This window comes from Mustela nivalis (assembly GCF_964662115.1).
Source record: "Mustela nivalis genome assembly, chromosome: 18".
Lineage (NCBI taxonomy): Eukaryota > Metazoa > Chordata > Mammalia > Carnivora > Mustelidae > Mustela > Mustela nivalis.
The window spans coordinates 10,340,654-10,412,742 of record NC_139037.1 but is presented as its reverse complement, the minus strand read 5'-3'; positions in this window follow the sequence as shown (position 1 = coordinate 10,412,742).

Genomic DNA, 72,089 nt, shown 5'->3' with positions numbered 1-72,089 from the left:
TTAATGAGGATTACAATGGCCCCCCAGATGCTTACAACCCATTTAAATAACCCATAACCCCTGTGTTTATCATGAGAAGGAACATGCCAATTTAGGGTATTACAAACATTCCCCTGAAAAACTTCAGTTTCCACAGGCATTTTCAATAATTTTCCTCTACATTCTGCCATTTATAAATTGCGGAATGTATGTTACTATGGAAACGACCTCTGGTCTGTTACTCGAATGCATGAGAGATAAGCTTTGGGGACGCACCCCCACTAGCAAGTTTCTTTCTTTACTGTTTCATTCCTCCGTACCCCCTTCTTCTGTCATACACGTTAGCGACGAGACATTAGAATAGGTATCATAAAGAAGACAAATAGGGAATTCAATAAAAGCACAAATGTTTTCTGCAAACCGAATCGGGAGAGCCTAAAGATAGAAAAGTAATAGAAGTAATGTCGACGCTGCTAATACTTGTTGACTACTTACAAGGGTTTGCTCCTGTGAAATTCAAACTTCAGTGGGCATGAGCGTGAGTCACCGAGCTAGACTCTACCCCTATGGCTCGGAGGCAGCAGATCTGGGGAGGGACCCCCATTTTGCTTTCTTAACAAGCCCCAGGGGAAGGGGCTACTGAGGGTCCAGATACCATAAGGAGAACCTCTACTCTAAGCATCAAAGTATTTTTTTTTAATTGTGATAAATATTATATAAGATTTGCCCTTGTAACCATTTTCAAGCATAGGACATTCAGGATGTTCACAAGGTCGTGTAACTACCTGGTGACCGTTCCAGCTCCCAAACTCCTTCAACCCTAACTGAAACTGTCCCCACTAATAAATAACGTCCATTCCTCCCTTCATCCAGCCTGTGGTAACCGCCATTCCACGGTCTCTGGGAACTCAACTATTTTAGGTACCTCATAAAGTGACATCGTACAATATTTGTCCTCTGGAGACTAGCTTGTTTCACTTAGCATAACGTGGTCAACCTGTACCCATGTTGTAGCAGGTGTCAGGGCTTCCTTCCTCTTTAAGGCTGAAGAATATGCCTTTGTTGTATCGACCACATTTTGTCGATCCTCCCATCTGTTGATGGATGCTGGTTTTGTTTCTACCTCTTGGCTACTGCAAATCATGCTGTGAACATGGGTTTATAAATATCTTTTCAAATACCTGCTTTCAATTCTTTTGGTCATATACCAAGAAGTATAATTACTGATTCTAAGCATTTTCCATGTATATGTAAACTTCACATAAGATAGGTAATCATCCCCACCTTAGAGTTGAGGAGACAGACACCCAGAATTCACCTTGTCTTCCTGAGGCCACACAGCTGGTAAGCACACCCTTGTTTCTGGCATGGGCCAGGCTGCTTCCTCTGTTCAGGTACTCAGGACACTTAATTTTATTCTCTACCTAAAGAAAGCACTTTATTTTCCTGGGAAGACTCCCCTCACTTATATAGACATTAATTTTTTTTTTTTTACAATAAAAGTGGAAGTAATTACCTTTCAAAATTAATGGCTAGTATGAGATTAAATAATAATATGTATGTAAGAATTCTGATAGAAGATAAAGCCAATTTAATTCTTTCCAGTTTGTTAATTTATGCATCTCTCCTTTAAATTATTTCCGGAATAAAGTAGGCTCAACTATTTCTAAATTCTGCCACATAGGGGCCCAAACTATTTTCAGTTGCCTAGCCTACACAGTTCAACTCTAAGCGGCAAAAAATGACAATCTGACAATAGAGTGAAACTGTCCTTCCAATGGTCAGACTAGCAAGACTGGCCCATGGTCATATATTCCATTCTTTGGATAATTAGGTCAACTGTCCACTGAGAAATTCCTTTAGTGGGATTTACAGGCAGTTAGGTTAAATTAATATGCCACAAGAATTAGAAGCCATGATCTGAATACTACAGGGAAAATCCAGCACCAGGTATAGGACGCAGGATAACAGAAGAACATGGCTGAGAAATTCACAGGGGGCCCAGATTAAAATGCTAGACTCTGTTTCTGGAAGGCACCTTCCTACGTGGACTGCTTACTCCCATGCCTCAAACTCAGAAAGGCTACTATGCATGAAAGTGCACGTCAAATATGAGGGATGATGAAGATGGTGCTTTAAAATCATCTGAAGACTGGAGGGCATCATTAATGATGGACATTTTAAATATTTTAAAGGGGCACATTTATTCTCCCAGATTTGCAATCAGGAAGCGGTGGGTTTTAAGGCTGTGCATAGGCAAATAAGCATTTCCATTCTTCAAACCTTGTCTCAGATCAGACATACACATTGTATTTCCTGCCAATCTCAATGCTTCAAGAATACTGAAAGATTTAAAAAAAAAAAGAATACTGAAAGATTATTAGAGCACTATTACACTGGTAACTGAAAGCCAACCTTTAAGTCAAAGAGACATGAGAGAAGATGAGACTGTATGAGAAAGGCACTTCCCCACTCCTTGGTCTCGTTCCTCAGGCAGCATGATACTGGAACTCTAGAAGTCATGTAAGGAGAAAGATTTCTCTTACATAAACTACTGAAGGGTGGGCACTTCCTGCATGTGAAAAATCTGCAAATATTTCCCCATTTCTAGTTTTATAACCTGTAACCTAAATATTGCCTGCCCTTCCAGTTGCTCTGTAAATTACATAATTTTCTGTCGTATTCGTGGCGCTCTCAATGAACAGTCTTTTGTGGGAGATTCTACCCAGCTTCTCCCCCACATCTTCCGGAAAACTGTCCTTTCCCCCCTACAGTACCACCAACGTGGCCTTCCTAGTACTTTTAGTATAACCTCAAAGATGGCTTTTGAACAGAACTGGAAATCTCAATTTCCACTAAATAATAAAAGGTTCTTCTCTCATCTCCTAAGGTTCTACTTGCACTTAAATATTTTTCTCTTTCCATTTCAACAGTTAGTGACAATTAATACAAAGGGAGAACAACAATTAAAGTTATAGGATGGCATTCTCTCACTTTTTTCAATGTATTATACCCACCCTGAGTCAAGCCTTCATTTTTCATGTTAATTTTCTTATACAAAGGACTTTAAACATATTTTTCTCATATTTAGATACAATGCTTAAGCATGAATAAATTCTGAATGGGCTCCTCCTTGAAACTTTTTATAGTTTGAGGTACCTTTCTTATATCAACATTTGACTAGATCTTCCTTTCCATACCTAGAACATTCTTAATATCTGAGCTCAAATGGCTCTCTGATCAACAACACTGGTTCCACTAAGTAACTTTTTCAGTTCTCAAAGTACTTAGGATTCTCCAGACATTTAATGTGAGATCCAAATATTATATATAAAGCTACCTCCTGTTGTAATATGTCTGCTGGAGAATCTATAATTATTTCTTGTTGAGATTTCTTTAAATATTTGGTTCTCTGAAGTCAAGATGGTACCCGCATGTTCAGTGTTCTCCTTCTCATCAGTCAGGATTCTTATTTGCATATGAGAAATACACACTGGATCATTTAAGCAGAAAAGAGCTTCATGGAAAGAAAACTGAATAGCTCACAGGCTTTCTTGGATCCAAAGAGACTTGGGGAACTTTTCAGGAACACCCCCCCAAACCTTACCAACAAAGCCTCCTGCATACCTGTTCAAATCTCATTGGCTCTACTTCTTTCTCTAATCAACGCTTCAAGAGTCAGTTCCATGAAGACTTTGATGGACTTTCTGTATGTGATAGCTGATAGTGCCTTGTCTTGAGCCTGCCTGCACAACTTACATTTTAAGAAGGAACTTCCCTCAGCCACCAGTGAAGACACCCTTAAGATCCTAAGGGTGCCGGGGGAGCCGATGCGTATGGAGTCACAGCGGAGCAGAGGATGGATCTATGTCAGTCCCTTTCATCAGCCAGGTATGCAGTTAGGACCTTCATTTCATTAAGGTTCTTCACACGTATTCTGGAAGCATGTAAGCCTTATACCTCATCATGATACCTAATCAGTAACACATCTCTGCAACTGCTTTCCTTCCTACCATGTTTCAACCACTACTATGAACTCCTGCTCTCTGGGACCACATCCCCCAAAAACCTACCAGCTCCCAAGTCTGTTCCTTCAGACTTTTCTTTTGAGGAAAGCAATGATTAAAAAAACATGATGTACTATGAATCTTATCATTCCACTTCTCTCTGGATTAGACTTTTAGTATATTCTTTTATTATTTTCTTTAAAAGTTACTCTATAGAACAAACAGGGTTGCTGGAGGGAGGTTGAGGATGGGTAGATGGGTGATGGGTATTAAGGAGGGTACTTGTTGTAACGAGCCCCGGGTGTTGTATGGAAGTGACAAGTCACTGAATTCTATTCCGGAAACCAATACTGCACAGTCTGTTAAAATTTTTGAAAAGAAAAAAGTTACTCTAGAGATTGCAGCATGCATTCTTGATTAATTAATGTCTAATTTAAATTATTACTTTTTGTGCGGCGCCTGGGTTGCTCAGTGGGTTAAGCTTCTGCCTTCAGCTCAGGTCATGATCCCAGGGTCCTGGGATTGAGCCCCGCATCAGGCTCTCTACTCAGCGGGGAGCCTGCCTCCCCCTCGCTCTCTCTATGCTGCTCTGCCTACTTGTGATCTCTTTCTCTGTGTCAAAGAAATAAATAAAATCTTAAAAAAAATAGTACTTTTTGTCACATCCTGGTCAGTTACGTGGACCTTTCTCTGACATGCGGACTATTGGTGTTGGATATATCAACTTCAAATTCCACAAGAACCATGATGTGTTGTTCTGTACAACAGATAATGACTTTTCAAGGAAAGGACTATGAAGGAGGAAACACTGCTATACAAGTTGAATTGCTTTCATAGCCCAGTTGATGTTCCTCGTGTGTTAAAGCGATGGCAGAAAATAAGTCGCTAAGCCATGAGTTTAGCAAACTCATCAGGGATTCATCCCTTACCGGAAATACTATTTCTTAAGCTGCTGGTAGGTGCTAAGCACTCATGCTGTTCCTTGTATCTGTGTGTGTGTTTATGTGTATTTCTTTTTTAATTTTATTGTGGCAAAATCCACAAAAAATTTACAATTTTTAAGTGTACGGTACTATGGTATTAAACACATTTTTTATATGATAAAGCCATCATGACATCCATCTCCATGAATTTTATCCTTTTGTAAAACTGAAACTGTATATCCAAAATGGCATGCTTTTACTCACACAATTATCTGCTCAGTTTTACTCTCTGACCTGCCTTTAATATTATTTTCTTTCTGTATGAGAACACACATCAGTGTTATTTTTTAATGAAGGTCTGTGGTGACAGCTGCTCTCACATTTCATTTGTTGAAAAATATTTTGCCTCCATTTTCCAAAGGATTATTTTTATTGGGTATAGAACTCTACATTGTCTGTTACTTTCTTCTAGCACTGTTTAGAAATAATGAATAATAATTGTATTTTGGCTTCCACTCTTTCATGTGGAGAGGTCAACTGTCCTTATTCTTCTGTTAGGAAGGTAATACAAAGTTTTTCTTCTGGATGATGTTTAAGATTTTTCCATGGGTCTTTGGCTTTCAGCAGTGTTTAGGTGTAGCCTTCTAGGAAGCATCCTGTTTGAAGTCTGTGATACTTCTTAAGTTGGTGAATTAATGACTTCCATGGATTTTGGGAAATTGTCTGCTTCTGCCCCATTTTCCTCCCTCTTTTCTGCAACTACAGTTCACCTAATGTCTGAATTTTACCCAGGGAAAACATCTTTTAAATTGTTTTTAGTATTTGTCCTGCTTTTTCCACTCTCCATTTCACCCTTGATATTCTGTTCTCACCTACCTACCAAACCATCCCAAACTACATCTAAACTGTGACTGCATCCACCCATTTGGCAAATATTCAGTTTTGCATGGTCTTGTTGCTAGAAGTTTCACTTTGCCCTTCATTAGAGTTTCCAGTTCTCTGCCAATTCTATCCCATCTTTTAATGCTTTAGGAATAGTTTCTTTACCATGATTTCAAGGCACATGGCTGGTATTTTCATTGCTTTTCTTTTGCATCTATTTTTATTATATGATTTTTCTTTGGTTCTTAGTCTTTTCTTCTTTTAAGCCAAGTCATATTGTATTGACCCTTGTGTATTTATATAAAAATCTAGAGTAAGAATTTGCTTCTGCTTCAGGCATGCAGCTGGATCGGAGAATATCATCTAAATCTAATCTGGGAATTGAGTAGGTTTTAAATGAGATGTTTCGGTATTAGTGATTGCTGGTTTCTGGATCACTATAATCTTGTGTGGCATTTTCAGGGACCCAAAAAAGCCCCTATTGATTTAAAAGGGTCCCTTTTCATGGGGTGAATATAAACACCATCTTCTTTTTTCTCCCAATCCCATGGGACTATTGAAATTTTATTCTTCACAGTCTCCTAGCAACTGCTTTTAGCATTCTCACTGCCTTTGAGTGGAGAATGAAGCCAACTACCAGATGCCCATTTCTTTGGCTTTTTTATTTTCCTAGGATCCTAGCCCCCCAAATACCTAGTGCCTTAAACGTAGCTTTCAGGTGTCTTTGAACAGTTTTGCTGGGTTTTGTCCACTAGTTCTCAGGGCAAAAGCTGGTCCATCACTAACTAAGTTGCTACTATTGTAAACTGAGATTACAAAAGCTAGAAAAGATGGGCTAGATAGAGCATTTACATACACACTACTTTATTAAGAGAAAAGCTCAGTGGCTGGTCTTGCCAGTTTCCCTAAAGCTAACTCCCTCTCCCCAGACAGTACACCAGCCTACAGAGGCAATCTCATCTGAGTGTTCTGGCTAAAATGCCCCTTGGATATGATTCACAGGTCAACGAGATGATAATCACTTCCATTTTCACAAGTTTTGCTGTGACAAACTTTCACAATTGTTTGCTGACAATTAAAGCACTATTTTTTTTTTTTAGGTAAAATAATTTTTCTTCCCAATACTAGGGAAAACGTGGATAGTGAAGACAGTAAAAATTTACAGTAAGAATCAGCAAAGCTGCAGACAACAAATTATGAGAATGCTGAAAGATATTAAAAATGAACAAATATAGCAACAGTAATATTTTCACGAAGTATATTAATTTCCCTTTGGGCAGAAATGGTGTTGTTGCATAGCACCAAGGGCATGCTAACCCCAACAGAGAAATACAAAGGCAAAACAAAAGCAAAACTACGCTAGTGTAATATAAATGTTAAATTCTGGTTGCGGTTATGATTGCCAATCAATGGGGGCAAAAATCAACATGTTAGTATCAATATGTTATTAAAACTGTGTTAGTGGGAAGGATATGGTATCCCTGCACTCACACACTCCTCCATCTGGACATATCTCTCCCAGACTTTTCCAGGCAGATGCATAATGGAAGGCGGGAAAAACATGAGAGTAGGATGGCATAATTCTAGGCATCAGAAGGACTAATGGCATTATCAATCTTGTATTGCATCTAGAAGCCAAGTCATGTGCCAATTATTTTATATCATAATAAAAATTATCCCATTATACAGGCAGTAGCAATGTCCAATTTGCTCTGTTCAGAAACTTCAGATTATAAGCAGTTTTCACTTTGGAGAAGCTGAGCAAGTGATGAATTATGGATGGAGAAATAGGATAAATAGCAAATGTTATTTATATAAAAAGGTTCTCTAAGCTTTTGGTTTGGTTTGACTGGTAAGCTAGTAATAACTTTATTAAGGGAATTTGGAGGGATTCTCAGGTAATGACTTCACATTGCTAGATATGAAGAAACAGAACATTAACTGTAGGAAAGTCCAGCCAAAATACAACCATTATTTAGACTTGCAGTCCAACGGATGAGTCTTGACTCTTTATGAAGTCCATCTAAACGTACTAAAACAGCACACTCATATTTGTGTCTAACTTCTGTTGTTCAACATTGTATCTGTGAAATTTGTCCATGGTTCTTCCTTATAGTATAATTTCTATTTTTATGTATTATTTTGTTGCATGGATATACCATAAATTATTTATCCATTCTATACCTGGTGAGTATTTGGGTCTGAATTACAGTAAACAACACTGCCATGGATATGACCGTACATCTTTAATGGACATATTCTATGCATTTCTGTTGATCAAGCCTGATAGTCGAGTTACTAGATCATGGAAAATCCACAAATTTGTATTTAGTATTCTGGACAAAAGACCCATCCCCAGGGCTGGTAACCATTCTACCTTCTACCAACAGAATAGGAGTCATGTTCTTTCACACCCTCTCCATCACCAGCCATTCAATTTTATCACTCTGGCAGTCACAGAATTTGCATTTTTGAATGATGATATAGAGTATCTTATAAACTAATGCCTTATTGGTTGTTTTCATTTGTGAAGTATAATTTGGTAAAGTTGATCTATTCTCTATGAGTTCTTTCTTATATAAATCAAATAGCTTTCCCCACTTCCCGGCCTGCTTTTCTAGTCTCTTCTCTGTGTCTTTGGGTGACCCCAAATTCTTAATGCTTAAGAAATTCTGTCCAGATTTTCCTATATCTTTTTTTAAAAACTATGTATGGTAAAGGTATATAACATAATGCTTTGACATACACATACATTGTGAAATGATTACATTCAAGGTAATTAACATATCTCACAGAGTGACCATGATTTTGTGTGATGAGAGCACTTGAAATCTACTCTTTTAGAAAATTTCCAGTATTCAATACACTTAACTATGGTCATCACGCTATGCATTAGATCTCTACATTCTGTATAACTGCGGGCTTGTACTCTTGGACCAAAATCTGCCCCCCTCTCTCCAATTTCCCCACCTCTCCACCCCTTCACCTTAGTGGTGAAGGTAATCACCACACAACCCTCCACTTCTATGTGTTTGGGATTTACAATAGCTAAGATTTGAAAACAATCTAAATGTCTATTAAGAGATGAATAGATACAGAAATCATGATACACACACACATACAGGGGAATATCACTGAACCTTAATAAAAGCAGATCCTGCCATGTGCAGTAGCCAAGATTTGAAAACAATCTAAATGTCTGTTAAGAGATGAATGGATACAGAAATCATGATACACACACACACACACACACACACACACACACACACACACACGGGAATATCACGGAACCTTAATAAAAGTAGATCCTGCCATGTGCACCAACATGGATGAATTGAGAAACACTACAATGATTGCTTTTGGCATCACTTTAAGAGAACTTAGCCTACTCTGAAACCATGTAAGAATTTTATATGGACTCCAGCTCTCTATGGGGATCCTCTCACTCACTATCTCTCCTCTTGGTAAAAATCACAATTTTAAACTTCCTTATGTACTTCAAAATAGGGATGATCATTGGTTCTGTTTCTAACGTTGTTATCTTCTTGGACCTATTGTTGACCTCTTCATTTTTTTTAAATTAAATGCCATCCATTTTTGCATGAAAAAATTTATGGGCTTATGTTATATTCCTCTAGGGAACTAAGTTATAACTTCTTGCATGTAGCTGATTATGGCATCCCCCTACCCAAGCAGGACTTGGACAGATTTAAGGGGGGGTTTAGGTTTTTATAAGGCCTGGTCTATCTGCTGGCTGCTTTTCCTACAGGTTGTTTATCAGCACCCGTCCCTTCTTAGGGGACCTAGTTTCTAGTTTTTTCAATTTCTTGTTCTGTGAATCTGCAAACATTTCTGAGTATCTTGTTAGAAACATTTATGAGCTAAACTCTGCTTTGCCTTTTGCTCTATGATCCGTTTTCACTGACAAACAACTTTAAGATGAAGATGAGAGCACAGATTTCCTTTGCTTCTCTTCCCTTCACTGCAGAAGTCAGCCCTTCCAGTCCTGGATGCCATGAAAGATCAGATTCCCAGTGTTTGGCTCTCACACCTGCAAGTCTGTCACCAATGCTGCTCAGCTGTTACGTTCTGCTCAGCTCTCTACCTCTTGCCCCATGCTGTTGCACAATCTGCAAATGCCTTGACTAAAAAAATGCCATGGAGACCGTTTGGCTTCCCTTCAATGTGTTATCCTTCTCTCCAGGTTCCTGGCTCCCCCAGTTCTAACTGCCTTGAAAGCTCTCTGGTACCTTCGAGAATGTATTCTCATTGAATTTACCTTCTCTTGTGTTCTTGGCTTTGGGTTTGGTCAGCTGCACACTAATCCATCATGGCCAGAAGCAGAAATCTTCAATTACCACAGTCTCGAGTCCAAAACTAAAGCCCTGAAAGAAAATGATAGAACAAAATGACCATCAATGTAAGTTAAGATATTTGAGTAAATATATGACCATATTTCAAAGGAGATTATCTGATTGGATCATTTAAATCTTTTTTTTTTTTTAATCTTTTTTTTTTTTAACAATTTTATTTATTCATTTGAAAGATGGAGATCACAAGTAGGCAGAGAGGCAGGCAGAGAGAGAGAGAGGGAAGCAGGCTTCCTGCGGAGCAGGGAGCCCGACGCGGGGCTCGATCCCAGGACCCTGAGACCACGACCTGAGCCAAAGGCAGCAGCCCAAACCACTGAGCCACCCAGGCGCCCCTGATTGGATCATTTAAAGGACCCACGGAATTACATTCATTTGGCCCCCTCAAGATTCCAACACGAAAGATGTAATTCAGAAAATAGTAGTATACGTTTAATCCACTTGAATGTATAATAAGTTTATTTCACTTAAAATAAAAGCTAAGAAATAGCATATTCTTGCCACAGAAAGCACTTCCATGATGAGCTCTAGCAGTAGCTGGTATTTTATTGTACACAGCACTTTAATCCACGTTTTCATTAAATACACAAAAGAATTACTGCTATTTTTATTTTTGAAATGAGGGAACAGGCAGAAGGAGACAAGAAACTTGTTCAATGCTCCTCTGTAGCAATGAAAGAAGCCAAAATTCCAACTCTAGTCTATTTGATTCCAAGGCCCAGAGGTATACCTGTTGTACATTCTGTTCAGGAGATCTACTCAGAGTTATATTTGGAGAGCAAAATATTGAGCATGAACACAAATATAAATATGGAACACTCATATGAAGCTACCTGCGAAAACAAATTCTAGCATGCCTAATGCCGTGTGTACCCGCAAAAAGGACAAATGAAACAGAGGCTTTCACCTCTACTCATCAGAGTCACCTAATCTGTTATGATCCTTTAATAGTTTGAGGTTCCCACTGGGAGAGACATTTCTGATTACATAAGCTTCACCAGGAGCTGCAGCTGTCCCTGCATCCGTGCTCGTTAGTTCAATAACGTGGAAGTGGATATGAAGGCTGTGGGGGCCCCCAGTGATGATAATATTGTTGGATTTTAAGATGTTATTAACAATTTGCAATACAAATGAGTTGTCTGCAGGAGGGGGGATCACACTGTGATCATACCTAATCAATGTGAGAATTAAAAACAAGCTAACATGTGGGGAGGCACAGATGTGGATATTAGGAGCTAAGCTTTAGTCTGCTATTGGCCTGACCGTCATCGGACTCAAGGTCACGACAGATGTGCTCAGGTTTACTTTAGTATTCTTTTCTGTTATTTTCAATGAACGTGGACAGGGCTAGAAAATCTTCTAACATGAACGTGGATAAAGAGTTCTCTCTTGCTTTCATGCGGAACAGAGACTCGTGGGACTACTGATCGGAAGTCACACAGACTGAGAGGAGACATAAATGAAATCAGCGTTCGTGTAGTGCATTCATGACCAGAAAACATTTTGGGGGGTACTTCTCTTTAATTTAATGCAAGAGGTTGTAATCTCTTTAATTTCTTCACTTCAACTCTTCCGGTGTGTTAACTCTTAAAGCATTCAATGTACCCCCTACCCCAGTATCTAGTAGCCAGTTAAACTTTTGTATTCAACAGGAGTTGGGCATTTTTGAACACATAGGAAGACTGAAGGAATATATAGACTTAAAAACATATAAAATTCTATCTCTTGGAAATACGGTCTCTGGTGTAAAAAGAATGCTGCATTTTGTTGAATCTGTCACTCTTTTTGCCTTGAAGTGATGGTTTTCTGTTTCACTGTTGCAGTGAAACATTTTTGATGGGTCTTAAAATTATATTTTCACTTCATACATATACTAAGATTTAATTTTCTTTGTTGTGGCAACAAGTTTTAAAGGTGATTGAGGAAGGATTCATTGAAAGCAATTACAAATAAGCTGAAGAATAAGCAACATGTCCACAGGATGATTCTGTAGCTGTTTATCCTTCAGAATTTAAACAAATCTTTGTGTTTCCATATAAAAACTTTTTTTCCCAGAATACCACCTTAGCGATATTTTGTTCTCCTTAGTGGATCGTATCAGGAGGCACCTGCTGTCCCGTTATCCTAGTAACAGTGATACTAATTTTGATCATTTGGCCAAGGTGGTGTCCACCAGATCTTCTCCAGTGAAAAAGTATTTTGCTCTTTTTGTTATTAATACCTCTGGTGAGCAAGTTTTAAAACTAAGTGTCCTGTCAAAACTATGACCAGTGTCACATAAGTTAGTTTCACACTAGTTTCAAAATTAAGGTTTTTCCTATAGTCCTTCTCTGTTTGCAGAAATGCTGTTTCTACTAAAAGAAACCTTTTTCTCTCTCCATGTTTGTCTCTTTGTGGATGTTGTTTAATACACAGAAGAACCATTTTGTAGAAAGGGACTAAAATTATTCTGACATATATTAAAAATATGAGCCACAAACACCCATTAGATTTGATGCCAGTTTCTGGGGAAATTTGGTCCAAGAATCTGTGCTAAGCACACTGTACTTGAATACTATTGGCACGCAATCCTTTCTGTTTCTTGGTACGTGTTTGGTTGGCACATGGAAGGAGTTTTCAGTGAAACATTTGTGTGGCCTGGAGAGAATGTGCCAGAAACACAGAGTGGCAGAGGACTCCTAATCTGAAACCCCTTGTTCAGAATCATGTCTGAGTCTGTGTGTGGCTCCTGAAAGAAGAGGTGATGCCTTGCTTTTCCCACAGCCAATGAGCCAACATGTCTCTCTTTCCAGTTTTGACGAGTTGCTTCCGGATATTAAGTAGGCATTTGCAAACATAAATATATATGTTAATTAAATGTATTCAAAAGTCCTTTATTTTTTAGATGATTTGACTTACAGGGCTTGGTAAAACTTTGCCTTATCAAAGTCTTTTGATTGTGACATCTTATTATATTAGATATAACTAATAGCTCATCCACTTGTATTTTACATGGTTTTACTTGTCCTCAAACTCTAGGTGTATCTAGAACTTCTGGCATCAAATCTTTTTTTCCTTAAGAGTTTATTTACTTGAGAGCAAAAGAGAGAACACAGAGGGAGAGGGAGAAGCGGACTCCCTGATGAGCAGGGAACCCCTTGCCGGGCTCAATCCCAGACCCTGAGATCATGACCTGAGCTGAAGGCAGATCCCTAACTGATTGAGCCACCCAGGTATTCCGTGGCATCAAATCTTAACTTTCTGAATGATGTCTTCAATTTTGTTTATAAAAAATATTTTCATAGATCATTAAAGGAGAATGAGTCCTGGGAACAATGCACTAGCTAAAAAGTAAGATCACCTACAAATACAAAAGTCTATTATTTTAATTTTTTAACAAACACATCCCGATTGAATTGTTTGATTCTATCAACAAGGGTAAAGGAGACATTTTCTGAAATCAGCAGGGAAGAGTTTTAGATGGTTGTTTGTTTTGTTTGTTTTGGGGTTCCTTTGGAATTTCTCTCCCCCTGTGGTCTGCAAACTATGCCACATAAGCCTCATCCTTCTTTAGCCTTGAAAACTTCAACAGCAGCATATGAAATGCATGTAGTTAAAACACAGCGATTCAGCGTAGGAGCCAACGGAATGGAAGGACAAGAAGTGAAGCAAATCCAGTTCAGAGAGAGCTACGGAGACATTGATGGCTTGTGTTATGAGCACAGACCGCCTCTACCCCCTGCCAACCCTTCACTGACCACCCAGTGTTGATGGGATGTTTCAAGTGAATCCTTATCCAAGTCAAAGATGGTCATGAGAAAATGAAAAGAACAAGATTATATGGTAACTTGTTTTGATGTTTTTCTTTTCAAGCTACGCTCATATATTAAATTCCTTACAGAACACAGGACAATAAGAAGGAGAGGAAAAGGTCTCATTGTGGAGGTGTGCCATTTGTGCATTCTGTCCCTTAGGTGATTATCTGGCCTGGACAGATTTCTTAAGTGATAGGAACTACCACTTCATCAAGGAACATTCATTAGAGCAATGACTGAAAAAGTAGACAGACTGTTTGCCACAAGCCCATTTCACTCTGAAGAAATTCAGCCCCATATTCTATTGTGTGTAAATGCCGTCCTCATAGAGACCCATGTGTCCGTCATCCACTGGCAGGGACATCCTCTATGGAACCCCAAGATACAAAAGTCTGTCCTTTACAACTGCTCAATGCCAAGTAAAAATAAAAAATAAAGTTTTGTGAGTTTCCAAATCATCTCCCAAAATAGTGATTGCTAGAGAGCATTGATTCCATGGTAATTTCCTGATGCTACAGAACTATAGTGAAACACCATTTGGTATTGACCATTTTAGTACATCGCAGGCTCTGCCTCTGTGAGAAATTTCAGTTAGTGTCTATTTTGCAAGTAAAGAGTTTGAGGTCCAAAATAAAGGCTAGTTAAGGTACCCAAGATCCTTCGGGAAATCAAAATCTGCATACATTTAACACCCGAGGTAACTAATACAATATGTTAAATTAATCAACATGTGTTTCTTCATTTTCCTTAGAATTAACTTACGTAGTTAAAATGTCAGCATCTAGTTATTTTTTAGTGGTATACAGTCTGGAAAACAGAAACAAACATTTGTTTACAACTTCAGAGTCCAGTAATATGTGACAGTGGACAAAAATATCACTTCTCCTGGCAAAGAAACAGCCTAGAACTTGTATAAAGATCGGTCAAACTGTGGAAGCAGCTGTGGCTCTCCCATGTTTAGCCTCCAAGCCTTTTTCCCTTTAATATGCATGTTAATTATCTGAGAGAGCAAGGGAGTGAGCATGGGTTGGGGAGGGTCAGAGGCAAGGGGAGAAGCAGGCTCCCTGCTGGGCAGGGAGCTTACACTGAACTTGATCCCAGGACCCCAAGATCAGGACCTGAGCTGAAGGCAGACACTTAACCGACTGAGCCTCCCAGGCGCCCAGTCTCCTTGGGTGTCAACAAATCCTGATCCAGACTACACTGTGGGGAAGAATTTTTTTTGTCTTTATTCTTTTTTTTTAGTACATTATTCTTTAAAGTTCATTTATGTTAAGGACTATGCAGTGCACATTATTTTAGTTTCTTTTTTTCTTTTCTTTTTTTTTTTTTTAAGTGTCCCTGGTGATTTTGCTAAGGTGTGTACAGGAGTAAATACATGTTTAAAAAAAAAAAAAAGAAAGAAAGAAAAAGAAAAAAAGAAAGACAAGTAAGTATAGCAAAGCATACAAATGTAAATAGAAAGTAAACAAGTACTTCTCAAGCAAAGGCACAAAACATTTATTTTTGCTCCTCTGTTACACAAATTTGATTTCTTTACTTCACAAGAGAATAATGTTTGGGGTGTAAACATATTTGAGAATTTGCCTGCAGATGTATAACGTGTTTGTGAGTTTCTCACAAGTTCCTGTTTCATTTTATGAAACTGCTACATGTCTTTTTTTTTTTAAGATTTTATTTATTTAGACAGAGAGAAAGAGAGCGCACAAACAGGCAGGAGGGACCGAGGGAGGGGAAGCAGAGGGCCTGAGGGAGAGGGAGAAGCAGCTTCCCCAATGAGTGGGGAGCCCAAAGTGGAATTCAACCTCTAGGACCCTGATATCATGACCAGAGCCACAGGTTGATGCTTAACTGACTAGGCCATCCAGGTGCCCCTAGGCTTGTCTTTTCTTTTCTTTCTTTCTCTTTTTTTTAAATTTATTTTTTATTTATTTTCAGCATAACGGTATTCATTGTTTTTGTACCACACCCAGTGCTCCATGCAATTCGTGCCCTCTATAATACCCACCACCTGGTACCCCAACCTCCCCCCACTTTAAAACCCTCAGATTGTTTTTCAGAGTCCATAGTCTCTCATGGTTCACCTCCCTTTCCAATTTCCCCCAACTCCCTCCTCCTAACTCCCCATGTCTTTTCTTAATGAAGAACTTCCTCTGGGTTTTTTGTTTGTTTTTGTTTTTGTTTTTAACTTCTTTTCCTAAGATTTTTTTGCCAATTAAGAAACTGGAGGGCGCCTGGGTGGCTCAGCCATTAAGTGTCTGCCTTCAGCTCAGGTCATGATCCCAGGGTCCTGGGATCGATCCCCATAATGGGCTCCCTGCTCAGCCAGAAGCCAGCTTCTCCCTCTCCTACTCCCCCTGCTTGTGTTCCCTCTCTTGCTGTATTTCTCATAGTCAAATAAATTAAAAAATCTTAAAAAAAAAAAAAAAGAAATTGAACTCTTTCATTTAAATTATGGAGGTGGGGGAACCATGGGCAAACAGAAAAATGTCTTTCAAAGACAGCAACAGTGGGAGAATAGTAGAGAAGATTATTGGTGAAATTTTCTTTTAAGACAAATACTACTTTCTGAAAATGTAGAATTCATTTTATTTCACGAATAAGGAAACTGAGATCCTAGAGTATCTGGGTGAAATTCGAAAGGTGTCAAAGCACAGTAATGTGATACAGTGAATGACAATCAGAAGTTCTCTGGATTTGAACTTCCTCCTCTTTAAAAATGAAGAAAGAGGGGTGCCTGGGTGGCTCAGTTGGTTAAAGCCTCTGCCTTCAGCTCTGGTCATGATCCCAGAGTCCTGGGATCGAGCCCCACATTGGGCCCTCTGCTCAGGGGGTTGCCTGCTTCCTCCTCTCTCTCTGCCTGCTTCTCTGCCTACTTGTGATCTCTGTCAAATAAATTAAAAAAAAAAAATGAAGAAAGAAAGGTGTATATCATCTACTGATGTCTATTCCAGATCCATCACATAGCTGAGAATCACAGAGTTAACATTTATATTCCATCAATGACTTTATAACATGACAAAACACTTTTGGATACTTCCATTGCCAGACCTGCCCTTAGTCCTTTCTGGACCTTATCACTTGCCCATAGTCCCTCGAAGAGGTATTCCGGTTTTGTTTTTTTGTTTTTTTGTTTTGTTTTGTTTTTTCTTGTGATTCCATTTACCTCTCCCCTCCCCACCATCCTTGGTCATATACCTGATCCCGCAGGGATGAGCACCTGATCAAAGATAGCCAACCCTGTTCCCTTTGTTCTGTGAACTTGCTTGGGGGTAACCAAGCGAAACCACGTACAAAGCAGCAAAGAGTAGAACAGATGCAGAGAAAATGGAGGTAAGAGACCACAAGGCTCTGGACATACTGAGCAAGAAGCAGAGCTTCCCATATCTCAACACAGACCCTGTTTCCAGGAACAGACCACTCAAGGCCAGGAAATACTCCTTACTCTGTCCCTAGATTCCAAACGGCACTCCTTACCAAAAAAATTTTATTCACTGCATAGAACTTGGGTAGAATTGGGTTTCTCCTTTTACTAGAAGGAAATTTCTAAAACCTTCTGAAAAACCTTCAAAAAAGTATTTCATTGGTGAATTCTGTAATTCAGTGAATAAAAAATCTATGTTTTGATTTTTTTGTAAAATAAATGAAATCCCAGAATCCCTTATCCATTCATTTAACACATCTTGATAAAAAGAGGAATACATCATATATTCTAGGCACTTTTCAAGGGTCTGTGGTCTGTGGGTCAACAAAATGGACAAATATCTTTGTCCTCATGAACCTTGCACTTCAGTGGGGAAGACAGGTGATAAAAAAGAAGACTATGAAGGATTAAGAAGTGATAGATGTTAATGATGTCTTCTAGAGAGGAGAATTTTAAAAAGGCAGGAAAAGTCAGGGGGGAGTTATGATATTCTATGAAGTATCCAGAGATTTATGTGACAAAATGACACCTGAAGAAGATGAGGGGGTAAACAGAGAGGAGAGCTGAGGGCAAAAATTACCATGGAAAGGAAAGAAGTAAAAAGGATTTCAGGTGGGCAAAAGAGTGAGGGGAGATTTGGGTTTCCAGTTCCTGCAGGTAAGGACCTTGAAAGCCACCACTCCACCCCAATAAGTAAAAGCAGAACAGAGTGATAAATCAACAACTGTTCTTGGATCCCTTGGATCCCTAAGAGAGGTGAGGATACAGGGCAAACCACTGCCTTTAAAGACCAGAGAACTAGACCAGCAAACAACAGAGTCACAGTGTCTTCCCAAGCAGAGACTTGTAAACCACCAAGGGGACCTGTGATAGGGCCGATCTGTGATTATTCAGTTGCTGGGGGCTCCCTGTGGAAAAGTCAGAGACAAAAACTCTGGTGGGGGGGGGCGGTTCGGTCATAAAAGCACACCCATAATATTGTGAGATTTATCTCCAGAAGCTCAACCAGATGCCCACAGTGATTATCAGGAAAAAATCTCTTCCTGTTTCCATCAGAGGGAAGGGGAGAGGAATCATTTAAAAATGCATCCAAGAACTCTGTTCTTAACAAGGCCTGTCTTTAGGAGAAACTTCTTACCCAGAAGCTAACCTGATGAGGTATATTCTCAGAGCATCACTGACCAGTGAAAGGGAAATACCCAATGGCAGCTCACTCTAGCCCTCCAGTCCCACCAGAGTGGAAAGTAACAGACCAATCTTGGTGAAGTCCACAGACACAGACACACTCAGAGACTCGAACCCATCACAGGATACAGGATACTTCTCCTTCCCCCATAGCTCTTAGCTACATTACCAAAGGTCTATCTACAGCAGTTCCTTTTACCCTGTACACCATGTCAGGCTAGCAAGAAAAAAATCACAACGCACACCAAAAGGCAAAAACAAAAAAACAAAACCCCACAATTTGAAGACACAGAACTAGCACAAGGACTGGATGTGCTAAGGATGATGGGATGACCATACAGGGAATTTAAAACAACTTCAAGGGGTGCCTGGGTGGCTCAGTGGGTTAAAGCCTCTGCCTTCAGCTTTGGTCATGATCCCAGGGTCCTGGGATCGAGCCCCAGGTCAGGCTCTCTGCTCAGCAGGGAGCCTGTTTCCCTGGCTCTCTGTCTGCCTCTGTCTACTTGTGATCTCTGTCCGTCACATAAATAAAATCTTTAAAAAAAAAACAAACTTCAATATATATGCTAAGGACTCAGAGTAGGTAAAGCTGACAACACATGTAAGAATAGAGAGACGGTGCAAGCAGAGAGATGGAAACTCTAAGAACGAACCAAAAGGAAATGCAAGATATAAAAAATACTATATTTTTATATAATATATATTTATATATAAATTATATAATATATTTATGATAAATTATAAATTATATATATTTTTATATAAAAATATATATTTATATAAATTTCATATAAATATAAATTTTATATTATATAAATATATATGTGTGTTTATATATATTTTTATATAATATAAAATAATATAAAAATATATGTTTTTTATATAAAAATATAGTATTTTTATATCTTGCATTTCCTTTATATATATATATTTCCTTTATATATATAACAGAAATGGAGAAGGCCTTTGATTGGCCTTACAGTAGACTGCACACAGCAGAGGAAAGAAGCTCTGAGCTTACGGACATCTCAGTAGAATCTTCCAGAACTGAAAACTGGAGAGAATAAAAGGCTGGAAAACTCAAAAGCAAAGAGAAAGACTGGAGAAAACACACACACACACAAACTACAGACTGTGGGGCAATTACAAAGACACTCACATTACCCATGCATTGGTGCCATATTTTGAAAATGGAATTGGATTAGTTGTAGACCCATGTTGTGAACTCTAGGAACACCACTGAAAAAGCTATTTTTAAAAAAGGTATAACTGATGTACTAAGAAAGGAGAGAAAATGGAATCAGATAAAATGCTCAGTTAAAACCACAAAAGGCAGGAAGAGAATGGAAGACACAACAGGAAGAACAAGGTCAACAAGCAGAAAACACCAATGACCATGGTAGGTAATCATACAACGACATCAGTAACCACTAGATCATTATCAAGAACCCATTGAACGTCAATGGTCTGATGAGACCCATGAGAAGACAGAGGTTTTTCTGAATAGATAAAAAAAAACCCAGGACCCAACTATATCTCCCAGAAGCCCTCTTTAAATATAAAAACACATATAGGTTTAAAGCAAATAGATGGGGGAAATATGCCATGCTAAATAAACCAGGGAGATGACAAGGTAGCAGGGTGAAGTGTGTTTGAGCAGGGTCGGTAAAACAGAGATCCCAGAGGTAGCAAGTAGCCAGATTGTGTACAACTTTCCCCCCCCCCCCCCGATTCTCTTAATTAAAAAAGAAACAACTTTATTGGCCACAAGGGACGGGAGACTGTGCACAGATGGGGATCACCACCTGCTGCTGAATCATAAGAGGCTCAGATAGGATATACGTGTTGCTTCTTGTGTGCATTGGAGGAAGCAGAGAAAAGGGGAAGCCATAAATTTAATTCCTGGTTATGCCATTTACATCAGGTGATAATGGGTTAATTACTTCACTGTATAGGCTTCAGTTTCCTCATTAAAATTAACGACAGGGAATTTCATGAATCACCTTAACTTTCAATACAAAAGTTCATGACTCTATGGCTCATATCAGCGTTCATTACCAGGGATCTATGGGCTATTAGTCAGGGCTCATTTGGTTACAGAACAAAACAAAAACTCATTTCGAAACTAGCTCATGATAAAACACAACCGTCCTGAAGAGAGGACACGAGACTCATACCCAACGGGAGCCTCAACCAGGACAAGTGAAAGAGAACAAGGGCAGAACTCAATGTTCAGGACCCCCGGGACCCCCATTTCTATCCGCAGGCTGCTGACTGCTCTCCTCCTTGCCTGTCCCAAGAGATGGGAGGCTCTGTCTCCAGCAGCCCCAGGAGCACACTCCCCCTCTTCAGAAAGAGCCTCAGTTCTAATTAGGAAAACCCCAGGGCTACAACATCTGGTCCCTTCTCTGGCCCATCTCTGTGCAAACCACATCCTTGAGAGTGAGGAGAAGAGGGAAAGCCCTTCCCTAAAGTGCATTAGAGGGACAGTGTCCCCATCAGAGGGGAGTCCCGCGGGTATCCAAGCAGACGCAGGACCAGGAGATGGTTGTCAATCATCCATCACTGACTTTAAAATGTTACGTGTATACGTTCCACCTGAAGGAGACATTTTCCATTTTTACATGAATTAAGATTAAAGGTCTCCAGGGTATTGTTAAACTTTTTTCATGTTTGTTTGTTTGACTGCCTAAGATGGAGAAGAAAAGAGGGGGAGGAGGGAGTGTCTGTCCCAACTCACAAAATGAAACCTGGAATTTAGCCCCGAGCATGTGTTTTACCGCTAATTGCCAAGGCCAAGTGATGGACATCATCTGGGACAGGAACGGCAATCTGACCTCCAGCCTCCCCAGGTAACAGAGACGACAGATAATTTATTGTCGGGCAAACATCTCCTCAGTGATAATCCCGAGGGGTTACCACTGGGTAATCTGCTGGAGACGCGGAAGCTCTAAGTGCTTTTCTCTCTCAATTCGGGGGAAAAAAAAAAAACATATCGAAGGTTGTAAGGACAGAGGAATTCCATTTAGTGTATTGTGGTATGAGGTCTACTTACATAGAATAAAATTCACACATTTTTATGTAGAGTTCTATGAATTTTGACAAATTCATCTAGTCATGTAAAACCACCACCAGCAAGAAATACTGTATTTGACATTAGAGGGTTATTGATGACCAGTTCCCCACTTCCCAACCCCTGGCTGACACTGGTCTGATTCTTGTCCCTGTAACTTCCCCTTTTCCCGAATGCCATTAAGTGTGGGCCCACAGTATGGGGCTATTCAGACTGGCACTGAGAACAGAACGCCTCCAAGACGCCCCGAAGGCTGTTACTGTGTATCAAGAACTCATTCCCATATACTGTGGAGTAGTATCCTCTGGTGCAGATGTACTATAATTTTTCCATTCATCCCCCAGATGACTTCTGGGTTATTTCCGGCTTCCCAACAGTGACAAATGAAGCTGCAATCAACATTCATGTAAGGTTTCTATGGGGACGTAGGTCTTCTTTTTTTCTTGGGTAAATGTCTAAGCATGGCATTGCTGGCTCATATGCCAAAGTCTTTTGCAAAGGGGCTGTATCGTTTTGTTTCCAACCCACAATATAGGAGAATTTCAGCTGTTCTATACCTTTGCCAGTTTTTATATGGTCAGTTTTTAAAAATGGGTTTTTATAACATGGCCTATAAAAGACAAAACTGGAATTCAAACACACATCTTTTGATTATATTTGGAATAGATTAAATACACTTGAAAGTGGATCTATATTTATAGAATTATATAGTAGTTTTTGCACACAGTGCTTATTTTCTTTTCTTTAAGATTTTATCTATTTATTTGACAGAGCGAGGGAACACAAGCAGGGGGAGCAGTGGGAGAGGGAGAAGCAGGCTCCCCACCTAACAGGGAGCCTGATGCGGGACTCCATCCCAGGATCCTGGGATCATGACCTGAGCCAAAGACAGATGCTGAACCGACTGAACCACCCAGGGGCCCCCAATAGTGCTTATTTTGTATATGGGATCCCACGGTAATGGATCACAGTCTATTGCTTAATTCTTATAATAAAGTCAGATCAGTAAAGTCACCATATGGACATTCTGTCCTGATTTTAATTCATTTGCTGACTTAATGACAGAACACAACTTGGATCAACACCAGCAGAATTTGGGGAACTGCAATTTTAAGAAGCAGAAAATAGAAATTTTACTTTGGGCATAGTTTATCTTGTCCTTAGAATTAAAAAAAAAAAATGAGGATATGACACTTGGTGGACATTCCTCCCACTTTGGTGGTTTAGTAGTCAAAAAAGAATCCACTAGACCACGTGTAGCTGTGATCTTCCCTCTTTCATCCATGGCAATTAAATGAAATCCCTTTCCTAGTAAAGTCCTATGAATGTTGTGGGGACACATAAGGCAAGTATCTCCCTCTGGGGAAAGCCCTGTGTCATTCCCAATGTACAATTACTTCTGTCCTTCCTAAATTTTCAGTAGAGGATAACTGATGCCACTCCAGATCTCCACCTAGAAATTCTTCCTTGAGAAGTGGAGGATGTAGAGTAAAGAACATCCAACAGATTCTTGAGGAATGACTTTCTGTCACGTCTTGCTCATCCTCTTACCAATGACACGTGTTGTAGGAGTTGCATGCTAATTAATCTTTTTTTTTCCCCTTTTTCCTCCAAATTCTACTTACTCCCTTGAAGTAGGATCCCATTCTATCTCGGTGAGAATACAGAGTATAACCATTTCCTAAGACATGCCTGTGTTTCATAGGAGAAAATAATTTCAACTCATACTCTATTACCAGTGAGATGAAAAACAATCCTGAAAAATGTTTTCATTCATTTCATACAATTTGCATTCAAGATGCCTAAACTTGATTTCTTTTTAAATCTTGATGCATATTAATTTCAGATTGTTTTATAGGCATCTTACAGCATTGAGGGAGTAGCTATTTACATGCGCTATGTCATCTATAAGGAAATTCAACATCTTCATAGTCACTGTCTTCACCAACAAACCTGACACTCTTTAAAAGAAGCAACTGCGCACCTGGTAGATTTTACTAAGGTTTTGAGTCTATGTCATGTTCAGAGAGACAAAAATACCCATTTTTTTTTAAATCAACCATTGATTTTTAGTTCATTTTCCACTTGAATCCAGTCAACCTCTTGTGTGTTTCTTAAGTGACTTTGGATCTGACTCAGGCCTTCACGATTTTCCCTGGTTGGGATTTCATTTCCATCCCAACTCTCACCTTCTATTTTGCATCTTCTTATTTACAATTTTGTTTTGCAGGAAATCCCATTCAGGAGGAACACATCAAAGAAGGGTTCCTAAGGTAACAGTTGGTGAAAGAGAACCCCTGGGTTCTCATTCCTGATCCCCCCCCCCCCACTGCCTCTAGCTTGTACAACTGTGTAAGTCATTTAGCTGCTCTGTGGCTAGTTGTCCGATTTGGGAAAGCAGGCTGGTTAAAGTAAAACTAACGCACAGGGTATCTGGGATTAGGTGGGTTAACTCACGGGGTGCACAGCTGGTTTCCTGGGCATGCTTGGGGCCGTATCAGCATCTACCACCAGTTTATGTGGCATTTTCATGGACAATACATCAGCCCTGGTTGTACTCTTAGGAGTTCTAGTTCCATCCAGGCCCCCAGCTTCTCTTCTTCCATCCCCAGAGGGCATGTTAAATATTTTATAAACAAACAAAAATAGCTCCTTCCAAAAAGAAATTCTGAGGGTAAATCATCACAAAATACATTTATCCCATTGTTAAGGATCTATGTCTTCCGCAATGCTAGCCAAAGTAATTGGCTTGGGAATACCACTTCCTTTTCATGTATCTTATTTACAATCATATTAGCAATATTTGTGATCATACCAAAGAAAGCTTCGCTAGCCCTTCATGGTAGCTAATCAGTAGTAACCAGGTATTGGGATAAATTACTTACATCATTTTAGAGAAAAAAAAAATGGAGATTAGTATGTCCTGTTCTATCTATCTCACTGTTAGGACACTTACATAAATACTAGAGATTTTAGTAAATCAGAATAACTACAACATCACTGTGGAGTTTAGATGCACTGGGGCAGTGGAGAAAGAATGGGTTTTGGCACCAGACAGTCCTGGGCTCTACATACAGCCAGTTCCTGGATGGGTGAACTTGAGCAAGTAACAAACTCATTGAGTTTCCAGTCTCCTCTAAGAATGACAACACCCATGGAAGCATTCATTGTAAGGATTAAATGAGATGCACGCAGCAGGTGTCCACTGAATTTCATCTACTTCCCAATCCCTACACGGATCACAGGCAGGAAGATTCATCTGTAGCATCCGATTAATGGAAGAATTAGTTCATTTCCTCACTCTGATTCCTGTGGCTGATCCCTGAGGAAGCTTCCAGATGTAGCTTCTACCAGAGTTAGGCCCAAGGCTTGTGCCATCAGAAAGGATGGTAGAGGTCATACAGCCTAGGATAGCTGTATTTCCAGGGGTGGTGTAACCCAAGAAGCACAGGCTTGAAAGCTGTGGAAGAAGGTGAAGGAAATCTGAAGAGAGACCAGGGTGGGTCATGGCCATGTGCTCAATCAGCTGACTTGGTCATGAAAAATGGCCGCCCACGGTCAGAGGCGTGTGGAGGTAAGCATTTGCTCTCATGGAACATCAGGTCAGCTGGGTTGGGGTGAGCGTGGCTGAGCAGCTCTGCTTCTGGCTGCAAGAGCTGGAGCAGCTCTACTCCCCATGTCCCGCATCCTTCTTGGCTGATGATAACTTGGGCTTGCTCCTCTCACGGCAAAGGCCAACACACAAAAGGAGAGACAGAAATACACAAGGCCTCTGAAGGCCTATCTTTGAATTTTCACAGTTCTTACTGCCAACAGGTCATAGGCAAAAGCACCTCTGATGGTACAGCTCACACACAAAGCTTTGTCATGTCCTCTGCAATCATGGGCTTAGTTCCAACTGCTCCAAGGGAGCTCCTACGTCCCACCGTAGGAGGCGCATCCAAATGGCCAGCAAATGGTAAAAATGGTCTTTCATCCTAAAATTATCCAGACCCATATTCTCATCCTATGAGCAAGACTTGCACACTTCAACTGTCACCTTGTTATGCCATCCCCTTCTTCAATGTTATGAATGTTTAGAATATCCAGAGAACTGAGCCGTTCTGCTCAATTACATGGATGTCAGTGAGCCTTCTAGTAATGCTGTCATCGAGACACCTGTGTAAGTTATAAAGACAGTTCTGAGTTGTATTTGAGAAAAACTTGAGAAAGGTTTTTGATCTGGGTATTAACCCCTTTAAAACATGACCATATAAGCTTATCTTTGCAGGATTTTAAAAATTAAAAGATAAGGGCACCTGGATGGCTCAGTGGGTTAAGCCTCTGCCTTCGGCTCAGGTCATGATCTCAGGGTCCTGGGATCAAGCCCCGAGTCAGGCTCTCTGCTCAGTGGGGAGCCTGCTTTCCCCTTTCTCTCTGTCTGCCTCTCTGCCTACTTGCAATCTGTGTCAAATAAATAAATAAAATCTTTAAAAATTTTTTAAAATACATATATTTCCAAAGAGAACACTGAACTTTTTTTTAAGCTTTAATTTATATTCCGTCTCTGATTTTTATTCTAGTTACTGGCTTAAAATGATGTCATATGCAATCCACGTTCTACCAGTGTAAACATAAATGAAACTCATGAAATTTAGCATGGCTCATTGAATCACAAGTAAATGGCTTCTCTATTTTTGGTATTATACAAATTAACTGTCAGTCATTTGCCTAAAATATCTGCTCTATTTTAATTCATGGGTGATTCATTTTTTCTTGCTTCTGTGTGTATGTGCGTTTGTTATTTTCCTTTTGCTCATGGTATTCATTACAAGTATAAGTGATGCCTGCCAGGTCCCCAGCACTCTAGGGTTTGGCCACTCAGGCCTCATGTGTATGACCACCTCCTCTGGGAACCGCCCTCAGCCGACGGAAGCTGCTTCTGAGGGAGTAAATTCTCCCACTTTCCATCATAATGGTGTCTTAAGGTATCTTGCTACATTGGATATTCTGCAGAAAGTATTTTGGTCCATTCTATTTATGACATCCTACTAATCTCTTTTTTAAAATTTATTTATTTATTTATTTGACAAAGATCACAAGTAGGCAGGCAGAGAGAGAGAGGGAAGCAGGCTCCCTACTGAGAAGAGAACCCGATGCGGGGCTCGATCCCAGGACCCTGAGATCATGACCTGAGCTGAAGGCAGAGGCTTAACCCACTGAGCCACCCAGGCGCCCCTAACATCCTACTAATCTTGAGCAAGAAGCGACAAATACTCTAGATGCCCTGACAGTGGGAAAGAAAGTCTACAAAGATTCAGGACATTGCCCACACATCCCCTGAAAAATAAAGGACCACCAGTGCACAAGGCATCTTTTATTACAAAGAAAGAAGCACACACGCTTTGTGTACTCTGGGCATGAGGGTATTGCTCCCACCCACTAACTGGGTTACACGCAAGACTTTTAGTTTTGAGTGTGGTCCTGAGGACAAAACTATTTGCGGAACCTGATGCGGGCTGAGACACAGGCAGCCTACGTCTTTAGCCATATGACTCAACTTCCAGACCTCATGGAACTGAAGGATCTACAGTTAAAAAAAAAAAAAAGGTACTATATAGTGTATCTAGAAAGACACAGAAACGTGTTCCTATATTTGCAGATGTAATTGACCCTAATCACAATCACAGGCAGACACTGCTGACATCAACATGACTTTCCAATGAGGATGTTAATCTCGATCAATGCCAGACTCCTTCGCTACAAATTCTCTCTCTCCCCCTATTTTATTCTGTGCAAGCTAGTGATTAAATACAACACACACTCAGCAGAAGGGAAGCTGGTCATACCACCTGGTAGGGACATATCTACCCCCCCGGGAAGAGGAAAATTATTTGTCAGCCCTTCTCCTGTATTTATTCATTTACCTCTTTACTTCTATCAATATTGATCAGATACTTATTTCTGTTATAATAACATTCTGCCATTATTTATTTTGTTGCTCCTAATGTTTCAGCTTTGGCCACTGGGAGCTCTTTCAGGTTGACTCTGGTGTCCTTTCGGAGTGCCTCGTGTTATTGTTTTGTTTTGTTTTTTTTCTTTTTTCTTTAGCAATTCCCTGTTTTCTGTCATTCCTAGATCCTCTAGGCTCATCTTGTATTTCCTGCCCCAGACCAAGAATGAGACATTTCCCCAAGGAGCCATAAGGCCAGTTTTAAATGTGGCTAGGAAATGGAATATGCCACATCAGTTTATATTTCATCGAGTCAGCTTCTTGTGGAATGGGTTTCTGGGAAAACACTTAGGATGCAGAAAGATATCACATTCTGGCACATGATTTGTTTTTCCTTATTTTCAGTGGTGACCGCTTTCTGACTTCAACCCATGCCTTAGCACTAGCGCTTTTATGTTTTCCATGGAGACCAGTAAGCAGAATTTGTAGATTTGTGTCATAATGTGTGTCATCGTTAATCTTGCTTCATCATAGTAAGTTAATGGTTATTCCCTGTTCAGTGACTGCTAGGAGCTCAAAGGGTTAAAACTGGGAAGAATGGAGCATCTTCATAATTTAGTGTTTTCATTCGTTCAGGGGGACACTGAGGAACCAGCACTTGAGGCATCAAATAGAGGGGCGAGGGATGGATAGGACACCAGCAGCTCCTCCTTGGTCCATGGAGACTTTACTCAATTTTGAGGACTCAGGAGAAGGCTCCAGGCGTTTTACACCAGACCCAGAGGACAAAGACTGGAACAAAGAGAAAGACCATGTTGCTTCTTTCTGAGTAGGTGTGTTTAGTGGCTTTTTGACCCATGACAACAGTTGGATTAGACAGTAGCTGATTGAAAGCACATGCACTGGAAAGATAAAGATTCCAGTGGTTTTCACTTTTCAGACAAGGTTTAAGGTTAAAACAAAAACAAAAACAAAATTTAATGAACATTCAGACTAAAATCTGTTTCCATGGAAGACTTCACAATCCATTTATGACTCTCACCTCCTCTTGGCCCTCTCTACAGGAATTGCTTCATTGACATCCTCATACATTTGCTCGAATATATTATGTAAATAAGGAACAAATAATTTGTTGAAAAGCTTTAGACGGGTGAGAATTTTTTAATACAGCGCTTGGAATTTTTAAATATTCGGAGCAATAATTGTTGGCTATGATAATTTATTTCAAAAACAGGAGGTATTTGCCTAAAAATGGACTCATTCCCAGCCTGTCTCACTATTTAATTAATTTCCTGAAGATGAGACTTGATGGCATCATTATAGATGCGGAGAAAAAAATAAAATGTTTCCGTTAAATGAAAAGAAGTCAAAATGCAAAGCTTAATTAGTAGACTATATTTACCAGTAAGAAACAATTAAATAAGGCATTTATCAGTTAAAATAAATGTAGCAGTAGTAGGTTCTTTCTACAGTTCTCTTCCTTCTGGTCTATGCCATTAGGATGCCTTTTCTGTTTCCCTACTCCTGGCTTTGTTTCATTAGCCACCCCTTACTCTCCTCTGTTGGCTTATTCTACTCCAGTGACCTCTACAGTCTGCTTGGTCCCAAGGTTCTAGGTTCAGTTTTCCTCTCCATATATGTACTTCTGTATCAATTCATCAAGTCACGACTTTAAAGGTCTTGCCTTTCCAGCCCTGACCCCTTCTCAAAGCTTGAGATTCTTAAATCCACCTTCATACATGACTTCTTACCTAGAGTCCTGTACAGGGTCTCAAACTTCCAGCCCCCAAGTGCACCTCTAAATCTCTACCCTTTGGTCTTCTCCATGTCATTACACAGGTTCAACATCTACCTTCTTCTTTGGGCCAAATGTGCGAAGTTTTCCCATAATCTTTTCTGTTCCCACCTATATCCAATCTGTTGGCCCAGCTCCAACATACTTCTGTATCTAAATATGTGGTCTTTTGCATCTGATTCCTTGACCTTGGCATGTTTTCGAGGTCCATTCATATTGCAGCCCTTATCAGTACCTTGTTCCTTTTGAGTGAATAGTTTTCCACCATATAAATATACCACATTTGTTGAACCATTCAACAGGACATTTGGACTGTTTGCCATTTTTGATTATTAAGAATAATGCTACAATAACGTCTGCATTAAAGTCTTGGTACAAGAATACTTTTCTTCCTTTGTGCAGGTAGATTCCTAGGAATAGGATTCCTGAGATGTATAGTAAATATTTACCTTTCTAAGAAACTGCCAAGCTGCACTCCAAAGTGAGTGTACTGTTTTACTAGCAATGTGTGAGGCATGCCTAGATCACTGCCAGCCCTAGTGATTTCTCTCTGATCCAAATCACTTTTGCTTTAAACATGTCTAGTCAGTGAATTCTAATGGAAACCATTAATTCACATGCCAAGTAAACGCGAATGCCCTGTGACACTATTCTTCTCCTGAGTTGGGGGGGAAAAAAAAAAAAGAAGAAAAGGAAATTGTGAATGATTAGGATATAAGCAAGGATAGCCATTTCCCAAGATAGTAGGCCACTAAATCTCTGATCTGGAGAAGTCTGCTCATCAGATCAAGTTACCATGAAACCGCTTCCCTATTACAACCACATGGAGAGCTAGGTTCTCGGATACGCAAACACTCCCTTGTTGGGCATACATTGTAGGCAGGGCTGAGATGAACCATTGCCCAGAGAAAGTGTAAAATTAAAGACAAGAAGCCAGTAATTCAAAGTAATATGAAAATTAACACCAATGACCATGAAAAAAAAATACAATCCTCAAGAGCTTTCATTTGCTTCTGGGGCGTTGAATACTTGTTCAAAACAAAAAGAAGTAATTGGAATGAAGTGATTATCTGGGAAATCATCAACTGTAGTTCAAGGTAAGGGTGCAAAATTGATGGGTGTTATATTTGAAGTTAATTATTAGCTTGAATTTTAATTGAGGTCCGTTTATATCCTGTAAGGGTTATTGGGGTCCTAATTAATTTCTCCTGTAATATTTGAGTCTCAAATATCTAGAATCTAGAATATCTGGACTGAAGAATGAATCTAAGGATATAAATGTGGCCAGCAGGTTTGGGGGTCCTTAGCACGACAATAAAGAATGAGGATATTTCTCAGGATCTTGCAACAGCCATCTATGCAAAAACTTTACGGTAACAGAGATGTTGAGTTTCCCATCACGGGTAAAGAGTGTAAGAGAAAGTGAAAGGTCATTTATTTTATATTTTGGAATATTGCACTTATACAAAGTTCAAGAGTCTGATATTTGAATACAGGGCAATAAATTATTTCTGGCAGACTAATTAAAGAGATTAATAATATTCCCATTTGCCTTGATATTACAAAAAATGAGTTCCACATCTTCTTTATATCATATTTGCATACTTCTCTTCCTATCATTCTTATCACCCATCTTATATACAATAAACATATATTTTAGGGTATAAACACTGTACTTTCTCAGGATTACCTTATTCCATATAGCAAATATTTATGTAGGTATTATATTCATAGATTTTTTTAAATTAAAACAATGGATAAAACTCATTTATCATGATCCTCTAAAGCCCTACAGAAATTATAATTATTCATAGTCTTATAATATGCAGAGAGCTCTTAATTCAACTAAATACCAATATGACATTTCTAGCACCCCAAATGGTCTCTTAAATAACCATCTACTGATACTCTCTTATGAGCATTTACTAAGTTCCCAGGCACTATATTGAACACATTGCCTAATTTAATCCTGCCTACCACTCTATGAGGAAATACATGTACTCACTTTTGCAAGGAAGACAACATAAACTTACTAAGTTTAACTATTTGCTCAAGATCACTTAGCCTCAAAATGCTGGCTCTCAGATTTGAATTTTGGCATGTCTGATTACAGAGTTCGCTGGCATAACTATCGCGCTATTCTATCTCCTTCCTCTCTCGCTGTCAAACGGGATTGTGGAGAGAGACACGTGAGTCATTTCAGGATTCAGGGTCCTCAGGCACGCCATGGGCGCGTGCACCTGTGTTCCTCCAGGGGACCCTCTGCTGGGACCCATCTCAAGTGGGAGGAGGAGGATTGAGGAAAGGAAAAAGAACAGAGGCTGGACACACAGTCACAAATCAACTAGCGCCACTGGGTACTTGGACAGCATCTTCTCTGAAAGGTACTTGCATCTGTTTGCCCACGTCTCTCTAACGTTTCCTCCCCCTTATGCACTCCAGAAGCCCCATGACTCTCAGGGTAGCTAAGAGCTACCGCCATGCTACCACTCAAGGCGAATTTTGCCTGTCTCAGATTCTACTCATGTTCTTGTTTTTCTATTAGAAAAAAAAAAAGTGCCAGATGCAATGAAATATAAAAGACGTCAAAATTGTCATGTGATCCTTTAGGAAACCATTCCGAGGAGAGATACATAAGGCTTCCACTTACTCCTAGCCCTGGATTGAACTACAGTACTTGGGGGATGTGGAGTCACAGAGAAATACCTCACGTCACCTGCCTTCGGAAAGCCCACACCTCGTCTGAGAGCAATTCATGCAGCAACATTTCAACCATGGTCTGATGCACGAATAATATGAAATGAGCACAGGGTGCTTGGGAAGCCATCGGAGCAGCAGGCCAGTGGGCCGATTCCTCTCCAGAAAGCAAGAGATATCACTGCCGAGGTTGCTATAGTGTGATCACTTTTCTAGAAATCAGGCTATCTGTGTGGGGTGTGGATGGCTGTTCTAACCTTCACCTGTGAGCACACACATTTAAGGCACACAAAGGGTGTGTGTGCACAGGCTCAACTCCCCCACGCATCTGTCTAGTTCACCAGCATCTTTCTGAAGGTTATGATGGTGACACACAGTGGTGTGTCCAGTGGTAAAACCAGGCTCTGTGAATATGAACAGAAAAAAAATTTTTTTTAAGATTTTATTTATTTGAGAGGGAGAGAGAGAGAGAATGCTCCAGTTGGGGAGGGGCAGAAAGAGAGGAACAAGCAGACTCCTTGCTGAGTGCAGAGCCGAATGTGGGGCTCAATCCCATGACCCCGAGATCATGACCGGAGATGAAACCAAACTGGACACTTAACCAACTAAGCCACCCAGGTGCCCCTTATGAATTCTTCATTAAAATAGATATTCTTGGGGCATCTTGGTGGCTCAGTCAGTTGAACGTCTCTCTTCAGCTCAGTCATGACCCCAGGGTCCTGGGATGGAGCCCTACTTTGTGCTCTCTGCTCAGCGGGAGTCTGCTTCCCCCTCTCCCTGCTGCTTCTTCTAGTTGTACTCTCTGTCTCTGTCTCTAATAAACAAATAAAATCTTAAAAAATAAAATACATATTCCAGCATCTATTGGCTTGAATAATTCTGTCTAGCCATTCCCATATGGAGCTAAGTTGCTTGATTTTGTGAGCTTGCTCTGGTAGGTCGATCGAGGCTGACAGCAGCACGCAAGTCAACAGTGTCACAGTCACAACTGGGAACTGAAGACAGGCCCGCCACCCGCTTTCTCCCAGAAAAGTCCCCCGCAGAAAAATCTGTGAGACCCTGGTGTAACAGAGGGAATGTCAAAATAGGTCTGAAATTCTCTTTCTAGAGAACCCTGTCAGGTAGGATCACAGGCCCAGTTTTAAGATGATTAGGAAGTATTACATCATTTGGTCCACGGTGTCATAGAACAAATATCTATCAATCATCTTGGCAAAACTTTTCTAATAAGGATAATGTGTTAAATGCCAAGAAAAACATTAAAATGTATAACTTTCAAAGAAAAGCAATAGCACTCAAGTCGCGGGAGGAATTATTTAAAGTTCTTTGGTTATTGCTATTGTAGGCACAAGATTAATTAAGTCAAGAAAATACTAGAGCCACTTACAGAACGTAACACGAAGTCTCTGATGGGCAACTAAACACAGTCACAGAACTCTAATATGTTTTCAGGGAAGTATTCCTTGAAGAGAGGACAGGAGGATGAAGGCATGAATGGATGGATGGACGGACAGATGGATGGATAGAGATATAATGCCATGTAGGTATGTAACCATATGGACACACAGATGTAATTCCCATCAGTTGTGAAATAAGAATGGAAGTCATGATTCTTTTGATTTTAGGTTTGATACGTAGTAGGGGGAAGGGTTCACTGTGAGCTAGATCTTCAATGCACACCCTTCACCCAGTGATACCAGTAGATACGAATGTTTCCAGGTACCCTCTTTAGGTTTGTACATTTGAAAGACGACGGTCAAAGGGCAGCTTTTGAACACATCTCCCAAGTTTTATTGGCAGATGTTTTAAATGGTGCCCTTACTCCCAATGTGTGATTGATAGATTTCCTTTTTTTTTTGTTATGTATTTTCCCCATTCAAACAGAACTATCGCCCTTTTATTCAGACAACTGAGCCAACCACAAAAATGACGACATTAACAGTATATTAGCAATTGTGTTAAAATAAATATAACAGTTTCAAGAACACAGTCATCCCTTTCTAAGCAATATCCCTAGTCTCTCACACCTCTGGCCATTACTGGACCTTCCGACAGCTGATACTCTTCCCTCTAGAAAAAGTCTGCTCCTTTACACACGCAGGTGCACACACACACGCCTATCATTATTTTATGACAAATGGAGAAAGAAGGATGCTTGCCAAGAAGCCATAGTATTTAAAATCACCAATACAAACAATGATACTAGCAGTCTGTCAGCAAATAGGAGTCTTAAAATCAGATTTGCTTTCTCTGATGACACTGGATAATTTTCTGGGTACTGCCTTAGGTCAAACAGGCGACTGAAGTTAGGGATATGGTGACCTGGGAAAACCTGGAAAGGTTACACCAGAAAGGAAATACCAGGAGAGGCTCAGATGGTTAAGCATCTGCCTTTGGCTCAGGTCATGATCCTGGGGTCCTGAGATCGAGCCCCTCCTCCTCACTGAGTGGGGAGCCTGCTTCTCCTCCTTTTGCCCCACTGCGCCCCTTATGCGCTCTCTTGCTCTCACGCTATCTGAAGTAACTAAAATCTTAAAAAAAAAAAAAAAAAAAAAAAGGAAATACCAGTTTCTTGCCCTTGACTTACTTCCTGACAAACTGTGTCCTATTAAAATGCATTAAATTAAAATTAAGATCTCCTTTCCTGACCCTTCTCCGTTCTACAACTTAAAAGAAAATTTTTATGTTAAGAGTCCAAGCCTTTCCCCATCCAAATCCCATGCCTTGTTCTATAAATCGAGTTTTGTTATTTGTATGAAAATCAGCCATCAAGCTTCTGAGAGGTCTGAACACATTTATTCAATTATTTCAACATTATTTTCTTCCCAAATAATTTCCAGCATCTAGATTCACAAAATACATAGAACACCTGTTCAGTGATAGCGCACTTTTGAATTCAGGGGGTGAAGTGAGACAGGGCAAGGGAATAGAGTTCCTTTTATTTTAGTCAATGGTTTTTATATTTACTTCATCCCCAACAACCCAACACGCAGGCACAGACATGCATCCCTGCTCCTTCTCCTTAGGATTCTTCCCCTTCTCTTCGCTTTGGGTCTATGGGGGCTGACGGCAGAGCTGGACGGGAAGGGAGAGCTCTTCCCCCATCATTAGCAACCAAGATCTGACTCCAAGATAGCAGCTTGCTTTTCAAAATGGCTTAAAAGACACACACACACACACACACACACACACACACACACACACACACACACACAGGTGTTCATACATTTTAACAACCAGCTCGTCTCTGAGTGACGTTGAAACTATAGATATAATGCATTACGATTTACTTTAAAAGTAGTATCTAGGGGCGCCTGGGTGGCTCAGTTGGTTAGGCAGCTGCCTTCGGCTCAGGTCATGATCCCGGCGTCCTGGGATCGAGTCCCACATCGGGCTCCTTGCTTGGCGGGGAACCTGCTTCTCCCCCTGCTTCTGTCTGCCTGTGCTCGCTCTCTGTCCCTCTGACAAATAAATAAAATCTTAAAAAAAAAAAAAAAAAGTAGTATCTAGGGGCGCCTGGGTTGCTCAGTGGGTTAAAGCCTCTGCCTTCGGCTCTGGTCATGGTCTCAGGGTCCTGGGATCGAGCCGTGCGTCGGGCTCTCTGCTCAGCGGGGAGCCTGCTTCCCCCTCTCTCTCTGCCTGCCTCTCTGCCTACTTGTGATCTCTGTCAAAAAAAAAAAAAAAAAAGTAGTATCTATTTCTTGTCCCCTTTACCCACCACATCATGAATCATCAAAAGGGAGGTGACTGCTTTTGTGAAAAGCATATGACAAACATTTATTGTTGAAAAATGGGATTTCCTCAACCAAAACCTGAAGAAATACAAGATAATGGGTGCCTGTGAAATAGGGGGAGAAGAAAACCTTGGCATTTGTTCCTAAAGTACACAGAAGCAAACAAACAAAAGAAGGTAGGTGATAAAGCCTTTTTTTTAACTAACAGACCCCAATCTCCTAGGAAATATTTTATATCGTCTTTCTTATTTTAAGAACAAAATAAGCCATTTCATCTTTTTTTTCCAATTTCAAAATGCCCGTGGTTTCATTAGCTCTGTTCCTGGCGTTCTATTTCTGGGGCTGTGTTGAGAGCGATTTCACATCTTTAAGAAGTGGTAGTGCAGAAATAACGGGAGCTCTACACCCCAGATAATTTAAAATGGAAATCCGAGTGGCACTTCTGGGAGTGATAAAGAGGAGCCATATGCACAGATAAACTCTCCTGAGTCCCAGCAAACTTTTCAGAGGTTTGAAAAGCACTGAAAGTAAAATTTTCTCTGGTAGAGCTATGCCATGGTTTAACTCAACCTAATTTTATTCAAGAACAACCCAGAGGAAACCACACACACACACACACACACACACACACATACACACACATACACACACCTCCTGGATTCTGATAGCTCCTTGTAATTATAACGTGATGGTCACAAATTAACTAATTCATCTCAAAAGTCATGTGTACTTTATTTTAAAAATACTACCAGAGGGGCGCCTGGGTGGCTCAGTGGGTTAAAGCCTCTGCTTTCAGCTCAGGTCATGATCCCAGGGTCCTGGGATCGATGCCCCCAACAGGCTCTGCTCAGTGGGGAGCCTGCTTCCTCCTGTCTCTCTGCCTACTTGTGATCTCTGTCTGTCCAATAAATAAATAAAACCTTAAAAAATAAAAAATAAAAATGCTACCATAGTCCAAGAACCTCAGGGGAGATCTAACAACTTCCAGGTTCCAGAACCCTTGTCAGCTACAATGGGCAGCCCCAGCTGGCTCATCATAAAAGACAGAGGGAATGAGTGAGCAGAGAACCTCCCTAAGGTTGCTGCTCCAAGGAAGGAGTCTGAGTCCAAGTTCAGCATCCCCTGGTGTTTTTTTCCAGGCAGGAATGGAGGAATGGGGCGCTTGGGTGGCTGAGCTGGTTGGGCTGGCTGGTTGCCTTCAGCTCTGGTCATGGTCCTGGAGTCCTGGGATCAAGCGCTGAATTGGACTCCCTGCTCCGTAGGGGGTCTGCTTCTCTGTCCCTCCCCTGGCTCCTGTGCATTCTCTCTCTCTCTCCCCCTCACTCTTTTCTGCTTTTGAATAAACAAATAGTCTTTTTTTTTTTTTTTTAAAGGTGGGGTGGCGCTTGGGTGGCTCAGTGGGTTAAAGCCTCTGCCTTCGGCTCAGGTCATGATCCCAGGGTCCCGGGATCGAGCCCCGCACGGGAGCCTGCTTCCTCCTCTCTTTCTGCCTGCCTCTCTGCCTACTTGTGATCTCTGTCAAATAAATAAATAAAATCTTAAAAAAAAAAAAAAAAGGAATGGAGGAATGGAACTGGTAATTTTGAAAGTAATAGTTATCATTTTAATCCCTCGCAAAAAGCCCACATCCCCACTGAAGGATCCATCTTGGGCACCTGCTGCCCTGAGCTACTCCTCCCAGTGTCCTGGACTCCTACACCTCCTGGTCTCCACACAGGTACCTGATGCCCATTCTGCCCCCTTCTCCCTTCCCAATATTCTAGCCTGACACCCGAAATGTACGTCCAATTCCCACATCATAAATCCTATATTAAAATTTGAAAGATCTCTCATGTATTTCTTCCCCTAAGTATATTCAAAGCAGTCACCTTGCTAATAGTCCTTCAAGGTGAGGGTCTCATTCATCGGTCCATTTTATCCTCAGCATGTAGTGGGGTATGTGACAGTCACTACTCAGTAAATATTACATTGGACCAATGAATTAAGTACTTTTTGAGTATTTAATGGCAACACTGAGGACCTTGCCTGATCAGGACACCAGCCCAGCCCTTCAACCATCCAATGGTGATGCCCTCAACCAACCTGATGGGAGGTGGAAGAAAGGCAAGATGCGGGTCACAGCTTTGATGACTCCCTCATGACTTGGCATAGATGGAGGGAAAAAAGGGGGCAGCAAAGACAGTATCTGAGCTTTCAATGTTGTGGCAACAAAGGACAGATGGCCAGAGTGTAGTAACTGAACAAAATCGGATACCGATCGAAACCACATGGCCTCGTTTTACCCTTTGTGCCCTAAATTACACATTGGTCTATTAAGAATGTCCTCAACAGCCCACAAGGTCTCACTGGATTTGCCCTCTGGGTTCAGGAGCTCAGTGAGGCTCAACTCTCAAAGATTCCCAGCTTTCTACAAAGGCCGATGAGGTGGGGAGCACCTCAGGGAAATCACACAGAAGAGCGGGTGATGGCCGGCTTAGGAAACCCTCCTCTCGCAGAGAGCAGGTTCGGAGGAGGACTCAGACGAATGTGGTAATCCCAAATAAGGGTCCCTAGCGAACAAACAAACGCCATCATTCTTCCCCACGCCCAGGCGCCGTCTCGGTGGCTCCCCATCCCACGACTGTGACATCAATGATCCATTTCACATTCAGAGAAAAGAACCCATCAAGAGCACAACCCACGTTCATCCAAGTGATACTCTACGTCTTCATAAATATCAGTCAGATTTCACCCTTAGAGATAAAAGCTCCTAGGGAAGAAAAGCTGCAGATGTTTTATAGGCTTTGACTTCAGATGAGCACCCCAGATAATTCTGTGGAAGGCGTGGGTTAAGAGTTCTCCTTTTATCTCCTTCCTCACTGTGGCTCGTTACATTTCTCAGCGGACGCAGGAACATCCATCTCAAGCTTATCTCTCATCGTACTTCCAGAGAACACAGAGAATAGGTTAATGCTGAACTGGCTCAAGTTGAGGCCCCAAATATCATAGCTGCTCTTCTTCAAAGTTTAATTTCCAAAGAAGCAGGTTGTTGGGCAAAAATGTTCTTACTCCCCAAACAATTTCCTCACATGGTTCTTGTGTTTGGTCTTTAGTGATTTGCCCATGGAACCTTGGATTGTGGAGTATCATAATGGAGGCCATGTACTTCACAGGGTCTCCAGGTCACCCTAGGCTGTCACTAAACATCTACATATATATAATTTTTTTTTTCCTAGAAGGAGACCTACGTAAGATATATCCTTACCCACACTGCGAAATTGTAAAAATAGAAGATTGAAGTGCTCTAGGTTTACGTGAGCGCAAATACAGAAACTTCTGGTTGGATCTAAGTATTCTGTTTGCTAATTTAAAGTTTTCAGGTAGACTCCCTGATATCTACTATCTGATGAAGAAAAGCAGGCCTGCTTTATAAAAGAGATAGAGATGTTCTGCTGCTAAACTTGAAGACAGATCACAGATGCAAGTCCTGTACTGACCCCATTTATGGGGCACGCCATCCGAGAATGTGGTTGCACCCTAGATAAAGGGAACCCTTCCTGGGGCTCCCGGAGAGGAGAGATGCCTCAGCTCTCTGACTTGGGGTTGGTGGGGCTGGGTGACGTGGTCGTGCTTCTCCCTCCCCACTCACATTCCCACAGGCACCCACGTATGTGCTGTACAAGAGGTATTATAGTCTATCAACAAGAAAGGTGATTTCTGAGTAACTAAAAAAAATTATAAAGAACAAACATAAAAATTATAAAACAACAAATGTTCCCAAGGGTTCTGTGATTGTGACTGTGTTTCACTTCTCAGCAAGAAGGTCCTTTTTTCCCCTTAAGGGATCATGAATGATTAAAGACTTGGTAATAAAAAAAAAAAATTATGAACCAAGAAAGCAGAACTGTTGGCTAATCGTGAGTTTGCTATCAGTGGCCTGGAATACAACACGTTTGACTTCACTCCTATCAGCTTCATGTTCAGGGATTAAGAAAGGGTCACGGATTGTGTTCACCAGACGCGTAAGGAGAGGCGAAGCATCTTTTAAGCTACTTGCTCACTCTGAAGAAAAGTTGTCTAATGTAAAGAAAAGCATATCCCAACGGGGACCCACCAAGGACGTGCTAGATCCAGATCGGTTTCATTTTGCCACCTGCTAATCAGTTTCCATGTTCTTCCAATTAAGTCCAACTTCTAAAGAGAACCTAGTTAATTACAATGCATATTATGTTTAACTTCTCAAAAGGTTCCTTTTAATATAAACAGAATATGATTGCAGATAACATATTCCCTCTCAGGCACATCTAATTATAATATTGCAAAGAGCGAACGGAAAGAAACCTGGCACAGAGTGGCTTAATATGCATCTTGAATCAGAGTCTGCATTGTTTGCAGGGGGGGAAAAAGCTGAAAGCAACAAAGGAATCGGAGGTAGATCCTATTAGAGAGTGGATGCTTTTCAATAGCACTTGCTTCTTACTGACATCCTGCCACATATGTGAGAGCAAAGCTTATGGAAAGAAAAGCAAATCTTGAAGCAAACTCCAGTTCCGTATTCTGGCATTATATTTAATTTTACTTTAAGGGGAGTTCTGGTTTTGTTTTTCCCTCCTGGGATAAAATTAGCCAGGAACCTGGCAACATTGCTGTGGCTTGAAGTCTCACCCTTGTTGATTTTTTTGTACTCATTGCTGCAGTGGTGGAACCACTCTAGATTTTCTCCGTGCGGAGGAATAAGAAACGAGTCAACAAAACAAGCTGGTAAATAAGCAGACATCAGAGATTCAACGGAGGATAAGTGAGCACACCAAGCGAACTCTTTATTAGGAGAGAATGTTTCCAGCAAAGGGATAAGCCATAGGCAGCCACGGATAAAAAAAACTATGGTTGTCTTTCTTTTTCTTTTTCTTTTTTTAAATGTTTTTAAAGATCTTATTTATTTGACAGAGAGACATCAGAAGTAGGCAGAGCAGCAGACAGAGAGAGAAGGGAAAGCAGGCTCCCCGCTGAGCAGAGCCCCCAATGTGGGGCTCGATCCCAGGACCCTGAGATCATGACCTGAGCCGAAGGCAGAGGCTTAACCCACTGAGCCACCCAGGTGCCCCCAGTTGTCTTTCTTAGTAGATTCCTGCAAGCCAACAGAAGGTCAACCAAATCGATGGTATGCACAAAACCTTCAGATATAAAATAAAAGGTTTTTTTCCCCTAGTAGTTTACACAAGAGTATGAAAATATTAACCAGCATTTATGGGGCAAAAACAAACAAACAAACAAACAAACAAAAAACATGGTTTTGAAAGCTTTCCAAGAGCTTTGCAGGGGCTTGGCGCAGACAGATGAAACGGGAAACAAAGTCCGCAGCCTCGTTGAACACAGCTGGTCGTGTTCCTTTCTTATTCCAAACTTTTCTTGTCCCATTTGGGTAATCCATCTGTAGTGACGTGCTATTTATGACACTGTGCCTCTATTTGCTGGAACGCTGAAGTCACAGAGGTATTTTTTATGGAGTCTCAGTGGTGTTTTGAGTATAGAACTATTGTAACTGGGAAGACCAAAGCAAGTTTGAACCCGCTCTTTACCTTTGAGTGTAAATATAAAAAAAAAAAAACCTCTCCTAGATCAAACAGAGAAGTTCCACCCAGTTCTCCACTTCTGAAAGAGAGTGGGGGGCTTTGTTGGGCACTATCTCTGTCACCGATGGCTTTGTATCAGATGTCTTCCAGCCATCACAGGTAGAAGACAGATCTGCACCAATCCTACACAAACTGGAGTGGGCACACGTGTGTCAGTGAGGAATTTCTACTTGCAAGAGTGTGTACAAATCTGTTGCGGATAGATTTCTCAGAAAGAAGGCGTGAAGGTGGTTCTCCATCTATCGTCTCCCAGGTTCCATGATTAAAACATGGAACTGATTCTCTCCACTTCCGTGTAAGTTTTGACATTACAAAGGCTATTTACCATGAATAACATGTATGTTTCCATGAAACCTAAGGCCTTGTCTTCCTAGCTTTGCCCTGTCAAAGACCCAGTTTTTCTAGACTTTCTTTTTTCTGCAAGTTAATTATTTTCCTACGAAGACCTGAAGAAACGTCACATCCTGCCAACCTTTGTCCCTATCAAACTACCATTTCAGAGTTTTTCCTTCTACTTCAAAGCAGAGGCACATGGGTAATTTTTTTTTTAATGCTATGTTAGTCACCATAGGGTACATCATTAGTTTTTGATGTAGTGTTCCACGATTCATTGTTTGCGTATAACACCCGGTGCTCATTATAACACATGCCCTCCTTAATCCTCATAACTGGGCTACTCCATTCCCCCACCTCTCTCCCCTCTGAACCTTCAGATTGTTTCCTAGACTCCATAGTTTCTCATAATTCATTTCCCCCTCTAATTCCCCCTCTGATTCAGTTTTTCCTTCCTTCTCCTAATGTCTTCCATGCTATTCCTTATGTTCCACATGTGAGTGAAGCCATATGATAATTGTCTTTTTCTGACTTATTTCACTCAGCATAATCTCCTCCAGTTCCATTCATGTCAATGCAAATAGTGGGTATTCATCCTTTCTGATGGCTGAGTAATATTCCACTGTGTATATGAACCACATCTTCTCTATCCATTCATCTTTTGAAGGGTATCTTGGCTCCTTCCACAGTTTGACTATTGTGGACATTGCTCTATGAACATTTGGGTACATGTGCCTCTTCTTTTCGCCACATCTGTATCTTTGGGGTCAATACCCAGTAGTGCAGTTGCTGGGTCATTGTGTAGCTCTATTTTCAACGTCTTGAGGAATCTCCACACTGTTTTCCAGAGTGACTCTACCAGCTTGCATTCCCACCAAAAGTGTAAGAGTGTTCCCCTTTCTCCACATCCTCTCCAACATTTGTTGTTTCTTGTCTTTTAATTTTTGCCATTCTAACTGGTGTAAGGTGGTATCTCAATGTGGTTTTGATTTGAATTTAACAGGTGGCTAATGATGTTGAATATTTTTTCATGTGTCTGTTGGCCATTTGTATGTCTTCTTTGGAAAACTAAGTGTCTGTTCATGTCTTCTGCCCATTTTTTGACTTGACTATTTGGGTTTTTTTGGGTGTTGAGTTTGAGAAGTTCTTTGTAGATCTTGGATACCGCCCTTTCTTTGTAATGTTATTTGCAAATATCTTCTCCCATCCCGTGGGTTGCCTCTCAGTTTTGTTGACTGTTTCCTTTTATGGCACATGGATAACTGAGCAGCATCTGGGAGCCCTAGTAGATGCTACCGGTGGCCTGAACATATGCCCAGACCCCATCATTTCAGTCCATGCTACAGGGGGCCCACACCCTGATCCCTATTACATGCACATGTATTAGGTTACACATAAAAGGATTTTGCAGAGGTAATTAAGCTTATGAACTTTGAAGTAGGGAAATTATATGGATTAACTGGGTGGGCCCAATCTCATCACACGGTTCCTTAAAAGCAGAGAACACTCTTTAGCTGAAGTCTGAGAGACAGAGCAGAACACCAAGTCAGAGTGACTCACGGCACAAGAGGGTCTTAACCTGCCATTGCTGGTGGGAAGCCCCATGGAAAGAAGGAGAAGAATGTGGGCAGCCTCGAGAAGCAAAAGGTGCTTTGCTACAACTCTAAGGACCTGAATCTGAATAACAACCTGAATGAACTTGGGAAAAGCTTATCCTTGGAGCCTCCTGGGAGGAAGATGGCTTGGCTGACACTGTGATTTCAACCCTATGAGACCACAAGCAGGGGGGTTTCAGAGCAGTCCAGCTGTACCTGGACTTCAGACTTACAGAACCATGAGGCAGGTGCCTGTTTTAAATCACTAAATTTGTAATAATTTGTAATAGAAAACTAACATTCAGACCGACCTCCAATAGCCAGGGCCACAGTTCCTTCTCTGAAGGCTTTCTCGTGACTCCCAAGAATGTTCTTCCCTAGTAGGTTGCTAGACATATATGCCAGGGAACTGGTGACAGATACAGAGCCAGAGCTGGGGAGACACGCCTCAGCTCCCTCGGCTCCTTAGTGGGTAACTTTGAGGTGTGTGTTCCTCAGTGAGGCTCCGAGTCTCCTGGCAGGGCTAAGCTCCAGTGGCCCACAGCGGTGATATGCTTGACAAAGCACGGTGACATGCATTTGTTGGGGGCAGGGGGTGTGCTTCATTTTCTTCTGCATATTACATCTTTCATCTCTCCTGATTCTTGAAATCAATTTCTAAATATGGTTTTTCAACCCATATCTCAGGGTCTACATTCCAGTGCACCTCCAAACCAAGGCAGCACTATTCTTATCGCTTTCATAGATATTTCAGTGTGTAAACCAGAGTCTGGTTGAGTCCACAGGACTCATTTTACGAAATTAATTCCCACCAATGACAAACCAAGTTTGCACAGAGAGAGCAGCGTTTCCCAGAGTTTCACAGAACCCTGCTTGAGAAATGCTGCACTGGCCATGAGCATTTGGAGCTGTACCTCTTTTATTCTGATTTTTAAAATTTTATTTATTTGTGCATGCACAAGAGAGATAAATAGTGCATAGGCAGGGGGAGAGGTACGCAGATGGAGAAGCACCACGCTGAGCCGGGAGTCCCCACTCAGACTCGATCCCAGCACCCTAGGATCACGACCTGAGCCGAAGGCAGATGCTTAACCGACTAAGCCACCCCAGCATGTGGGAAGCCATGCCTTTCTCACTGCTCTTACCACAGCCACTCCTGACACATTCCCAGCGCATTTTTACCAAATGTAGGGATCCATCTCCAATCTCCTAGACAGTTCCTGTTGCTTCACTTAGGGACCCTGTTCGGGTCTCTCCTAGCTCTTCATTTCTGTTCAGTCTCCTCGCTCCACAGGCTCTCATTAGCAACCTGTTGCAACAGTCCTTTGCCAGGCCTCTAACTTGCGTTTTCCAGGTTGTGTAGAGATGATCAAAGGCATCTCCGCTAAGCCTGAGTGCAGGCAGGAGGCGGACATGAAGAGAAGCCAAGCGTAGGACCCCCTGCTCTTTGTCGGGAAACTCTCACTTCACTAGTGGGCTCCCCAGAGTCCCTTCTCCAGCATTATTGATGCTGGCGAAACTCGTAGGCATTATTTCACTCTATGTCATCTCCCGAGCAGCAATGGACGGCGGTCACAATTGGGAAAGATCAAGAAATGAAATGAAACAATGCTGAACCAATGATAAAGTCACAACAAAAACCTGCCTGACTGCAAAGCATTTAGGGCTCATCCTAAGTATTAAAATGTGCTCAACGGGAATGTTTCTTTTTTTTTTTTTTTTAACATATTTTAAGAAACAATACTGCACAAATTCATAATGCCCACACAGGGTATTTTTTTTAAAATAAGGAACTCACAAAGATACTTATCTGTAACCTTTGGATAAGTGGAGTTTCCTTGCCCATGGACCCTACTGTCATTTCTGCCCTGAATCACAGGGGAAGGTAGTGAAGAAGGTAGGGGTTGTTCTCTCTCAGGACAACAGAAAGAGAGAGACCACAAGTAAGAAGAGCAGGAAGTTAGCTTAAGTGATACAACTTTTATAAAATACTAAGCAAAGGCTGATATGCTGTACCTATGCCCCCACCCCCCACCCCCACAAGGCAGTATGTGTGACATTCCCCAGGCACTCTGGACTGCCCTCAAGCTAGGGGAAGGGAAAAATTAATGGAGACCACAGTCCTGATAGGGATCACAGTCCTGTGGGGCCGTGAGTCTCCATCAGTTTACAAATGTCTTAGTGATTTAGAAAAAAAAAAAAAAAAATTCTCATTAATAACCTCACTTCCATTGACTTAATTTCCTGGAGCCCTAACATCACCCTCCCCTCCACAATGATGTGGGAAACAGAGTCTAGTAGAAGGGAACGGAAATAGAGTAAGATTTCCTTATAACCTGCCCGCACTGACAAACACTTTGAGGCGTAGTAGGACATTCTTCCGGGAAGCTCCCAGCTACCTTCCTGCTAATGCCTCACTGGAAGGAAGAACCACCAGCGCTTGACAACAGGCGGGACTCCAGCATCCTGAGAGTCTACCTTAACAGATGAAAGTCCTTTCAAATGCCTCCCTTTGTCCTTACCTCCCGCAACGCCCAAGTATAGAATCAGCCATTCCTCACAACCCTGGTGCGCTCTTCGTGCCCAGAGGTCCGGTCCCTGTGTTTTAATAAAACCACCTTTTTGTGCCAAACGCCTCTCAAGGATTCTTTTTTCTTGGCCATCAGCACTGGACCTCGCCAAAATGTTCCCAAACAAAGTCAACTTCATGGCCTTTCCTTGATGCATGCCCATGCGAAGCACGAAGTCGTTGTCTTCTTAAAAAGGCCACTAATCCTTTGGGGTGCCTGGGTGGCTCAGTGGGTTAAAGCCTTTGCCTTCGGCTCAGGTCATGATCTCAGGGTCCTGGGATGGAGCCCCGCATCGGGTTCTCTGCTCAACAGGGAGCCTGCTTCTCTCCTCTCTCTCTCGGTCTGCCTTTCTACCTACTTGTAATCTCTGTCTGTCAAATAAATAAATATCTTTAAAAAAAAAAAAAGGCCACTAATCCTTTATGGTGGTTTCAGCCTCAAGAAAGCTTCTAACCCCAGCTCCCTCTCACAGGCCCCATCTCTGAGCACCACAACACAGAGGGCAGGGGAACTTCCACATAAGAACTTTCGGAGTCACCTACGTTCCGTCTAGAGCTGCTCATTTTCCGGTTGCAGTTTCCCCATTAAAAGTGGGGATTTCAGAATGGGGAAACAAAATCTTTTCTCTGGAACACTGAAAAATGTTCAAGTGGTGCCTGACAGCAGACTCCCCAGCAGCTCACAGGAGATGGGCGTAAGGGCGATGCATCAATGTCAGGCTCCCCACCCTGCCCCAGGGACACTGGGTACTGCCATTCATCTCACAGAAGAGGTCAGGATGCCTGAGCCCACCAGACCATTCACTTCCATCCTCTGGGTTTCAGCTTCTCCATCTCTGTAATGAGGTCAGATCAAAGGTTTCCTAAAATCCCTGGAGTTCTAATATCTTCTTCCCATGCTTGTTTCATGTTATTACTGACCCTGATGTCCTAAAATGATTGATGTTTTACATAGGATGCATAATTTTAGTTAGAAGAAAAGTAAAAACATCTAATTAAAGCTCTGAAAAAAAACATTACTTAGAACCTGATCTATGGTTTGTGATGCATATTGGAATTTGTCTTTTGGTTATGCTATTATTTCTTGCAAGTCTTCTGATTACTTTCATTAGAAACTGTAGAGATTGCGGGAATGGTTCAGTGCTAAATTTATAAAATAAAATAATGAACTAAAAATGATACTGTGAGCGCTTTTTTTTTTTTTTTTTAATTTTACTTGAGAGACAAAGAGAGGGCACAAGTGGGGGAAAAAGCAGAGGGAAAGGGAAAAACAGGTTCCCCACTGAGCAGAGAGCCAGAAGCTGGGCTTAATCCCACGCCCCTAGAATCATGACCTGAGCTGAAGGCAGACCTTAATGGACAGAGTCACCCAGGTGCCCTTGTGGGCCCTCTTGAAAGTAGGATAGTTGAAGAATATTATTATAGCAACCTGAAGTATTGGGCTAATTTTGCTTTATTCAGAAAATAAAATTATTAAAAATGGTTAGTTATCAATTATATAAGAGGAAAGGAAAGCAAGCAAGCAGAGGGATGCAGGCAGAACGTTCAAATCCAACAAAAATCTCTCATAAGCTCTGCTACTACAATGCTAACATGTAAAACTGGCTCCTCACGGACAACCCACTGTCATGAATGTTAGTCATCGGTGGGCCAATCACAATCATGGTAGTGCACATTTACAAGGACTCCCAAGTTCTCCACATCCTGGCCAACAGCCGTCTTCCCAGATGTGAGGCCATAGCTCACGGTGGCTTTGGTTTGCATTTCCCTGACGGCTCGTGATACCGAGCGCCTCTTCATAGACCTGTTGGCCACTTGTATGGCCATCCTCGAAGAGCGTCTATTCCATGCCTTTACCTCATTTTAAAAATCAAGTTACTGAAGTTTTGTTTTTGTTTCCCTATTGAGTTGTAGGTTTTCCTTATTATTAGGAAATTAACCCCTTATCTGATATACAGTTGGCAAATATTTTCTCCCGATCTACATAAGCTTTTTCGTTTGATCAAGTCCCCCTTGTGTATTTTTGCTTGTGTCGCCTGTGCTTTTGGGGTCATATCCATGAAATCATTGTCAAGACCAATGTCACTACGGAGAACACTATGGCTATTTCTTCAGAAGTTGTTAATAGAGCTGCTTTATGATCCAGGACTCACACTGCTGGGTATTTATTTATCTACAAAGATTGAAATCAGCACGTCCAAGAGCTATGAGCACTCTAGTGTTCAATGAGGCACCGGAGCCAAGATGTAAGAACAAGCTAAATATCCATTAACAAATGGATGGATAAAGAAAATGTGATATATACATACAATGGAATTTTACTAGCCTCACCCAAGGACCCTGCTGTTGGTGACAACATGGATAAACCCGGGGGACGCGATGGTAAGAGAAACAAACCAGTCACAGAAGGACAAACACTGCCTGATTCCACTTACAGGACGCATCTACGATAGTCCAACGAACAGAAGCAGAGAGTAGAGGGGTAGTTACCAGGAACGGGGGGAAGGGGAAATGGGGAGTTGCTAATCAACAGACATCATGTCTTAAGTATGTAAGATGAAAAAGTTCCAGAGATCTGCTGCACAGCACTGTCTCTATAGTGAACAATATTGTATTTTATACTTAAAAATTTGTTAAGAGAATAGCTCTCATGTTTAAGGGTTCTTGCCACAATAAAATAAAACACAAGACTAAAATTAGCAGCAGGTTGGCTAAGACTTTGAACATGACCTTGAATTCAAAAAAAAAAAAATGAAGTTAGTAAAGAAACTAAAGAATTACTTGTCTAATTAATAGCTCCAGAAGCTTTCATTTTCTTTAATAATACTCCTCAGATACCCCAGCATTAAGTTGGCACAGTCATGGAGGAGGATGGCAAATGCTTCTTTCCAGTTTTGCTCTGAATACTTTTCAATGGCTAAAATCTTTTAAAAGTATCTACCCAAGCATGGCTTGTGGAAAAGAGATAAAAAGCTAAAAAAAGAAAACACATTATGCAGCAGAACTCATTTGAATGATTTATTTAAAAGTGTTACTGAAGAAAAGAAAGAAAATTCTTTAGTATACAGAATCTATCTCTGAAATCCTTTGGGGAGACACAAATTTATTTTGCTCACATAATCTGGGCAATAAAATTATGGCATAATCATACAAACATTTTATAAAATAATGCTGGGGAACTGAGTAATGCAAATCACTAGGCAATTTCCAGATCTCCATATTATTTGCATATTTAGAACAGGCTACTTCTAGAAACCTACTTTGCACAAAGACTAGCATGTGTACACAAAGAAAGTAATAGTTGCAAGAGTTATCAAGTGATGACTATGCCTCTATGTTGAGCTCATTTAATACTGATAAATATCCTTTTCTACCCATTACTTCTCTCCCCACCAGTGGCCCCACATGATGATTCTCAAAGGAAACCATTATTAAGAGAGAGGAAGGCTTGTGCTTTGCTGTCTGTCCTCACTATGATGCCTTGGGAATAGTGGTATCATTTATAGACTTGAGGAAGAACTGAAGAACTCCTACTTTAAGAAATAATGTAACAAATTAAGATCCAAAATGCTGTATATAAAGTGATGCTACTTGGGAATCATTCAAAATTAGATTCCTAGACATTTTTTTAAAAATCCTTAAATATCACAGAGATACAGAGGATAAGAGGAGGTAATGGTAAAATCTAGGAAAGGTCAGTGTCCTGACTGTAAGGATGGAGAGATTTCTTAAGTTCAGGTTAGTGTATTAGTTTTTTATTGCTGCTGTAATGAAGGACCACAAATGTAGCCAATCAGCTCAAATTAATTATCTTGTAATTCAAGAGAGAAGAAGTCTGAAATAGATCTCAGTGGACTAACACCAAGGTGTCTGCAGGGCTGTGTTCCTTTTGGATGCAGGGGAGACTCTCCTACGGGGCAATCAGTTTCTTTGCCCTTCCCTGCTTCCAGAGGCTGCCCTGCATTACTTGACTCATGGTTCCCTTCATCTTCAATCTAGCAATTGGATCCTCTATACGAAGATTCTGTAGGCTCACCTTCTCTTTGACTCTCTTATCTCCCTCCTTCCTTTTTAAGGACACTTATGATTACACTGGGCCCACCCAGATAATCCAGGATAATCCCCCTATCACAAGATGCGTCATTTAATCATATTTGCAAAGTCCCTTTTACCATGTAAGGTAACATATTCATGTAGGCTCTGGGGATTAGAATGTCAAGGGAGCTGAAGGGCCATGATGCTGCCAAACACAGTTATAAATGCATGTGGCTATCCATGAGATTTCAAGATGGGAGAGGGAGGTGTGGAGAGGAAGCAAAAATGAAGATAGAGATTCTCAAATAATTCATCAGCCTAAGAAAGGAAGATGAGTGACTCGCTATCCCAGGGCTCCCTTTTTGATCATGAATATTTCTTTTGGACTTGAGTTGAAATAGACATTATTAGGCATACCAACCGTTTTTTCTTTCCTTAAAGATTTTTTAAAAGTAATCTCTATACCCAACAAGGGGCTTGAACTCACAACCAAGATCCAGAGTCCCACCCTCCAACTGAGCCAGCCTGGCACTGCTAGTTATTTCTATGGTATAATTTCCATTAGCAAAATATATTTATGTTACAGAATGTATAATATGCTGAGTTTTGGTAAACGTAGGTACATGACTAACTGATGTAGTTTGGGAATATAGATGAGGTTTGGTGGGATGAGATCCGGCGCCCACGACCAGGAAGGAATTCTTGAGACGTCTTTGGTACAAAAATGGTGTGGGGTTATTAAACTGCAGGACAGGACCTATGGGCAGAAACTGCTGTTGCACCAGGGTTGTGAGGGGTGGCTGATTTTCAACTTGGGAGTTGGGGGAGGTAAGGAAAAGGGAGTTTTTTTAGAAGAACTTTATTTTTTCAATTAAAAAAATTTTTTTTCTCAGTGTTCCAAAATTCATTGTTTATGCACCACACCCAGTGCTCCATTGTAATAAGTGCCTTTCATATGCTAAAGAGGACCTCCAAGAAACAAAGGCCTTTGCCATTGCCAAGTTCAGGTTGTTTCTCCCTTTAGGAAGGCATTAACATTAAGACAAATGGGAGCTTCCCAGAGGGAGAACTGTCACACCTGGAGTGGGGGGGAAGGGAGGGTTACAGGGTGTCAGCTTCTGCTTTGTCCTTAGCTAGCCTTCTAATATAGAGTCTCACCTGCCACCAACTGAGCCAGCCCAGCACCGCTAGTTATTTCTATGGTAATAGAAATAACCTCATCATAACCACCACATTAATCAAGATAAAGACTTTCTCCATCACTCTAAACTAAAATACTCACAGATTTTCTATTTCTAGCAGTATCCTATATATATATACCATGTACACATATCAAGTCAAGTATATGGGACATATATAGTTGGTGCCTCATAAGATTTCTACTCATAAGGTAGAACTATACCTTTCTACCTGTGTATTCGGAACAGAAACTGTCCAAGGATAAAGAGGCTACCTCCTAACCAGGATTAGAACACTAGCCAAAACTATTTTGATTAAAAAACAAAACAAAACAAAACAAAACAAAAAAACCTCAAGTTGGTTTTTCCCCCCTGTAGTAAATTACTGATATTTCTTTTTTTTTTTTAAGATTTTATTTATTTACTTGACAGACAAAGATCACAAGTAGGCAGAGAGGCAGGCAGAGAGAGAGAGAGAGAGAGGGAGAAGCAGGCTCCCCGCTGAGCAGAGAGCCTGATGCGGGACTCGATCCTAGGACCCTGAGATCATGACCTGAGCTGAAGGCAGCAGCTTAATCCACTGAGCCACCCAGGTGCCCGATATTTATTTCTTAGGGAAATACTTCAGCATACGGTTGAGATCTGTGAAAGCGAATCACTCCTCACAGGGTACTATGTATCTACTTGTATCTACCAAGAGTGCTCATAGCATTAATCACAAGTTCCTGCCTTTAGTGAAATGTTTCTAGGTAGTTCTTGATGTCTGAACAAGAGGATGGTGACAAAAAGCTCTAAAATCATCTAAGACATGCAATGGTTAATAAAAATCTGGAAAATGAGGATTGGACTAAGTTCATATTATATTATTGAGCCTCAGTAAATAAATCTAATTAGGTTGGCACCCCCCCCCCCAAAAAAAAAAACCAAAGCACTTCATCTAAAATTTTAGGAAAGGACAGTAAGTGTCTTTTGTATCGCTCACAGGGAGAGCTGGAGAAAGGTAGTGCTGTGATCCGGTGGCTATCACGGAAGCCTTGCCTAGAGCCTGGGTTAGCAGAAGCCTCAGAACAAGATTTAGCGATGATGGCAGAACAATGTTCCCAGAAAAACAAAAAGAGGGGATAGCCCCTCACAGAGGGAGTGTCACTACTGAGCCAATCAAGAGGAAACCAGGGCCCAAGTTCTATGTATACTGGCAGAAGAGGTAAAATTCACTGCAAATGACTTGAAGGTGGAAAGTCAGAAGCCCTGGTTGAGAGAGAAAGGGTCCATGTCCCACACAGATGATGGTCCGCTCAGGTGCTCGGTGGTGGCAGAAGGGACATCCACCACGTCGGTCACACACTAGCTGAGCTTCTGGTGCCTTGCCCAGAGAAATGGTTCCATTGAACCCTTCAAGTTTTGGTTCTATTCATGCAACAAACTCTAAGACAAAGTGGTGAGGGCTGCCTTTCCCAAACCTTACTGTGCCTCAACAAAAATCATTTTGGGTGTCTGCAGAGGGAGGGCTTTGATGCCAGACGATCCAGGCTTTGAGTTTCGGCCGGCCGCCGTGTTAGCTATATTAAAAGGATATACTACTTGTCCTTCGTACCTTTGGTTTCCATCCTGTGTAAGATGGAGAGGATGCCCACCTCCTGTTCTTAGGAAGAGCCAATGTCATCCCAGATCTAAAATGTGCTGCGTGCCTTGCACAGTGCTGACTTCTCACCAGGGTTCTGTATATTATGGCGTATTTCTCCTCTTCCCCTCACTATCATTCTGTCATCCTTCAGTTAAAGTGACAAATGTCAGATGAATAGACTCAACTCCAAAGCATTAAAAAAGTGGCGAGGCCCAGCCGTGTTGGAGGGGCCAAGGATATTCCGTTGGACGAGTGGACTTCACTGTGTGAAGAGGGGAACCGAGACCCACCCAGGAAGAGAGGGCACCCCTAGGCCGTCCTCCCGGCTAACATGAAGGAGAAATGGTTGATTGGGTCAGCCTGGAGAGAGGAGTCAGTGAGCACGTGCAGGGGGCACCCTCCTCTCTGGTACTTCTGGCTGCCTCCACCTCTTCTGACCCCAGCAGAAGTTTCTGGGCAATGGGGCACCTGGGTGGCTCAGTTGGTTAAGTGTCTGCCTTCAGCTCAGGCCATGATCCCAGGGTCCTGGGATTAAGCCTCACATCAGGCTTCTTGCTCAGTGAGAAGATTGCTTTTCCCTCTGCCTGCTGCTCCCCCGCTTATGCTCTCTCTCTGACAAATAAATATATAAAATCTTTTTTAAAAAAGGTTTTGGGGCAATGAACTCCCCATTCTCCAGGGATGATTGAAGCTGTCATTCCAAGGAGATTGAAGAGAATATATTTCTTTCTAGCTATAAATGAGGCATATGCTTATGTGAGAGTCTGTCTTCTGGCTGCTTGAATGTATCCTGACATTCAGTTGGAGATGTACCTTTATATGGAAATTGTCAAGTGATGTTCCTTTCCTTACTTTTTCCATTTTTTTTTAAATCAGTTGAACACACCAATACATATTACACACACGTGTGTTTATGTTGGCCCAACTTAAAAACCATAAAACAGTGGTACCTAACAATAACTTCCTAACCCAGAAATTACTACAAGCACAACTAAAGCACGTCAGCTGATTTTTAAAAAAATACCACTACTTCTAAGCCAATACTTCTGAAAGAATAAAAACATATGCATACATATTTTAGTTATTAATTCTTATTATTTTCAATGGAATAAAGAAAGTCCTATTGTCATAATCCAGAGGGTATAATTACTGCCAACATTTCATCATGTTGTCATTATGACTTAAAAGAATTAAACATTAAAATTTTGCTTTTTTAAAAGATTTTATTTATTTATTTGACATACAGAGATCACAAGTAGGCAGAGAGGCAGGCAGAGAGAGAGGAGGAAACAGGCTCCCTGCTGAGCAGAGAGCCCGATGCGGGGCTCGATCCCAGGACCCTGAGATCATGTCCTGAACTGAAGGCAGAGGCTTTAACCCACTGAGCCACCCAGGTGCCCCTTAATGTTTAATTCTTAAGGGTGTTTGTAAACACTGTTCAGAGTTCTCTGCCTTCTAACAGTATGTGCTGCAGACATGTGAGAGAAGAAGAGAAAAGTTTGGAATGTTGAGGGTTGATGGCCATTTAAATCCTTCCCACATCAGTGGGAGAACAGATTTCTCAGTATTGGAAATCACGATGCCTACCTACACATTATAGATCTGTGATTAAATTAAAGCTTCAAGTTTCCCTGAAAACTTGTACAATTAAAGGCTTTTGCAAATGCATAATCTTCATACATTAAGTAAAACTCTATTTTTTTTTCCTATTGATCTTTCTAACAGCCTTATTCTAGAACATTCCATGGTATTGAGTTTTGAAATGGCAGCAGAGGAACAAGTCCCTCAAAAATCGATTCCATTGATTTCCATTCATGCAAATGCATTAAGTTTTACCCTAGTTGATGTTCTTTCCTACTAGAGGAGAGTCAGACTGAAGATCAGCTTTCTACATTCTGCTCCATCCCACTTCCCACCCATGTTTCCAAGAGAATCTCAGAGTATTTCTGAATAAACAACAAGGCAACATCGCACCTGTAAAGTTTTCTAAAAAACATGAGCAACGCTATAGCATGATGAATTATGTGAACGATAAACTGCAAATACACATAATGATAAGAACTTATAATAATTGGAGAGATAAGATTCAACGTGACCCATTTATTGAATACAAAATAGGAGATACTCAGATTAAAACATTTAAAACTATGAAGAGGGGCACCTGGGTGGCTCAGTGGGTTAAGCCTCTGCCTTCAGCTCAGGTCATGATCTCAGGGTCCTGGGATCGAGCCCCGAATTGGGCTCTCTGCACAGCAGGGAGCCTGCTTCCCCCTCTCTCTCTGCCTGCCTGTTTGCTTGTGATCTCTCTCTGTTGAATAAATAAATAAAATCTTTTAAAAAATAAAATAAAATAATAAAACTATGAAGAGATAGGCCAGTGCAATGTAGGCAGAATGAGAAAGGGAGACGCAGCTCAAAGCACATGTCTATAGTTCCCAGGTGTCCCTTTACAGGAACCGCCACCTGTCTCCCACTAGAGTTGCAGGCAAGTCAGGAGACCCCATTCTCAGTCTTACAATGGTGTAAGACCCTGACAAGTCAATTAATATCTTTTGACTATTTACTATTATATCCTGATGACTATAAAACATATATTTATACTTCAGACAGTCCTGCTAAGCAGCATGGTTTTTTACTGAATTACTTTATTGTCTCTGCTGGGAAGTCCACTAGTCACCTTTAAATCAACATCTCCATTCAGTCTGTCATTCCCCCCAAGTCCTTAGACCGACCCTGACTGCTATTACTTCATGAGTGGCATTATTACTCACCTCTTCTCAGCCTCTCAGAGGATCTTAGACATCTCCTTATTTTCCACTCCCATCCGTAACCCCCACCGTATACATTTGATTATGGTCAAGCCCCCGTAAATCTAATACTGTATTAACTTTCCAATCCGTTGCTTCTTCTCCACTTGAGCTGGAGCTGCTTGAAGTAGGGCCTCCAACACTTTGTATCTGGATTGTTCTAATGAGTTTCTAATAGATCTCCCTGCTTCCAATCCTGTTTTCCTTCTAATTTTTCTTCACACTATTGTCACGTCATCTTGGAAAATGAAATCTGTCCCCCACCTCTCTCCATCCCTTGCTTAAAATCCTTGCCTGGCTTCCCTTAGAGTTCAGAATAATGTTTCAAGATCAAACAAGAAATGTCCTATTAAATTTTGACTGAGAGTAAAGTTAATACTCTCTATTAACTTTAATAGAGAGTAGGTTGACTACATTTCCCTAACCTTTGAAATGTTCAGATTTCACCTGATAAACTTTAAGGATTATCTGTCTCACAAATTCTACCCCCATAGATCAAATCCCTCCACCCACCTTGCTGGCATCAGGACACCCCTCTCTTCCCACCACCACACTGTCTTCATCTTTGGGACACTCCACATATAATAGAGAACAGAGACCAAAAGGTTTACTGAACCTTGGGATAATTAATTTTATGAAACCAATAATGCCTGGGAACCATGGAAGCAGCTGCCCAGTCTCAAAGCAGATTCCAGAGGAGAACATTCACAAAGATGTTATAGACAACCTCCAACCATAGGGGTGCCTTTCCAGGCCCCTTTCTAATTAGCCACCTTACATCACTGTAACTACTCCTATGTCACAGTTAACCATTGGCTTTATCAAGGAGGTGATAAAAGGGTTTTGATACTTTCTCAAGTATTTCTCTTCTTCATATTTCTTAGAGGACCTCTAACACTATCTCAAGTCCATCAAGGGCCTCCAGCCATGCCGGCACATATGGCCATGGGACTCGAATCAGCTGGAAACGCTGCTTACCAAGGCACACAGCATCTAAAAATCTACGATTCAAGATGGCGCCCTTCAGGAAAGGAAGAAGACCCCAATATCAGCTCCAAGGGGCAAAAAGATACAGGAAACAGGACAAAGTAGGATAGAAAATATCAGATTCCTTTCACTTGATTTTATCCGTTCACTTAATTAAGCACTATACTTCTCAGTTGGGGTTAGGACATTTCTAAGTCATTTGCAAATATATTAAATCATGCAATCCTCCTCCTAAGTCAATGAGCTCATTGCTACTCGTATTTCTATTTTGCAAATGTGCAAATGAAGGCTCATAGAGATTATTACTTGAAACGCATTCCCACGGCCAGGAATTGGCAGAGCCAGGCCATGAACTCTAGTACGTGGCTGTAGGATCTGTGTTCCTGAGGACTGTGCTCTGAAAATGTACTCTAACTCAGATGGCCTGGCCAAGGAAAACATTTCTAGACTCCACAGCACTGATAACACCAAATGTGTGGGTTTTCACACCCATCTGTTCTCCCGATCTCCAAGGGGACCAGCTGGGTGTCCTACAATTTAGTGCAATTTTGACGCCACTGACCATAAGTTCAAAGACTCTAAAGGTCAAGAGCTCAGTCCCACGAGTCTGCCCTCCACTTCAGATGCCAAGCACAAGGAGTGGGTCACCAGGTTACCCACAGTTTTGTCTGACTTGGCTATAAACTGGGGACCGCCATCACTGCCTCTTCAAATTCAATCATTTGCTATAATGGCACACATAACTCAGGGCAAGAATTTACTTACTATTACTGGTTTATTATAAAGGATGTTATAAATGATACAGATGCACAAACACCTAGGACAGCATCTAGAAGGGTCCTAAATCACGTGAGTCTCTGTCCCCTTGGAGATGGGTATGCCACCCTCCTGGCACATGGATGCCTTCACCAACCCAGCAGCTCTGCAGGCTCCTTTATCTGGGGTCCTTAGGAAGGTTCCATTAGGTGGACATATTGATTAAACCATTGGTCACTGGTGATGAACTCAATCCTCAGCCCCTCTCCCCTCCTTGGAGATTGGGGGGATGGGGCTAAAAATGCCAACCCTCTAATCACCTCGTTGGTTCCTCTGGAAAACAGCCCCCATCCTAAAGCTACCTGGAACAGCCAGCCACCAGTCATCTCATTAACGTAAGCACAGGCCTGGTTGACAGGGGCTTATCATGGATGACAAAAGATGATGCTATCACTGCTATCACTCAGGAAATTAAAAGGGTTTCAAGAGACCTGTGCCTGGAACTGGAGGCAGAGACCAGGTATATACAGACCTTCCTTGACTTACAATGGTGTTGTGTCCTGATAAACTCTTCGGAAATTGAAGATGTCTCAAGTCATAGTGCATTTATTACAACACCTAACCCACTGAACTGACATCATAGCTTCCCCTAGCCTACCTTAAAAGTGCTCAGAACACTTCCATTAGCCTACAGTTGGGCAAAATCAGCAAACTCCAAAACTATTTTATGAAAAAGTGTTGGATGTTTCATGTAATTTATTGAGTACCATACTGAAAGTGGAAAACAGAATGGTTATTGGTGCAGGAGGAGGAGCCTAAGTGTAGCGGGTGTTTACCCTCCTGATTGCGTGGCTGCCTGGGGTTGGGGGCAGGGGCTGCCAGCACCCAGCATAAGAGGGTATGGGATCCCCTATTACTAGCCCAGAAAAAGATCTGAGGTCAAAGTACAGTTCCTAATGAATGCTTATCATTTTTGAACCACTGTAAAGTATATATATATATATATATATATATATATATATATATATATATATATATAATTAGAATCATTGTGAGCTGGGGACCATATGCATTTCTTACACAATATTATATATGATACCTGGATGCCATATCAGCTCCTACATTAATCCCCCTAACTCCAAATATTGGGAAATCCACACATTCCCCACCTGTCCTAGGTCTGATTAAAGAATCAAAGAAACCTCCACAGGAGTGTGTCTAGGGGCCCGGGCGTGGACAGAGTTCAGACTACAAGCCTTTCCTCCAGGTGTGGTTTATCAAAGCTTGGAGCAGCCCCGCTGACGAGGCATGATGGCTGACATCCAATGACATTCCATTTGTAAATCTTTATTTGCAAGGAAGAATGCAGTTGAAAACCTACAGCCTGTTTTTCTCCATGTTCGGTTAGCATCTCGGCAGGCATGTCAAAGATGAGACAAGATGCGAACGGTCACACATCAGGCCTTGCACAGCCGAGGTTGCAACAAAGAGGTGTGCCAATCCCAAGGTTCTCAAGAACCCAGGGCCCTCCAGGAGAGCTCTCCTCAGCCTGGGGCGGGGGGGGGGGGGTTCCTGCTTCCCATCACACCTACAGACGCAAGGCCTGCTGGGCTCATCAAAGCACAAAGGGAAGAGTGGGGAAGGCAGCAGGAGACCAGGACTCCCAGGGCAGGACTCCCACGTTACTCACATAAGAGAGACCACGTGCACTGTCTGTATTTGGACACTAGGAAATCTCACCAACCTCGTGCAGGGGCCAAGAGCACAAGCTCCAGCCCTCTCCCAAGCACTTCTGCTACTATACATAGGAAGCCAAGGGCTGCTCCCAATCTTCACACGGTTCCCAGGCCATAAGACCACAAAGGAAGCAAAAACGCAGTTTCAATGCCCTGTAATGTTTTTGTTGCAAATATAGTCTTGGCCGTGAAAGTAATTTTGATGGCAATGTCTGTCCAATCCACGTACCCACCTAGACAAGCACATTTTAATCTCAATTATTACTAATTCTCTGTTCATTTTACTGACATTCTCCAAATGGGAAAGAAAATTCACCTAATTACAGCTCAATTCCCACCGTATTATTATTCAAGCAAAGAATGTTAAGTATTTTCAAAGTCTGGTTTTAGGTTTGAAGGGTTAGGCTCAAGAAAGGACAGAATAAATGTTTAAAAAATGTTACATGTAGTCATTTTAGGTAAAATTACATTAATTTTTAAAAATTTGTTTGACAGAGAGAGAGGGGGAATGAAAGAAAGAACTTAAGCAAGAGGGAGAAGCAGGCTCCTTGCTCACCAGGAAGCCCGATGCAGGACTCAAACCCAGGACCCCAGGATCATGATCTGAGCCAAAGGCAGATGCTTAACCGACTGAGCCATCCAGGTGCCCCAAAACTATGCTAATTTTTGAAGAAATAGTTTCTGTATCCTTTCTTTGAATGAAAATATATGAAATTACCAACTGGCACTTAACCACGATTGCCCACACTAGCAAATGTGTAGCTACAAAAGGAGAGTGGACAGAGTAACAGACTGGCTCTAATGGTTAGTTTGGAGAGGCATTATTAAAGAGACTGAGGCCTACCATGTCTTCCTCATTATTCATTCAACAAATGGTTGTCGTATTATATGTAAGACACTGTGTGACATACAGGACATGTAGTAGGAGACTCAGAATAAAAATAAAAGGTCAAATTCATTTTTTAGCAAGTCTGTGTGTGAACTTCAGTCCTAAGCTATGGCAAAGAGACTACAGAAAATGATGTCATGCTACTGATACTATTAGCCCATGGAATTATTTAGGTTTTCTTTCCGTTTTGTACAGCTACTACCTGCAGATAATGCAGGTAGGAAAACTTACTACTTTAACCTGAGACCTAAAAGGCAGCCCCAATTAAACAGGTAATTTGCATGTAAAAACAAACATACACTGTTTTTCTGACAACCCTGAGCTAATAGCATACATAAGTACGTGATATTTGTCAAGGCTTTTTTTTTTTTTTTTAATGTACTTATTATTTAGCACATGCTATTCTCTCAGGGTTGTCAGAAAAACAAAATAATGCTCATCACTAATGAATAAGTAATATGCTTCAAGTAAGGTTAAGTATATTTTCCGAATTCTCCCGAACTACTTCCTATCAGTTATCCCCAAAGAGAATAAAGAAAAACCAAAAAATGTTCCTGACGGTTTCTCTCAATACTCACAGTCTAGTCATTTGGGATTGCAGTCTTTATTAGGATAAGATGTTAATTTGTTAACTTCAAAAAAAAAAAAAAAAGGCAAAGCATGCAGCTCTCAGTGGAAAAGTTAATTCTAATGCAGTAGAACAAATTAGCACTGGTAAGCAAAGCAGTTTGGAGAAGCTCCTAAGCATTTCTAAGAAATAGACACACTATTGCAAAAGGAAGAAAATGCAATAGAAGATAAAAACTAGACCCGCTCAACGATTTGCTTGAGAGTGGATGTTTCTGTTAGATGTGCACCAGCTCAGCCTGGTTTGCCTGTTATTTCTGGTAGCATTTAATCTTGTCAAGTTTCCTTTTGAAAGCTTAACATTTGACATCTACAGCAGTAAGAGTGACAGAAATTCAGTCAGCGATTTTTTTAAACTCCTAATGATATTATTTTCTTCTCATAGTATTTCATTCGTTTGCTAGAGAGAATTCTATTTTATGTAAAAAAGTGTGCTGAGCCTTTTAGGGAAGGACGTAAGAATATTGTTTATTGCCAGTCACAGTATGCTTTTTTATAGGAGGATATAAATGGGTCCTTCTGTCCATAGAGTGGAACAAGAGAAATAGCTTTACTGCATAATTTATTTCTCTGGCACATGCTCTCAACAGTGACCATCATTGCCATCCAGTAGACACTTGATTAGTTTCCTTAGAGTTCCGTTATACTTTGGGTCATTAAGCAGTTTGGTCAGCATTTTCCCTGGGCGGCAGAATATCACGCAAGCATCTGAGTTCAGTTTGTGAACATGTGAACATGGGAACGACTCATTAAAAAGAGCAATTCAAAAGTCTGATTTAAATATTGCTGAGTGTTTATTTAATTGAGTATCAGGCATATGTGTCTGCAGCACCGTGGGGTGCTACAGGATTTGTCAGAATCACAGTAACTGTGTGGTCTTTGGAAAACAGTGTATTGAACTGCGAATCACCTGAAAGTTGGCAGTCCGTGCATTTCATTCCACCAAGCTCTTTAAACTCTGCCCACCATCAGTTAGAGACTAGGAAGCACGGATACCAGTGAATCACCCCAGGTCCAAGTATACGCAAGGAACATAAGTTTTCGGTCTTCTGTGATAAATGTGGTGACAGTGATCTCTAATTCTGAGCACTTTGGAGGGATGCTTAGGGAAGAGTTGAAATATACCAGTAGGAACTGGATATCTTGTGTGTGCTAACACTACAATCCTGACCATGTTCCTGAATAGGAAGTATTTTTATCCCATTACAGGTGAATAAAAAACAAGCAAACCTGGGGCCAGAAGATCAGTAACTACGTCTGGACTGAAAAATCAAGGAATTAGATTAGAATACAAACCTCCCTCAAAATCTTCTCATTTTTGTGGTCTCTCACTTGGGTATAGTAAGTTAGTGTTGTGTGTCTTATTATTACTTATTTTAATGGCTTTAAAATCCTATAGTTTCTAGAGCCTAGATAAAAAGAATTCCTCTCGGGGTGCCTGGGTGGCTCAGTGGGTTAAAGCCTCTGCCTGTGGCTCTGGTCATGATCCCAGTGTCCTGGGATCAAGCCCCGCATTGGGCTCTCTGCTCAGCGGGGAGCCTGCTTCCCCCTCTCTCTCAGCCTGCCTCTCCGCCTGCTTGTGATCTCCCTCTCTCTCTCTCTCTCTCTCTCTCTCTGTAAAATAAATAAATAAATAAATCTTTAAAAAAAAAAAATTCCTCTCTTCTTACCAAGTACTATGGAGTCCTTGGAATTCAGTTCTCTAACTCAATAGCCAGTTACCAGATTATTATAAACCTTCAAGTTTATGACTCATTTATACCATAGGGAGCCAGTAGGTTTTAGATGTAGGTCATTCATGCATCTGTTCAATTGTTGAGCATCTACTCCGTGCTACACACTGTCAGGTGTTGAGAGGTAGAGAGATCTCTTGGTCTCCTAAGGTAATCATTAAAAAATACATAAACTTGGGGTGCCTGGGCAGCTCAGTGGGTTGAGCCTCTGCCTTCAGCCCAGGTCATGATCCCAGGGTCCTGGGATTGAGTCCCATATCAGGCTCTCTGCTCAGCGGGAAGCCTGCTTCCCACCACCACCCCCTGCCCCACCTGCCTCTCTTTATACTTGTGATTTCTATGTCAAATAAATAAATAAAATCTTTATTTATTTGTATGTATTTTAAAAAATTATTTATTTATATGTATTTTAAAAAATACCTAAACTTGAATTTGCTGCTTTCTCCTTACATACAATTAACCATGGAACGATAAAACAATAATAATGCTTTTTTTTCCCTTTCTTTTAAAGAGGGAGGAAAAAAAGACACCACAATAGAAGCCAGGAGTAGACTTCCTAAATAGGACCCTGAAGCTTCAAACATGAAAGAGAAGGATTATTTTGACTTTGTGCTAGCTAAAAATACCTCTACAGAAAGAAAAAAACACCGTAACAATTACATGACACGTGCAAAACCAGGAAAGATATTTATAACTTATGGTATGTTAGAAAAATGATTAAAATGATAGAAAACAGGGCAAAGGACAGAAGGAGCTATTTCAAAAAAATGCCAGCAAAAATAAAATAATAAAATAAAATGCCAGTAAACCCATGAAGCCATGTCTTGCTTCAACAGCAAGGAAGGGCATGGGAATGAAATCATGGCTCTACATTTTCTTCAACACACCCAGTGTGGATGGGGTCTGAGGAGGTTCCAGCCCAGTTTCATTGCTCTCATTTTGGGGGGAGGGGCGCGGGGAGGGAGACCCACATTGGAGTGTCTACCTCACTGACAAGGCATTTCTCTTTTTTTTTTTTTAAGATTTTATTTCTTTGACAGAGATCACAAGTAGGCAGAGAGGCAGGCAGAGAGAGAGAGGAGGAAGCAGGCTTCCTGCTGAGCAGAGAACCCGATGTGGGGCTCAATCCCAGGACCCTGAGATCATGACCTGAGCTGAAGGCAGAGGCTTTAACCCACTGAGCCACCCAGGCACCTCTGACAAGGCATTTTTTATAGCTCCTGAAAACCTTGGCCATGTTTTGTTCCCACAGATAAATTTTGAAAGGAGGAAAAATTGAGTGGTGACCCCATCTTTCTCTTAGCTGATCATCCCGCGATGCCCGCTTGCCTGGGTTCCTTTCTGGAAGGGCACATATGGCGAAGTCAAAGCATGTAATGACAGGCATACCTCAGTAATTTCCTAGTTCAGGGGATCCTTCTCCCCTTTCTCACCCAAACCTGAATTTCCTGGTCACAGGACTTAATTGTAAATGACGTCCTGCAAATCAACATTGTCTAAGGCTGTCACTTAGCAACTACGTGGGACACTGACTTCTTCTTTTTATTTTTTAAAGATTTTATTTATTTATTTGACAGACAGAGATCACAAGTAGGCAGAAAGGCAGGCACAGAGAGAGAGGAGGAAGCAGGTTCCCTGCTGAGCAGAGAGCCCGAAGCCAGGCTCAATCCCAGGACCCTGGGATCATGACGCGGGCCAAAGGCAGAGGCTCAACCTACTGAGCCACCCAGGTGCCCCGGGACACCAACTTCTTAGAAGTTTTCAAAGCTCCCTTTGCGTGGTTTCCGCAGGGCAAGAACTCTGGTTATTCTTGGTCTTTGCTGGCGTACCACGGCTGTTCCAGGCTCACACGCTGTCAAGGTATCTTGAAGTTCTTCTAACTTCTCTGCTATGAAAAGCACAGTCGTACTTTATCACAGTCTGGGGTCACACTGCCTGAAGAACTACTCACTATATTATGATCATTTCAGCGTGAGGGGGTAAAGCCTTCTGTCAATATATCTGCTACCCAAATGTTCCAAGTTGTAATTAATTAGGAGGAAAGAACATACGAAAAATACATTTCAAAGATAAATCTAGTCTCTAAGTAGTTCAGTGTGTCTTCTAATTTTCACATTTCTATAGCAACTGCCAAATTCATGCCTGTCTACAAATTTGGGAACAGAAGAAATCAGAGAAGGGTATTTAAGAAGCCTGGCAGCCAGCCAAAAAAGCTATCTGCCACTTGCACGTGTGTTGTGTTGGGCCAAAAAGCTTCTCCGATGGACTCAGAATGCTGAAGAGCCCCCAGACTCCTGAGTATTTGCTGTACTGATTCCCTGAGCAGCCCAGGAGAAAACAGAGCACGTAGGCCATCCTGCCCTCACCAGGCCCAGAGCTCACCTGAAGTTCAAAGTCAGAATCCCGGTGCTTTAGCTCTCAAAGGCCAGATTCTCATTGTTCCCATCCCCAGACCTCCCCATACTGCTCCATGGAACCATCCCACACTTGGGTGCTCTGGATCAAACCCCTAGAAATCTGCCTCAATCTCTCTGCTCATTCCTCCTGTTTAGTGGGTCTGTGGGCCCTGCCTGTGGTGCATCAGAAAGAAACCAAAATACAAGCACTTCTCACAACCTTCCTTGCTAGCAGCCTGTTCCAAGTGGCCAACACATCTTGCCTTGATTATCACCACAAGCCTTTATCACTGGACTCAGCACCTCCACCAGGTCCCTCTCGATGAGCTACCGCAAAAAAATGCCTAAAACCGTCCATTGGATTCTCAACCCCTGGTGGCCACGGTAGGTGTCTCTACACTCAATTCTACCTCTTTTCTTTCCTCAGGGTGGGCAAGACACACAGTCTGTCTTCCCAGTCTTTAAACAAGCCCAGCTTATTCCCAACCCAGCATTTCTGCACTTTTCCTCCTGCCCAGAATCCTTTCTGTTTCGAAATGCTCAGGAGCCCAGCTCACTTTCATCCGGGGTTCTCATTGCATATTTTTGTCCCTTTGAATGACTTTGTCTCCTCCTGCTGGTTCAAGTTCTGCTTTGGTCATAGCACTGGGCACTACTTAAATTATCTTATCGTTGCTCCTCCTGTCTTGATCTTTTCATTGCTTGTCTCCTTCGCACCGGAGCAAAGCCTCCATGCTTTGGAGAAGCATGAAGAGAGAAGAGAAGAGAGAACCTCTTCTGTTTTTTCCATGGCTGTATCCCAGCTCCCCAACATGCACGGGGTATACTTGGTACTCAGATAGGACTGGTCAATGGAGTTAGGTCCTGAATTTGCCACAGGAGAAATCACAAGCTCATGTAAGGTGCCAAAATTGAAATCTTGCTCCTAATGAATAGGCAGAGGATGGAAATCCAGATTCTCTGACTCCTACTCCAGTGCCTGGCACTCAACCAGACAGCCTCTTTTATCGCTGGACTCATATGAGCATTCTTATTTTCCGAGTGTTCTCAGAGAGCTCTAACGAGATTTTGATGGATCTAAGAGGAGGGTGCTTCTCTGTATCTTCCCTGAAATCAATGAATACATGAGCTCAGAGCCTCCCATGACCATCCTGTTAAAAGCCTCAAGAATGAACACAAGAAGAGAAGAAGAGAGTTCGATGGTCCACAGAGATGAAGATGCTAAGGTCTGAACTTTTAGACTCCAATGTCCCTAAGTTCAAATCTATCCATCTTGGACTTACCAACACTAAATTAAGAAGTACTTCTTGGGCACCTGGGTGGCTCAGTGGGTTAATACCTCTGCCTTCAGCTCAAGTCATAATCCCAGAGTCCTGGGATCGAGCCCCGAATCGGGTTCTCTGCTCAGCGGGGGGCCTGCTTTCCCCTCTCTCTCTGCCTGCCTCTCTGCCTACTTGTGATCTCTCTCTCTGTCAAATAAATAAAATCTTTAAAAACAAAATGTACTTCTTCCCTCATCTATGCTTTGATGTCTGTTGCTTGCAGTCAAAGAACTTTGACCACGTGGGCCTTGGGTGGCTCAGTTAGTTAAGCTTCTGCCTTTGGCTCAGGTCATGATCTCAGGGTCCTGGGATCAAGTCCCACATTCATTTCTCTACTCAGTGGGGAGTCTGTTTCTCCCTCTCTCTCTGCTCCCTCTCCCTGCTCATGCTCTCTCACATGTGCGCTCTCTCTCTCTCAAAGAAATAAAATCTTAAAAAAAATTTTTTTTTACCATGCATTAGACTCTGTAAATAGGAATGCAATGTACATTAAAAGAAAGGCATATTTTGGAACATGAAAATGCTACCTAGCATGATTTATAGTGATGCAACACATCTTCAATGCTTGGCATGTGTTCATAGGTGGTTTTATTCAATTCAAATTATTGACTGTCTGAGATACTTATTCATTCATTGGAAATCCCCAGGCTAAAATCAACTCCGGCAAATTAGAAATATCTGTGCAATTGTTGTATTTACAAGGAGTAAGTGCTCTATTTCATGGACGGTAGGAAAAGATGAAAACCAAAACATGCCAAATTTATGTGGTTCCTGTTCTAAATATCCTCATCAAGAATATATTTTCATAGTTATAGGACTCAGGAAAGGTCATTTTCAATTTCATTCTAATAGACAAAGCTCAATTTCATCAGAAAAAAATAATTGTAAATCCTGATCATAAATATCCCAGAAGACCTCGCTTATTCAATAGTTTGAGGCAACTAGTGTTTTGCCCTCAATTTTATTTTTATTGTTTTTGAATGATTAATATACAGGCATTGACTAATAATTTCTTTTGCAGAATTGAATTGCAATGTTATTGATGGGTTTAGAAATGGGACCTGAAGATATATTATCATAACTATAGAGTTTAAAACAGTAAGCCAATGGGGTAAGGAAAAAAAAAACATTTAAGTAAATCTAAAGCTCACCTTCAAAAATAAAAATTATGTATGACTATTTTGACAACAGATGACAAATCCTTATTGGTAGCAGTGCTCAGACATTTATAAAAGTCTCATCCAACTGGAAAACTAGAAGAGATATAAACTACAACCAGATCCTTTTTTATGTGCTATTTTCCAAACAAATCGGGTGTAAGGCAAATGATGGGAGTAATGTTGCTTCTCATAAGGGATTGATTTTAAATGGATTTTCTTGTATGATTCCAGAGATGAATCCAGCGTCTGAACAAATTCTTGAGCTCTCTGGCTGTAAGCCAAATGATATTTCAAAGAATAATCAAGATCGTATTAGAGATTTTTCTCAAGTGAGGACAACACTAGAGGTTGAGATAACCTGCATCTCTTTGGAGAAGTTCATTAGGATTTTATGTGATGCGTGCAGGTGATACAGGTTTTCATTAAAAAGAATGGGCGGTTAAGAGTATATTTTCCCTCAGTATCAGACAGTACGCTATAGAAAGTGAGAACAATGTAATTAATAATGATATTAAGAACCCATCACAATCGCCTCACCTGTGCCCCTTCATCCCAATAGAGAGGCTTTTATAGTAGAGAGGCAAGGACACACAATATTTTAAACAGGTATTTGAAAGAATACTGTACCACATAAATTCAGCCTAGTACTTTTTTTTTTCCCCTCCAAACCCTTAGCAGTAATCAAGCAGAATATATTCAACAATCAGGGTCATCTCCTGGCTGCAACACAGGATCGGGAGTCAACAGTCAGAATCCCAATTCCTAGTACTCCACAACTAACTTACTCAGGTTACTTCTAGGTCTCAACTTTTTTTTCATCTGTAAAATAACGAACTTGATGAGGTGATTTGCAATATCCCTCATGTTCTAAAAATGGCCTGATTCTGTAATGTAACTGTAGGAACATCTAAAAGATATTTTGTTCTAGAATGTAAACAGACAAGCAAATAAAGATTATCTAACAAGAAGTAAGGGTTTAAAACCAGAGGAGCTGAGCTGTTGTTCTCAAATTTGGCAGGTTTAAGGCTCTGACGGGGGAAGGGGGCATTTCTCAGAGCTCCTTCCACTCTTCCCGTCTTACATTTTCTTAGCCCACCTGAAGAACAAAAATGTAATAATATCATCAAATTCTGAGTTGTCACAATTCTTAAACAAATTCAAAGATGATTTTCATTTCCATGTAATACCAGTGCATACTGAAATCAATGGGTCAAGCATGTTTATCTCTACGTAGGGATGTTGAATCACATGTTAGCTTTGGGCAAGTTTCTCTTTTCATTAATTGTCACATATGATCTATTTCACATAAATTAACATAGTATAGAGGGAAACTGGGCCAGTTACTAAATATTTATAAATCACCTTTAAAAAAATTCTGCCCCTTTAGAAGATGTAAGTTCATTGAGAGATAGGTTACTTCAATAGTCTCAAAATAGGTTTTTTAATTAATCACAGAAAAAAGGAATAGAGTAGCTCAACAGTGGAAGTACCCGATGGGCCCTACTTTAACCAGATGGTCAAAGTTAACATCTCCAGTAATGAACAAATTGACTTTATTTCCTTCTCATAGAGAGAAAAACACATCACTTCTGTGGTGTTCCTGCCCAGAATGCATAATGGGCATCTAATCACGGGTAATCATCAGACACATTAAAATGACCAGCCCGTTCACTTCCAAAATTTCAAAGTCATGAAAAACAAAGAAGAGCCGAGGAACTGCTGTAGATTAAAGGATAATAAATAGGCACAACACTAAATGGAATGTGTGATCCTAAATTAGATCCTGGACAGAAGATAAAAAACGAAAGCCATAAAGGACATTCTGGAGGCAAATGGTAAAATTTGATTATAGACCTGGGATTAAATAATAACAGTGCATCAGTGAATTTCTTGATATACCGACAGTGGTTATTTGACAGAATATGCTTGTATGTATGCAACACACAGATAAAAGGGCTGCTTGTTTGCAACTTACTCTCGTCTTAAGTGGCCAAATGAAATGTGTGTGCTATGTCGTATGTGTCCTTGTGCAAAGACAGAGGCGCGCGTGCACACACACAGAGAAAATGATGAGGCAAAAGGAACAAAATGTTGACAATTAGTGAATTTTGCTATGGCAAGCCCTTGCATCATTTTTACACTTTGCAATTTTTTTTTTTATCTTCTACACCTTTTTACATTTAAACATTGACGAAATGATGTACCATTGAAGTTCTTTTCTAGAGAAAATTAGCCAAGTAATGTTGGTCATGGAGATGCACTTCAAGGAACTAAATATACCCGAAAACAAAATAAAAACCCCACTAAAACAAAGGGCTCAGCCTTACCTAATAATATTCACAACTAAGAAAAAGATGCTGCAACACTTATTACAAAATCAGCTCAAAACTATCTCCAAAAGGCAACGTAAGTAGGGAGAAAGCAACATTTTAGCATATGCTAACATTTAGGCTACTTGATCAGAAAATAAAAATGGGTCTCCATAGCAAATCAAGAACAAGATTTGAATCTTGGGGCTACCCCTTCTGTCCTCCTCACATCCCTCATGACCATCTCCTGACACGCTGTCCCCGGTCTAGCTCAACCTAGTTCTGGGTATAAAAGTAAGTATCCAATCAACTGGACTTTACCACAATGACGGGACTCACAAACGAAAAAGCGTATGATTGAGCATGAGCGTGGCTGTAGGCAGAAGCAGCAAGAGGATGAGTCTTTAAAACATAAAGACCACACCTACCTAACTCCAATATGGAACGTACGTAACTCAATGTAGCTTCAAAAAGATCTGCCTTTATTGCTACATTATCTCTGGTAGAATGAACAGGACGTAGAATTTTGGACTTGGGTAACACGTAATTAGTATGCTTGATCTCCCACGAGCCTTTGGCAATATATCTAAATGTGTGGACATCAGATTGCTCTTCTGTTAAATTTGGGTAATAATATTTAACTTGGAGAATTACAATAGAAGATGATAATAAAATCTTGCATTTCCTGGACCTATGGACCATGTGCTGGCACTCTACTAATTAATCTGCACAGATGATCTCATTGAACGTTGTTGACATCCCTTTCAGACAGGTTCAGTTATTACGCTCCATTTTACAAGTGAGTTACAGAACCCGTCCAAGGTCGCAACTCCGGTAAGCAAAGTGTCCAACCCCAAGATACATAGTTCCAAACAGTCAAGATGGACTAGTAGTTGGGATCCACCATTAACAGAGCTGAACTCCCAGGGTCCAGATCCTTGCTCTAACACTTTGCAATGCTACAATACTGGCCAAGTCATTTCAGTTCCCCGTGCCTTCCTTTCTTCAAAATTACAATAGTAGCACTTACATTCGGATAAAGAGTAAATAAATACATATATTCACTGATGATTCACTCATGCATATATAATGGAGAATCTTTATACTAAGAAATATCAGGTAGGAATGAGGGATACGATTTGTGTTTTTTTAAAAGATTTTATCTATTTTGACAAAGAGAGAAAGTGCATGCTGCACAAGCAGGGGGAGGGGCGGGGGCAGAGGGAGAAGCAGGCTTCCTGTGGAGCAAGAGAGCAAGGAGCCCGATGTGGGACTCCATCTCAGGACCCTGGGATCATGACCTGAGCCGAAGGCAGAAGCTGAACAGACTGAGCCACCCAGATGTCCCAGAATGAGGGATAAGGTTAACAGATTTTACTGAAAATAGCAGGATTACATGAAAATCTGTTAACCATAATAAATATATTATGTATGTGTGTGTATGTGTCTGTGAAGGCTTTTAGATCATACTAGGATCTGCTCCAAACATGATTCTATATATATCTATCTCTACATCCTACAGATAGACATATGTTAGTTTGGCACTATCAAGACAATGATGTTTGGAACAGGGCTAGCCTGATCTAAGAGTCTCCTAAGAGTTATCTATTGTTATAGGTAAAATACGTAGTAGGTTATCAACAAACTGTATTACTTGTCATGTAATAAATTCAACTGGGAAAAGCTGCCTAATTTTTATTTTTAAAAAAGTTGTAGAAGCCTGAAAACACACACACACACACACACACACACACAAACCCAACCCTGTAGTTATGAAGATAATGTTACTTAGTCTTACGTATATTAGTGCATTACTTTAACACCTATTGAACTAAATGTAGGAGTTCTAACATACAAGACTGAGTCTGTGATTAAATAAAAGGCACAAAAGACAGTAATTGTTTAGAATGTCTTGTGATGCTTTAAAGCTCTTTAAGTGTACCCAGCCACAGTACACTAATTTTAAATGATCAACTCTTATAGAGTAATTGGAGTATAGTCTTAACTCATTTAATATTACTTACATAGCTAAAGGCTTCCATGTCAGCTAAGCATACAGATTTTTATGGAGCTATTTTGTAGATACTTTGGAGTTTTCTTTTTAATACCTCTATATAATTATAATTAGTTCAGAAGGCCCAGTAACACTTTGAGATAATTGTGCATAAATTAATTGCTAAAGGGCACAATTAACTTTTTATTAACGTTTGCAATAATAAACATTCAACTTGGTTTCTAATATTTCATAAATTATATTCCATATTTTAATTGCTCCTGTATTAAGTTTTATTACTTAATGTCCTTGAATATTTGCCTTGGGGACCAAAGCAAGTACTCTAACACGCTTAATCCCAAAGAAAACCTGCGTTCAATTAGACAGTGGGAGTCCAGTGGGCCCTGACTACAGCCTCCCACAGCCGTCACGGGCAAGAGAGAATTCCTTCACAGGAAACTTCTCCATGCGAATATAAGCCTTTGACAAAAGTAATGTTTTCATAAAATAATACCATTTAGCGCTTTAAGGAAACTTTTTGTTACTGTTTGTTGTTGTTTTTAACTAGGGAAATTAAGCATCGCCCTGGAATCACCTTACAATTCAATGCCTTCAACCATGAATTAGGTTTCT